The sequence below is a fragment of the Cyprinus carpio genome, chromosome B4 (assembly GCF_018340385.1).
Source record: "Cyprinus carpio isolate SPL01 chromosome B4, ASM1834038v1, whole genome shotgun sequence".
NCBI classification, from domain to species: Eukaryota; Metazoa; Chordata; class Actinopteri; order Cypriniformes; family Cyprinidae; genus Cyprinus; species Cyprinus carpio.
The window spans coordinates 14,002,158-14,073,353 of NC_056600.1; the positions used below are offsets into that span (position 1 = coordinate 14,002,158).

Genomic DNA, 71,196 nt, shown 5'->3' on the forward strand with positions numbered 1-71,196 from the left:
TAAGAGGAAAATCCAATTTTTTTTTATAATCTCTCCACAAATAGCAATAAGGAGAGAATAAAAAGCTTCTGACCTAGTACGTCTTTTTTTTTTTTTTTTTTTTTTGGTCTGTGTCAAAAATTACGATTCAGTATAGAATCAGATATTCTCCAAAGACGACCAATCAGCATGCAGGTTTATCACGACACCCTCCTGAGGTAGGGTTAACACAGGCCAATTCTTCTTGACCATATGCAACAAAAGCTGAAACAAACCATGCTGCTAAATTTCCTCTTGGTTCAGAATGTGCAATAAAATACTAAGACGGTGGTATATTTTATTTGCAAAGTACACACCCTTAAATATATATACACTGCCATTCAAAATTTAGTATGTTAGGGGTTAGCATGTTTTTCCAATATTTCTGAATCTCTTATTCTCAGCAAGGCTGCACTGATTTGATCAAAAACAGAGCAAATGTAATTTATTCCTGTGATGAGGTGAATTTTCAGCAGCCATTTCTCTGTTTTTCAGTGTCACATAATCATTCAGAAATCATTGTGATGCTTAATATGTTTGATGAAAAGATTGTTTTCAGGATTCTTCAAAGTTTAAAAGAACAGAATTTACCTGTAACGGAAATCCTTTGTAACATTATTAATATCTTTAATGACACATTTGTTTACTTTGATGTGTCCTTGCTAAATAAAAGTATTTAAAAATCTAACCCCAAACTTTCAAATGGTAGTGTATATGTTTAATACATTTTTTGTTTCAAATTGACTTTAAAAGGGCTATTCTTTCATGTAATTTTTCAGTAGGTATTACGATATCATGATGACATGTATTAGGATATACAGTATATCACATCTCAAGGTACTTGCCAGTTCCAAACAGTTCCTTGGACAACCATGACATCAAATGATCTTCTATGACTACAGTACAAAAATATATCATGGATAATGAGCAAATAAAACATAGTCAAAAAGCATACAGTTTCAAAATCCCATGTCTCAAACACAGGATGCAGAACATCTCAGACACCTGCTTGAATAAAAGCATAGCTCACCCAAAAATGAAAATTCCGTCATCCTTTACTCATGTTACCCTCATTTTGTTCCAAACTCATATGGTTTGCTTTCTTCTGTAGAACATAAAAGAAAATATTTCAAACATCAATTAACATCCCAATGAGGTTTGACATCAGTGGATGTTTGTGTCACCATAGTTAATGTGGTCTAGGTTTGTGTGCTTTGATCAGTGATTGGAGAGTAAATGATCCTTATTTAGAATTTGCCAGATGAGTCGCATGGATTTATTTCATGTTAAAAATAAGGGTTCTTTGTATGTTTTCACAAAGAACCTTTAGCATCCATGAAACCTTTTCAGTTCTTTAAAGTGGAGAAAGGATCTTTAGAATATTAAAATGTTCTTCACACTAAGAAAAAATAGTTATTTGAAGAACTGTTCACTGAAAGGTTCTTTGGGGGACGAAAAAGGGTTCCTTTAGGGAATCACTGCAACACTCCTTTTGGAATTTTTTGGAATTTTTAAGAGTGTACATTTTGGACACCATTGACTTGGACAAAGACAGCTGCAGGATTCTTCAAAATATCTTCTTTTATGTTCATGTATGTACATAATAAAGAACATTGAGTTTAAGGTTGAGCTACTGTATTCATTTTAGGGTGAACTCTTCCTTTAAAAGTGACACATGGTCACACCGTGAGGTGTCCTGTATATCTGATGTGCGTATTACAGGAAGAAACCCACAGATGTCAGTGCAGGCCAATGCTCCTCACAGATACTGCTCAGTCACTCATTAAAAATTGACTGTAGATTATCTACAGGCCATAAACTTGTTAAGCGCGCAATGAAGGACACTTAACACTGTTATGATATTCTGTGTATTAATGGGATCGTTCAGCCAGAAATGTACATTCTGTCATTATTTACTCACCAAATCTGACAAGAGAAAATGGAATATGTTTTGAAAAATGTTGATGTTGACAAGGAAAGTCAATGGAGTACAGTTTTATCCCACATACCACCAACATACATAAAAAAAACAAAAATCTTCTCTTGTGTTCCACAGAACAAAATAAAAAATTCAAACAACATCAGAAAATCATGACGGTGAGTAATTAATCACAGATTTTTATTTTTTATGTGAATCATCCTTTTTGTCCTCTTGTCCTTGGGCACAAGATGAGGGATCCCTGGCAAATGATCCTAAACGGGTCGTCGGCACCCCATTATTTCTGGGTCTATGATCCATAGAACTCAACACTTATGGTCATCATTGTCCATCTGGTTCTATACATTATAAGTGTAGTCTGTCAGGTAATCCTTCAGCCGATTCGGCAAAGGGAGTTCTTGTACCCGCCGTGTGGTTTTGTTGATGGCAATACGACACAGATGCTGCAGAGACGGTGTGGCTGTGTACACCGGAGTCGTGAGCAGCAGCTGCACGGTGCCATTGGACGGGGCGACAGGGGTAGTCCTGCCCTTACAAGACGTCCGGGACAGCTGCACATAGTGTTCCACGAGATGGACAACGCTGTCAAACTGTTTGAGTTTGGGTTTGACCAGCACCACGGAATCCAGCTTGAACTTGCCGTCCTTGTATTCGATTCGCAGGTTGGTGGGTCCCGCAGAAGTCATGGCGGAGATGGTGAAAAGGTAGTCCCTCTGAGAGCTGTCTCGGACCAGAAATGTCCCCTCCGACGTGTCCTGCAGGATCTCCTTGGCTTCATTGGCTGTCAGGCTGCCCCAATACCAGCCTGCTTCCAAGAAAAGAAGACAGAGATGGTCATATACGTATCCTCTTCCACAGTATCTGTTTCAGTCGCTTGCTTGTGTAACATGAGACCCATAACGTGTCCCTCTAAACTAAAGACACGCTCACAAAAACCGTCACAGCTACAGTCATATCCTGGCTATTCGGCTGTTGTTTTATCAGGCATTTTCTGAGTCACTGCAGAGATTTTGGCTTTCAGAAGAGGACGCAACCTCTCAACTGTGCCCTGATTTAAAGAGCTAATTCACATCTGATAATGCAGCAGAAACCAAGCACTTCCGAAATGAGCTGCTAAATGAACGTTAATTGAAAACATTATGGCAACTGTGGCATAGCAAGACTAAACAAGACGGCAGAAATGTCAACATAAATGACATATTTTTCCTGAAATACTGAACTAGACCATCTGACTAATCATCTTGGGAATATCTGACATTTGTGATGGCGGATGCTTGACAGATGTTCCCCAAAGCTGCTCACATTGTTTTTCTCAGCAACAAACAAACCTAAAAATGGATCTCGGTGCAGCATCATAATGACTTTATGTTGTGTTTCTCTTTTATACAGTGCAGTTATGGACTAAATTTGCTCATGCACTTGAAACCAGAAAGGGATGTGACAGAGACACAAACCACTGAGGACAAATGTTCCAGCCAGACCGAGAAACATAACAAAAGCTTCATAGACATGATAATGTCACTCTTTTGTTGCACAAAAAGCAAACAGGAAATGTAAACAGTAAAAGTTTGTCAGAAAATTCGCATATATTCCTATAATTCACTTGCATACTTCAAATCAGGGTCAAAAAGGGGGGCTTGTGGGACAAATGTCACAAAAAGTGATACAAATGCCCTCAGAATTAATGTGGAATATATTCTTTTTTGATCTTGAATTAATTTTAATTACACTTCATACATTATATCTAATTACTTGGATTAATAAATGTATCAAATTCAAATACCGACATACAACAATGAGAAACTGTAGGCTATAATTTAATAGAAAATAAATGGATTCAAAAAATACAAAAAACATGCCCCTTGAAATCCAGTTGTGGTGAAAATTGCCCCGTAATGTAAAAAATAATTACTGGATTTACATAGCCTACTTTTTTCTTAACATTCACTTCTCTGATATTTTTATTATTATCTTCTGCTCAAACAACAGCCCCAAAACAACACACCAGATGCAAATTGTCACACAAATGAATAAAAACATTAACAGCAGTCCTGAAACATTTTCAACTATTTGACATACACCCACCACTGAGGTCCCCGAGGTACAGATCTCGGTATTTTTCCAATAACAGAAGTTGTAAAATAATCACATTATATTAATTCTGCTTTGGTGCTGCAAGGATAAAAAAAAAAAAAAAAGCCAAGATAACAGATCTTCTCATCTGAAATGCCTCAGCGGTAGGGGTGCCTGTTTTACATATTGCCTGTTTTTGCTCTATTTCGCCAACAAAATCATTCTTAACTCAGCCACAGCGCTGTTTTGTGTCTCTGAGCAACATGATCATGTTTCGTTCCTGAAAGAATCAACAGTTTAAATGATTCGGTTCAATCGAAATGATTCACTTATTAACAGTGATTTGCTGCCACCTATTGGCGGTTCGAATATTTTTTTTTTTTCGATTTTTTATTTTATTTTAAATCATTTCAAATATCAGTATTAAACGTTTTATGTTTAATATATCAAAACATTACTTATGCATTTGTAATTGCAGTTAAAAGCATTTATGTTTTGCATTAAACAGTGTAATGCCACTTCAGATGCAGCTTCTGTGTTGATTTCATTTGTTTGTTAACAACCCAATTCACTGATTTATCGTAAGAATTTGACTCAAAAGATAATCGACACTTTCAGAAAAAAAATGGCTTAATAAAGGTAAAAATGACCATAAAATGTAAAAATCAGTTTAAACTTATTGGAAAAGATTAATTTCTATCAGTGGGAATTAAATAATAATAATAATAATAACATTCATGTTTAATCATTTTAGACACGTGATTTTACAGAAGGCTACCGGGATTATTATAAATGAGTTTATTAAAGTCATAAACATAAGCTATATTTTCTCTATTTTTAGCGTGGATCATTCATTGCAACATTTAATCTTATTTTCATGTTTAAGAAGCTGTTATCTTGAAAAATAATTTATGCTACTACTGCCCACTGACTTTTTTTTAGGTTTTAAACCTATATTATCATCCAATGTATGAGACTTAACACATCTTAAAATGCACAAATGTAAGTCAGGAAAATCAAAATTTTCTTGGCGGAGCATGCCCCCGAACCACCTTACTCTCCATTTTTGGACCTCTGTATTTATAAAAACCTGCGCACTGGCCTGCAACAAACTCATGGCAAAAGCATGATACAGTGCTGCTAGTGTGATTTATGATATTAAAGTACACTTGAAACGACCTTTAAACATTTTATTGAAATTTTATATAGAAGGTTAATCTTTTTAAAATCGACTGTTATCACTTTAAACATCAAATTTGACGCATTATGATAATTATTTTTTAACTACATGAATCACTGCCTGTGGCTGTGTTGCATACAACATGAGTTCAGTGAGAGTTACAGGAGCAAATGACATGAGAATATGTAAGTGAAACGAGCAGTAAACGTTTACCAGTGTTTTTAAGGTCTCTCATGGCAGTGGCAATGCGACTCTGTTCGGTCTCCGCGACTTGGGTTTCGGTTTGCGATCTCCTTTCATTCTCGATGCTTTCCGTGGAGTCGGATGAGTGACAGGTCATTGGAGAACGGCGTTCTGCATCCAGTCAATGTCTATAATTATCCTTCAAAGACTCCTGACTCTTACAATCGACCAAAACATGTGAGAAGTCTTCCACAGCGTCCGTGGATTTGGTTTGGCTGCAGCGATCTGAAAATACAAACATGATTTTAACCCTATGTTTTGTTTTACGGTTTTTTTTTTTTTTTTTGTTTGTTTTAATGCTGATAGTATTTCCATGTTTGTCTGCTGCAAATTTGTTGATGTTTAAAAACTACATTGCAGCATAAAAAATGTCAAGTAGGCCTACAAGAAGTGTTGGTGCTACGATCGTCCTCATTATACCTGAGAGTAACAGAAAACGTGCACATGCATGCATGTATGCATTTATGGTAATCAGATTTACTTCTTCAAAATAATTATGTCACCCTCATTTAATTTTAATCATTTAATTCAATAAGGCCACCGTATAAGAAACGTTAAAAAGCTTTAAAATAACACAAAACAAGAAACAAATATGCAAATGCATAAAACAGCTAAACGAAAGAGTGTGTGTCACAATTGTGGCAAGCGTAGCAACACTGTCCGGTTTTGTTGAATGTTTGTGTCTCCAGCAGAATGGAAAATGTTACATTTCTTCCCGTCTACTCAGACATGGTATTTATAGTTTTTTAGCACGTAAATGAAAAGCTCGTGTGAACGTTGTAGCTATAGCTATCACCCTAAACATCAATGATACCAGTTCTGTCATTTAACATTCATAATCCTGATCTGAAACTGAGTTGTAGCATAAAACAGAAACGAAATCATTCTTCGTCTTACCTTAAAAGTGTTTTTGTCCTGTAAATCCTTAATATTTTTACAGTCTGAAAGCCTCTACTGTCACCTCAGGGTGGTGCTCACATGTGATAGTCATTTCACTCCTGTAGCTCATTTCTAATAGTTTTTTTTTAATACTCTCATAAAGTGATAATTGAAAGTGGCCATTTCGTGTTAATCTCCATTGAATAATCCAAAGGTCAGCTAAGGTTTCTGTTGCTGTTTTTAATTGGATAAAAGAGCGAAATGACATCATAAGCTTCATTAACATCACAAACGTCCGTCTTCTGTGTGAATGGCTCATTGCGCACGTGCATGAGGAATAAAAACAAAGGGTGCCTTTGAGAGACGGCAAAATACGCAGAACTGCCTTTACTAGGAAACTGCATTGACAGCTCCTTGTAAATGATAGCGTGACACATAAGATAAACGAGTGTATTTTCTCCTGAACGTGTAAATGAAGATACGTCAGTTCTAAATGCACCAATTATTTGATGTAGCTGCTATATGAGACATAATGAATCAGAGGAAATAAAGCAGAATATATTTTGAACATAAATTTGAGCCTGAAAGGTGACAGTCGGAGAAAGCGCACAGCACTTACCTTTTGTCTAAGTGAATCAAGTCCAGCGCGTTTCACGTTACAGTCGTTCAGTGGCAGCATGATTTAGATCCATGGTTTATTATTAATGGGAAACCCTGATCGGCTCACTGTCACACGACCTGCAACCCCCTGATGCTCAGCAGATCGTGTATTTGCATTGATTCTTTCGGGAGCGACACTCCACAAAAAAGCCAAGCCTGTATGTCTCGCGCTGTTTGCAAGCGCACCGCGCGCACCGCGCGTCCAAACGCGTTACAACGCGTGCCAAGCGAGCAGGACACATATAATTACTCTCTCCAGCAGTGTAGTGATATTCCAACGAATCTTTTTCTCTCTCTCTCTTTCTCTCTCTCTCTCTCTCTCTCTCTCTCTGTGTATGTGTGCGCTCGTCGTTAACTACTTAATCCTCATTTAAAAAGACTAGTATATAAAAGACTAATTTCCAGGAACTTTCCAGGAATCGTATCACGTGGTCAGATGTGCGAGCGCTCTCTTAAGGTCGTGCCAACTGGCTATTTTGTTGTTGTTGTTTATTTGTTTGTTTGTTTTGTTGAGATCTGCCAGACACATGTTTATATCATAATCCACGCTGCATGTAATTATAATTTTATTTTATTTTATTTTTAATAAAAAAAAAATGATATGTGTTTTTACATTGAGGTCTTCCTTGTAAGGATGTTTTTATTAGAAGACTAATTGTATTATCTATCTAATATAAACACACATACACATATATACACACACACACACACACACACACACATACATAAAGGCCTAATATCACAACCAGCAATGAAATGCAAGGGACAGACGAAATATACTGCGATACGTTTAATATAGCACATCCCAAATCCATTTTATCGTTTATTATTCGTTCTATGTTGTATTTCTGTAATACAATGTTTATTTCTTTATAAAACATCTGTGATGGGCCTGTTTTTATAGAATTTGTTATAGAATCTGTACAGGTTTTAGAGAAATGTACAGTTGTTGCTTTTTGAGATATGTGTGTTACAGAACTCCTCTGAACCAAAGTCACAGCACGACAAGTGCCACCTTAAACCAGGAATTTATTGCCTACATATGACAAAACAAAATATAAGAGGCTGTATAATTTTGAGTTTTGTCTTTGTGTAAAACCCCCAAAACCACAATAAACTACCTGAATATCCACAACACAGACAGACATACAGACAGATAGACAGATAGATAGATAGATAGATAGATAGACAGATAGACAGATAGACAGATAGATAGATAGATAGAAAAATAGATAGATAGATAGATAGATAGACAGACAGATAGACAGATAGACAGATAGATAGAAAAATAGATAGATAGATAGATAGATAGATAGACAGACAGACAGACAGACAGACAGACAGACAGACAGACAGAGTTACATTCTGTTGAACACAAAAGAAGATATTTTAAAGAATGTTGGTAACCAAACTGGTATTTATTTCAATGGAAGTCAATCACTTCTGTCAACAGCTTGCACTATTCCTTTGACACAGTGCTCAGAGCTGTCTGATGCCTCAGATGACCTTGCTCACACTCTTAGGAAGACAACTGGTATGCTTGTTGGTTTTATGGACGGGTCATGTTACTTGTGTTTATAAACCAATTAGTTGCTACTTTAAAACAAATAAAATTGTGGTCGAGCATCCTCTTGTTTAGATGCAGTTAGGAGGAAGCTCTTGGCAGATTAGCCTCAGATGACACACGGGCCTTTGTCCTCAAGTGGGTTCAGTCATCATCGATGTGTGCTCAGCTTGGCACTCATTTCAATTTAAAGTAGTACATAACGCTTATATGGCAAAAGTTAAATGAGCCCAAATTTACCTATGTATGCGTAATAGCTGTCAATGTTTATCATGACCAATGGGTAAAGTCCTTGCGTTTTCTACCTTGTTAGAATGCAGAGCAATACTACTGAAGTGAAAGGATGCTGTTCCACCCATTTACATCCAGTGGAGCAGAGATATAATATCTTGCCTCCACCTTCAGATAGAGATCAGATAGAAACTAATCATATCTGGCACCCCTTTATTAATTATTTAGATTGTTCTAAATAATACACTATTATTGACTAAATATCCCTGTTAAGCCAAATGGATGTAAACCTGTTTATTTGTTTATTTATTGGCGTGTATAAATGTGCATAACTGAGTGTATGTGTGTACATATTTATATAAATTCATTTTTTCAATTATCTTATGAAAATGGTCAGCATTACGGGAATTGAATATTAGGTCAGGGTTGAGGGATTGTGTTGAATTAACTTGTAACACATTTAAAAACGAATTAAAAACATTTTAGAACAAAATGAATGAAATGCTATGAAATATACTCATTCAATAATCTTTATATTTTGTACTCTAATTGTTCACTTTTATCTCGGTTATGCATCTCTGGGGTTGAGCTAAAAAAAAAAAAGTCTGTCTGTCTTATAGCGACCTCTTCTGGATGATGTAAAGTTTTCCCGCAAGATAGAAAATAAATAAATAAATTATTGTGAACTGCAAAGAATTGTTACTGTTTTATTTATTTGCTTATTTATTTTTAATAAGCCATATGACTTATGTTTTCGTTAAGTTGTCTGACCACCTTATATGCAAGCTCGTTCTGTATTTTTTGCTATCCAATCTATATAAAATAACGCATATCCTAATGACGCCCAAATACCTGTGGTCTTCCACATATGTCCATGGTCTTCCTGACAAGACTCTTTGAAAACAAATAGAGGATGCAGACGGTCCGCCTCCAGGCCTGCAGAGGGCAGCGGCTCACTAGATGCCCAGTGACTCCGATGTGACGTCACGTACGCGGCAAAAACAAAAATGACGTACGCGCGGAAATTGCTCAAAGAGTAGATTTTATTTGTTTTTTTCTTTTTTTGCAAAATTAGGAGACAGAAGCTGTATATTTTTCGAAATACACAAGCAAGGGATTATTTTTACCCAGCAACCGTTGCTTATTCGCATACTAAAGGTGAGCACGTTGATATTTAAGTTATAAATATATGATCGTCGCGCTGGATCTTCAGTGCTGTTAAACTATTCAACCGGTTTATATTAAATATAGCTGACCTTTCAACAGTGATTCCGATTGGTTATAAAACCACTTTACATTTAATGGTCATGTTCATATACAGATCTATTTATTATGTTTTTGGTTATTTAATTGTTTCTTTCAGCTGTAACTTAAACTGGATTTTGTCTTTGACTCTAAAGAGCAGTATTATAGTAAGACAGAGCTTATTAAATCAAATATAACATGCCATTTCTTCTTTTCAAAATGAAGCAGTCTTGTCTCATATCATTATTAATATATTTGGTGGATGGCAATTCGTTTGAATTATTAGAAATATTATTTGCAGGGTGTTTTGGAAATACATGGTCATGGATTCTGCAGAGACGAGATATGCCCATCTGCTGCAGCCCCTGCGGGACCTCACCAAGAACTGGGACATTGACCTGGCCAGCCAGCTTGGAGAGTATCTTGAGGAGGTGAGAAAACACAGACGCACCTTAATTCATTTAAAGCTTCATTTTCTAGCCTAAGTATCATATTGTTGCTGTTGTCTGTGTTGAAAGCTGGACCAGATGACCATTTCATTTGATGGTGGGAAAACCATGATGAACTTTGCAGAGGCTGCACTTTTAATCCAGGGATCAACATGCATCTATGGCAGAAAGGTAAAGTATTTGACGTTTTATGTGTGTGTTACAGTGATTAATTTCACTGATATATAGATGTAGTGATTTTCAATAAAGTAAAAATGATCTCATCTAGCTTAGGAAATGTTTTAATTATTGTATTTATTTTTATATTTAATTTATTTACTTTATTTTTTGTTTTATCTGTGTCAGAAAGAAATAAGAATATATTTTTTATATTAGTGTCTTAGGTGTAGGTGAGTTTATTTCTTCATTGCAACAGATTTGGAGAAATTTAGCATTACATTACTTGCTCACCACTGGATCCTCTGCAGTGAATGGGTGCCGTCATTGAGAGTCCAAGTAGCTCATAAAACTATCACAATAATACACAAGTAATTCACACAACTTCAGTCCGTCAGTTCACATCTTGAGATGCAAAAAGATGCATGTTTGTACATTATATTGCTTTCTCCAGTAAAAAAAGAATCTCATCTGAATCAGGAGAGACATTTGCAGTGAGCAAGCGATTTTCTCACTGGAGGCGGCATTATTTTATTATTGCGTTGGCATTATTTTATTATTTCTTACTGGAGGCGGCATTATTTTTTTTCAATTATATCTCACTGGACTCATCATTATATTTCTCACTTAATATTTCATAATTTATTCTTGGTATTAAACCGCCTTGATGGTTGATTTGTTTATCTGTAGCACACAGCTTTTCACTTCAGTGGGCATTTATTGATGGACTGAAGTTGTGTGGATTACTTGTGGGTTATTGTAATGCTTTTACCAGCTGTTTAAACTCTCATTCTGACGGCACCCATTCACTGCAGAGGATCCAATGGTGAGCAAGTGACGTCATGCAAAATTTCTCCAAATGCTCGATGAAGAAATAAAATCACCTACATCATCTAAAATTTCATTTTTGTGTGAACTAATCCTTTAATATGTCACAAACTTAAATTTCTAATGGCAAAAGACTTTTTGTCTTTACAAAATGATCTGTTCTGAATGTTTAGGTAGAGCTCCTTCACACTCTGGTGTTTCAAACATTAGATTACATCTCTAACAAAAACAAAAAGTAAGTGTTATTGTCCTGGACCTCCATATTCTGTAAATATAATCATGGAACTATACCCAGATATTCTGTTGATTCGGCAGTTGGTGTGTTGTCATGCTGTATGTCTTTCCACAGACGTGACAAGCAAGGTTCTTCATCAGACGGTAACCAGGAAAAAAACCCTTCAGGCAATGAAGGAGATGATTGTGAGGTGCGTAAATGAGCAATAATGCTTATTGATTTAAACAAAGATTTAAGTTTTTATATATCTGTGTGAATAATTGAGTATTTTTGATGCAGTTTGATGAGATTGAGCAGGATGAGAACGTCAACTCTCAGAATATAACGATGAAAGATCCAACAGAGGTGAGTTGGGTTTTACCTACCTAAGTTGTTGTATAGCATGTGAGTTTTGGTTTGTCTTTTTTTAAATTATTTATTTATTTTTATTTTTATGGGGACTAATTCTTTGATATTCTTTTTTAGCCAGTGAAGATTATCCGTCTCCCTCCCGAATCTCTCATTCCTGTAGAATCACTTGAGAAACAGAAATACCCCCTTCTCAGGTAAAGACACTCTGACCCACCCAAACAAAGAAAATGGTTGCACACTGTTCCTTCTGTAATCGTATTGGTACTACAATCCAACAATACCAGTCCAGTCTCATGCTCTCCAGGAGAATATTGTCTGAACATGTGACTCAGTTGCTGGAAATTAAGTTCATACTTACAAAGAGCTAAAAATGCTTTACCCCGAATGTTTAATTGTTTTCCTCTAGCCTTAAAGGGGAGCTTCTTGGCAGCTGTAAGGATTTTCGAATTAATCATTTCACCATGGATGAATCAGGATTGATGCGTCTGGGCTCTTCCCACACTCACTTCCTCAAGGATGTCGCAGAAATCCAGCACATCTTCTCTGTACATGAACCTGTCCCTTTAGATAACGGTGAGGACACAGACTTCTCGTGTGACAATCTATACAGATGTTTCATGACTGAGAACTTACACTAGATCAGATGATTAAAAACTGATAAAAATCACTTTATTGTCATTAAAGAATCCTGTAACATATATTACAATTTCCTCAAAAAATATAAAGCACAACAGTTTTCAAAATAATAATAAGAAATTATTATTTGCCACCAAATCAGCACGTTATAATGATTTCTTAAAGGGATACTCCACCCCAAAATGAAAATGTTGTCATTAATCACTTACCCCCATGTCGTTCCAAACCCGTAAAAAAGCTTAATTCGTCTTCGGAACACAATTTAAGATATTTTGGATGAAAACCAGGAAGCTTGTGACTGTCCCATAGACTGGCACATTCGCCATTTTGACAAATCTGAGCAGTACGCAAGCGGCTTACGTTCTTCTGTGTCAGCCGCGCCACAAGGATAAGTTTTTTCTACACATATTTATGCTTTGATTTGAAAGAAAACAGCGCATCCTTGTGTCGCGGCTGACACAGAAGAGCGTACACTGCTTGCGTACTGCTCAGATTCGCCAAAATGGTGCTACGCTGATTTGGAGAGACACAGAGGAGACAAATTGTTGAATAAAGTTGATATTTTTTTGTTTTATTTCCGTACAAAATGTATTACCGTCGCTTCATAACATTACGGTTGAATCACTGATGGCAGATGGACTACTCTAATGATTCTTTTCATACTTTTCTGGAACTTGACAGTGTAATTTACTTGGCAGTCTATGGGACAGTCACAAGCTTTTTTAATCCAAAATATCTTAAATTGTGTTCCGAAGACAAACTAAGCTTTTTTACGGGTTTGGAACGACATTGGGGTAAGTGATTAATGACAAAGTTTTCATGTTGGGGTGGAGTATTTTTGGGTCTAATGGTTAGAGAGTTTGACTCCTAACCCTACAGTTGTGGGTTCGAGTCTCGGGCCGGCAATACCACGACTGAGGTGCCCTTGAGCAAGGCACCGAACCCCCAACTGCTCCCCAGGTGCCGCTGTGTATGGGTCTATCACAGAAATAATATTTAAAATGTTAAAACACATTAAAATAGAAAACTCTCATTTTAAGTTGCAATAATATTTCATAATATTACTCTTTTTATGTACTTTTAATCAAATAAATGCCTTTGTGAGCATATGAGACTTCTTTCAAACCCATTTTAAAAAATCTTACTGACCCCAAATTAAACCTGAACCTTATTTCTATTTCAACACTAATAGATTACCACATTGATCTTCTTTGTTTTTGATTTATCATTGTCATCTGGGGTCCAGAAGGTGTAGCCGGTTACGATGAAGAAGATGGTGGTGCAGAGGTTCTTCCTCCACTGGAAGATCATGGGATGGAGGTGGAGTCTGAAGAGTGGGTGGAAAGACATCAGGTGATTAAATATTGATATATTCTGCATTTGGGAAAAGATCTGTTGAATGTAATTATTAAAGTTTTCCTTTTTTTAATTGTTCTAGGCCCCTAGTGAGGGGAGGATGTTAAGACCCAGACCTGCAGTACAGCCAATTGCAGAGGAACCCAAGCAGCTCAAGGTATAGATTCTTCACACTTCCATGAAATCAATCATGTAAACTCATTCACATGTAGCACATGTTAAAATATCACTATGATTTTGGTGTGTTATGTTGCATCATGTCCTCGTAAAAAGTAATCAATCGCATGTGCATATTCCAGGAAATTGTGGACCCTTGGAAATGGCATGATTCATATGCTGCATTTGGGGAGGACAAACCTCTCAAAACAGGTGTGTGCTCCATCTGATGTTCTTCTGTATATGTGTCTTGATGTTTTTCCATTAAAATAACTCCATTATTTTATGATGGTTGTTTGCAGTTGGACTTTTCTTTTCTTCTCTGCTCTTTAGGGAAGTGTTATAAAGTGCCCGCTGGTCTTGAAGAGTCTGGAAAGAGGAAGAGGAAGGGTCCTTCAAAACTTCAGGACTTCGGGAGCTGGTACTCTAAAGCCTGTAAGCTGTTATCAGGCTGTTATTTGAAAAGGAATGGATGGCATAACTGTTTGGATGAATTAGAGAAGTTGTTTTTTTCTTTTTTACAGTTGAGACTGCAGATCGCAAGCTTAAGAATGGACCTACTTATCCTGGTAATATAAACAAATATACATTTTCTCCAAGAAGTTGTTAAAATTTATACAAATTGAGTTTTTTTTGTTATTGTAGACCTTAATTACATCTTTGTGAGTAAAATGGGTCAGCATCTGAAAGCACAGAAGCAGATCCTTAGGAAAAGGGTAAGTACAGTTGTGTGATACACATCAAATCAAATTGAATGTGATCAAATTTCACAATATTACTGTATTTTCTTTATCAAATAAATGCCTTGCTGAGCAAAAGAGACTTCTTTCAAAAACATAAATCTTACTGACCCTAAACTTTGAACAGTAGTGTATTTGTGATGTGTCATGTGACCTGAGGTATTTTCTGTTTTAGGGTGTTTTTGTCTCTGATGAGGAGTTAAAGAAAACTTACTTGGAACCAGAGAATATTGAGGACCAGGTCGAGGTTGTCCGGCATCCAGACGAAGAGGGTGAGATGCACACACTAAAAATAATCCAGGCCTAGATTTTTTTCCCTACACCATTAATTGGCATTATTTGCCTATTTGCCATTGTTTAAAATGCACCAAACATAAATATTTTGTGGTTATTCCCTCGATTTCATTCAGGTGAGGACTTTTCGGATGAGGAACATGACAAGTTGGTTGATGACCTTGAACCTGCGGAGCACCTTGGTGAACAGGAGCAAATTTTCCATGACTTGCATATGAGCCGGATGAGTTATGAAGATCTGGTCAAGAAGAGTGTGGTATGCAAGCTTAAGATTGATTTCCAGGGAAATAGTGATTCATGAAGTAGACAGTGGTAGTTTATTCTTTCTGATTTCTCTGTATGTAGGACCTGTTTCTGGTGAACTCTCAGAAGTATGCGCAGGAGACTGCGTTGTCTCGAAGAGTCAAAGAGTGGGAGGATGGAATCAACCCTCATCTCGCTGCTCAGGTAATGTGGGATGATTCTTGCAAGGTTTCTGCATTAAAATATTCTGCAAAAAATAAAAAATATATAGTGAACTGAACAATTCGTTACAGTTTATCCCCATTAAATGAGTGTCTGACATTATGTGTACAGGAGACCCGTCCAGTTTTTGACATCCATGAGTATGGAGACAGAATTGTCCAATCACTTTGTAGCGTGGGTGTGAAAAAATCATTTGCCTTTGTCGTCAAGGGCAAGGAGAACACAGAAGCCTGCAGATACATGCTGGCCGCGCTGCAGCTGGTGGGTATAAAAAGCAATGACTGCTGCTGGTACTGTTTACCTGAGGCTGAGAGTCTAGTTATGCATTAGCAGTAAAGTTGTCTGTTCTACTTCTATTTCTTTGAGATTTGTGTCAATACTTGTGATATTTATATTAAAACATAACCTTTTAAAACAAAAATGTCACCTGATGCTACTTTTGTATTACAGGCCAATGATTACACAGTGGAGATTGACAAGAGAGATGGGCTTGAAGAGAGCGTAGATACTATGGAGCTCACGTTACTGACTACACAGAGGGCTCATGAACGTCTCAAAACCTACAACGCACCCTCTGCTACAGATATTCCTTGACCTTTTATGTTTGTTTATTGCTTATCATCTCTTACCTTCGGCCCCAAAACATTAGCTATTTATCACCGACAATTTCAAAGAGATAAAATCCACACAAAGAAATTCTATGCTTTTCTAATCTAGCTCTTTTTTTTGTCTGGTAATTCCTGTATTCTGATATCCAGCACTGTACTTAAGATTTCAGTTTGGCCTTTACATATGCTGAAGAAAATAAAAGAAATAACAGGTGTTTGAGATCGGCTTTGCATTTTAAGAAGCTAATATGTCATTTAATTGGCTAAAATTATGATAAAAGTCTAAAATGGTTTAAAAAAAGGTATTTTTCTATGCATTCTTTGAGATTTTAAGATGATGGAGACTTTTCCCTCTCATTTTCATCTCTAAGTAAACTGCATATCTGTACAGTTTCTAAACCAATTTTAATAGAATTATAGGAGACCCAAAAATAAAAAAACTGCTGCACTATTTAAAAAGTCATTTTGTGTGATTGTGAGTAAATAGCAGGTGCAACTAACCTTTAGTAGCAGTGAGTTATATGAGAACTGCTTCTGGATTTATAGTTTAGATAAATAAGAGTCTTTATATGTACTGTACAGTTCTAATCAACTGCTCAACCTGAGTTTAAATCAGAAATACAACATTCCCTCTACCAATCCTTTAACTATGTATGTATTAATTTGTTTTATATTTTTATAGATACATATATTCACTTTTCATTTTAGTAGTTTTAGTAATTTTACATGCTTTTGTCACAAAAATATTTCTTTGTAATTTTAGTACTTAAACTAATTTCAATTAGTTGTCAACATTTCCACATTTTCCCCAAGTTTAAGATTTTCCATATTATATTTCAGCCTTTTTTAATTACAAAAAAAAAAAAAAGATAATAGATTTAGTTTTACTTTAATAACAACAGCATTATTTATGCACATGAGGAACTAGGATGTAGCTGATGAGTGTTTTGAAATACAGCTTTATTTAGATTAATCTGGAAATAATTTAACATAGTTTTTCATATGATTTCGTATACTCTCAGCAATCTGTAGATCGTTTTTCATTCTATTGTAGTAGTCCAGGAAGAGTCCGTCTGGATTGACCAGGTAGATGATGATGGTGTGGTCCACGATATAATCCCCATCCTCATCTTTAGGCCCAGCGCTGGCATAGACCCTATAATCGCGTCCTGCCTGCTTGACTTCCTCCGCAGTACCCGTCAATCCAATCAGCCGGGGGTGAAAATCTTTCACGTACTTTGCCATAGCAGCCACATCATCTCTCTCAGGGTCAACGGTGATAAACAGTGGCTGGACTGGGGGCAGGCTGGGGTCTTTATCAAGAATACGCACCACGCTGGTCATTTTGTCCAGCTCGTCCGGGCAGATATCTGGGCAGTGGGTGAAGCCGAAATATAAAAGCACCCAACGGCCCTTGAAGTCACGTTTGGTCCTTCGCTGTCCTGTGTGATCTAACAGACTGAAGTCTCCCTGTCCGACTGCCACTTTTCTCAACTGCTCCAGTCTTTGCGTCTGGATCTTCTTTTGTTTCTCCTGATAAACATACCACCAGGTACCAATAATACCACCTCCGAAAAGCAGCGTCACCACCAAGCGTGTACGCAGTTTGATCCCTGCGGATGAGCCTGGGTTTGGCGTTTTAGAGGAGCCTTGAGAGTAAAAAGCTCTTTGTTCTCCAAGTAACCATGGTAGATGGCAGTGTGGTGGAGATGATGTTCTAATGTGGGACATTTGTATCTTTTTGATAGATCTGCATGAGGGGAATGTGGCTTTTGGGATGTGATGTGAAAGGTTATTTGTTTCTCGTAGGATGCTCCATGACGTCACATGCCAGTCCAGTCCTCTGAGGCAGCCTTGTCTCAACATCCTCAGAACAGGCCTAACTGATGAAGACAAACAGAATGGAGTGAGCTGAGCAATCAAGTTCAGATGTTTCTGATGAACTACAGTCTGAATCCTGGAGATCTGTCTCACGTACACACTTAAAATTCACAATTCAAAAGACAAAAAAACTCTATATCCTCTTTCGTGTTTATTTAGGCTTTGAGCTTAACTCAGAAGGCAGATCTCCAGAAACAGGATCACAATCTGTCAATATTCATAATAAATTATACAGATCAACAAAAGACGAATATTTGAAAACAGAAATCGTTAGTTTATAAATATTCAACATATAATCATAGGTATATAATTATACAAATATACATATGAGGGATTTTAAACGGACACTAAATATGCATGAATTCCATCCCATACTTTACAATATGAGTAACTTATGCGATAGCCTTCTATGGCAGGTAACGTTAAATGATAATATTAGCAAAGCTAACCTTAGCTCTTCGAAAATATGTCTGTTTATAACACTGTCTTTGGTCGGTGCAAATACAGGCTTTGTAATATATGATCACAAAATTACAGTTACAACACGTTTAAATGTTACTAACCCTGACGTTACAGTCGTCTGTCCTTCCCCATAGAAACTTCAGCTCTACATGTAACGTGTACTACCGTCAGACTTGAGTTCCGAGGGCGCAGATTCGTCGTGTAGAATTGTCGTGATTTTAAATAATATAATATATATAAATGAAATATATATATATTTTTTATCATTTTATATTACTAAGTTTTATATATTACTATGTGTTATGTATCAATATCTTCTACAATACACATCTTGCGGTAGATTCGTCATTACTGAATGGCCAGTAGATGGCAGGTTGGTGAAGATAAACAGTTGGGTGGAAATCTGTAAAATTGACAAACTTTAAAGTTGTCCGTGTTTGGGGAAATTGCATATAAGTATGCTTTACATAGAACAACCAAGAAAAAATAAATAAATAAAACAGGCAAAAAGAAAACTCTGATCATGTTCATGATAGAATGTAATTTTTGTATAAAGTGCATTTTAATTTTTAATTTAAAAGAAGAAGAAGATTGACATGGTACATGGTACACGCGCACGGTCCAAAAAGAGTGCGCGTCGTATCCATAACAACGGAGTTGTTGCCTACTATTCTTCTACACACTCAAAAGTATGTATAAGTAGGCGAATTGGGACGCAGCAAAACACAAAGTGTCTCTCGTGCGCTGCTTCAAACATGGAGCTTGCACCAGCATCCTACTACGGACCCCTGGATAAAAACAACCTCGTCCTGTCAGCTTTTCAAAGTGAGCTAAAAGAGTTTAAAGCGCATATAGCGAAGCTTTCAGGCTCACCGATACCACTCTAGTCTAGAGAGTAAGAGATAAACAAAGAAAAAAAAGGCTAAAACTTCGAATCTCATTGATATTTTGTAGTGTTTTGGTTTCGTGTTCACTGACAGGTGCATTAAACTGTTTGAGACATGGATTAAGTATAAATCTCGCCTTCCTCCCTCTTATTTCGAAAAGCACCTGTTGCAAACAGCAGATTTCCTCCTTGACTCAAAGGTAAATAAAACTTTCTTTCAAAAACTTACAATTTTTCAACTTTTTTAACCACAGTTATAGGCTACCAGTTGGTTATAACACATATGTTTTGCTAATGCACTCAGTCTAAATCCATTATGTGACCCCAGACCACAAAACCAGTCATAAGGGTCTTTATTATTCCAAGCTCTTGAATTTTAGCTTTTAAAGAGACAGACCACAAAACTGCAGTGTGTACTTATGATAAATAGAGCATTATTGTGCATTAAGCTAATATAGTTATTGTTGTAAACAGGCCTTTAAATATCCTTTCTTTTGCAGGTTTTGGTGATTCTGATCACACTTTTGATGAGAGCCTGCCTCCCTCCTTAAATCCTTCCTCCTCTCTCTTTGACACAGCTGTTGCTGGGGAGTGCTTGCATTTAATTTGCCACTTATTTTCCTTTACTCTTATTTGGGTTTATGTGTTATAAAGGGTCTTTGTTTTGTGTCTCTCAGGAAAGAGTAAGATTGCAGTAGATGCTGTGAATTTTGTGAAGCAGCTCTTCAGATATGAACAGTGGAGCATGTTCAACTCGCTCTCTATGGCACTTACGTCAGCACTAGATGTGAGTGCATCTGTGATATGGCTTAAAATGTCAGCCAGACTGCTATCTAGTTCTTTTTTCTTCTAATGTTCACAGAACGTGGAAGGCTGCGCATTTAGGAAGTATGAGCTTGAACTGAGGACTTTGGAGGCTGTGGAGCATTTGATGTCCACGCAAAGAGTTAAATGAAAGAATTTTCATTTCGGTCCGTTCATACAAACTATCTGATTCCTGGTCAGGTCAGAGAGACATGCAACCTTTCACCATATTAGTGAAACATATTTTCATGCATGTCACTGAATATGTCGTATTTATTCTGCTCAGATGAGATGAGTTTGATGGAATTTAAGAAGTCACATGCGGTTCAAGCACAGCCTCAGAAACAAATAGACCTACAGGAGGTGAGTTTCAAAACAATGCAATATTAATAAGTCAAGTCAGTTTTACACAGATTTATTCTTTAACAGACTCTGCTGTACTTGAAAAAAAAATCAAGAACATGATCTCTAAGTGTGTTTTCCTAGCGCAGAAGGCCCTGTTGACATTCAGGAAAAACCAGATGAGCCGAGAGACCAAGAAAATACTTGAGGTCAGGATTTCAACTGGTGTAACAAGACATCAGCATAACATGATGTAAACTCTGTTTTCGTCTCTCCAGGAGGCCGTAACGCTAATGGAGAAAGCTGAGCTTGAAGAGAGGAGGCTGGTTAGTAGTGCACACCATAAAACACAGACAACAACAACCCCAATTCCTGCAACAAAAAAGATCCCACTACCTTCAAAAAAACAAGCACCATACACCCTTGAGGAGAATGATGTCACTTCCTGCAACAAAACAGGTCCTTCTATTTTCTCATATCTTAGATCAGGAAGCCAATGTTTAAACAAAAAAAAAAAAAATAGTAAACAATCAGTACAAAGTATGTTATATGGCCTTTGATGCGGGGTCAGATAGATGTGAGCTTACTGGACAGGAAGACCCTGTTGTACTCTACATGGTGATTGAAAACAGCACCCTCCAGCATGCCTTTAAAGAGGGTATATCAAAAAAACCACAGAAAAAGTCAGACTCATTGAATGAGGTGTCGTACACTCATTCTGTATGTTTGCATTAGTGTGTTACTGATCTAGTGATGAAGTTCAAGCAGAAGTCTTGTTTTCTGGAGTTTGTTGTGCGCTTGCTCCAGAAGGCCCTGCTAGAAGATGAGATGGATCTTGTGTTGCAGTAGGAGCAGAACATCTTGAACTGGCTTAGCAGGTGTGTTTTTGTGTAGTTCATGCTTGCAATGCATGTGTAGGTGTTTTGAGTTATATTTCTTTGCTTTCTGTAATATTTCTAGACGTGATGAGGCTTTGTTCGGGCTAAAGAAGAACTCTAGGTCTACCAGGGGAGGAGTTTAAAGACTTCACAACCTCTGTAATTGAGTACAATACCAAAGTAAGCTTCTGTTTCATAAAATGTGTTAACATGGTGACACATTCACACAAATTAAATGCATGTTCTCTTTCATTTTATAAATACTCTCTGAATCTAAGTTTCAGAAAAAAAAGATGGCACATTTTGGGATGGCAGGAAGTTGCTACAGAAGAAAATTCTGATTGCATTCAAGAGCCAAAACTCTTAAAAGTAAAACAATATTCAGCCCAGCTTGCAAAACAGTGAAATATTACATCTCTAAAATGTATTTTTTTAATGTGTAGTCGTGTACACTAACAATCAGTAGTTTGGATTCTTTACTGATTCTTTTAATCTTACTGACCCCAAACTTTTGAACTGTAGTGTATGTGATTATATCTTTAGAATTTTATCTGTATTTGCTGTTGTGTCCCTCAGAGAGGTCAGTGCTGTGGACGTCCTGCTGAGTCAACTGGCTACTCTTATCAGAAGACATCAGCGCTGCCTGAAACCAACAAAGATCTGCTATGCACCGTTGCCATGTTAATCTGAGTCTGGCTTGTTGAGGAGGAGCCTGGGACCACCAAAGCTCTGGTACTCAGATATAACAGCAAATCTGAAAACCGAATAATGCCAAATAATACATTGTGATGTCAGTTTGGGTCTGCAACCTCAAGCTCATCTTAATATCAAGACTTTTTTTCTGTTCTGTTAGTACCTTTTGATTATTATTTTCTCTGAACCTGTTCGATAGAAACCTGAGCGTTTTTCTATCCTTTCCAGTTTCAGCAATCTTCTGCAGTCTTTCTTTTCTCTGGCTCACTGTGGAATGCTGATTATGTGGAAGAATGTTCCACAGCACATCGGGCCACCTGAACTGACTCTTCCACATCCCAAAGCTGTACCCCATCCTAGAAGCCGTGTTTACAAAAAGGAAGTGAAGCACAAAGTTAAAGATACTAATCAAGTTAGGTTAAAGTCCCTTTAGCATGACAACTCTACACTGTTGTGACAGAATCTACATTGTTGTTCACTGTTGTCTCCAGTGTCACATGATCCTTCAGAAATCATTCTAATATGCTGATTTGGTTCTTATGAAACATTTCTTATTATTATCATTGTTGAAAGCAGCTTTTGTAGGATTCTTACTGACCCTAACCTCTGAATGGTAGTGTAGATCATTACATTAGATGCCGTATATGCTTGTCCTTATTAACACTACATCCTCAGAAGAACCAAAAAGCAGTGACGAGGAGTTCAACTCTGCAGAAAGTGATGTTGAAGGTGAAGTGGACTTTCAGCACACCCATGACCCTAAAGCTGACGGCATTCCTGCTCATCAAACCACTCTCAGTTACTGGACACTCTCAACAAAGCCTCTGTACACATGTGCAGAGCTATTGTAAATGCAATTTTATTTTAATAGCTCTAATTTGCCATGCTCTTTATCTTGCGATTCTAGTGACAATATCTCCAATTTTTTTTCCACAAGGTGCTGGCACATCGGTGGGGTCACTGGACAACTTTACAATGGGCGTGTCAGACTCCCTAGGATCAATCCAGCACATTGGGCCTGATGTTAGAGCGAACCCATGGCCCTGATGCCCATGCCAGACAGCTGACGATAGAGCAGCTATAAACAGTGATCACTCCCCTGTTGGTAGTAGCCTCAGATCTTCTAATGGACATGATGGAGAAGCTGAAGGTTAAATTTAATTAATTGAATATTATTCTTTTTTTTTTTCTCAGTTGTCCTGCAGCTCCATTAAAAGTTACTTGAGAATGATTGGTCATTTGCAGCATTCTGCAGTCAAATATTTTTAAAATGACAGCTAACTGTAAAGATATCTTTCATATTTGTTTTCTTTTTATTCTGTAGCTGTGGAATGTTTATGATGATCAAGATGCAGAGCTTGAGGCCAGCTTGTACTTCTCTGCCCCAGTGGATGACGGGACAGTTATATATTTGCGCTGGCTGAGGACTCTGGTTCTGCACACATTAGAGCTTCTGTACTATCAGGCCAAGTGGGAGAATCTCGCCCACCTCGCCCTACTTTTCAATACATATACTTGGTATGCTGTTATCTCACTGATGCTGGTGTAGCATTCATTTGTATACTTGCTGAAAGTAAACAAGTAATTGAAATATTCATGAATATAATTTCCCTTGCAAAAGTGTATTGAAATGCAATGCATGGTGGGTTTCAGGAAGCGCTACTCTCACATGGTAACACCTGTTCTGGTGCATGCGCAGAGGGGGTTGTTGGACAGGATCAGCTGTTTTGGGGACCCTCCAGCCCCCCAACCACACTTCACCTACACTGAGATGATCTCTGGAGAGAAGGTAGACAGAAATGATCACATACACATATTTCTGATTAATTTTTGCTTAAAATTTTGGGTTTACAGCCTGTTCAGTGCAAACCTTTATAATGGATATTCCAGTTTTGCGTCCATCTGAGTTGGAACAATTACTAAATTTTGTAACTGACGTCCATAGGTGACATGCAGGAATTATGCAAGCAGACAGTTACTGTTTCCCTGTGGAGGAGGTCAGGTTAAGATCACTGACCCAGAGCCCAAGAAACTTGCAGGTACAAAAAAGGGTTGCCAGGCCCCATTTATTTTCTGATTAATTTACCATTTTGTGCATTTTGCATGTCATATTTGGGTCATGTTTAATGACCCAAATGTATAATTTATTTTTTAAAAAGACCATAATTAAGTCTTACGTGTGTGCTTTATAATTTACTGCAGATGTGAAGAAAGCCATGTGTCTGGTGTGTGTACCGTTGGATGTAGAGGACACACTGCAGTGTTTAAGAGAGACTGAAGAAAAGACATCACACACTGCTGACCTTTCAGCACAGCCGAACTCTACTCCTGCTGCTATTGGCAGACACAAAGCACTGTAAGTCTAACACACACACCACTAAGTTTGGGGTTAGTTCATTTTTTTTTTCTTGAAATAATTTAATTGTTATATTTAGCAAGGACATATTCAATTTATCAAAAGTGACAATAAAGACATTTGTAATTTCTATTCCTCAAAGAATCCTGAATAAAGTGAATCATGGTTTCCACAAAAATATTAAGCAAGTGTTTTCAATATTGATAATAATCATGATGAGCACCAAATGTCATATTATATTTTTGATCAAATCATCAGCCTTGGTTAGCATAAGACACTTAAAAAAAATGCAGAATTGCAGAATATCTTCAAGCAAATAAGTACAACTCCCTCCAGGTACAAGCACTCCATGACCTTGGAAACTTTGACAGTATGATGTGTTCACTGCATTATTTCCCTGCTTTAATTATTATTAATTAGAGAAGTTGTACTGTATATGTTTACACTACCTTTTAGAAGTTAGTTGTTGCTAAGATTTTTTAATGTTTGTGAAAGAAGTCTCATATGCTGCATTTATTTGATCAAAAATACCTTAACTTACCTGAAACTGAAACTATTAACTTTTCTATTTGAATATATTTTAAAATGCCATTTATTTCTGTGATGGCAAAGCTGAATATTCGGCAGCCATTACTTTTCATTAGTCTTCAGTGCCACATGATCCTTCAGAAATTTTGCTGCTTAATATCTTTGTGCATACATTTCAGAATTCTTTGATGAACAGAAAGTTCAAAAGATCACCCTTTGTTTTTTTTTTATAGAAATCTTGTGACATTTGTGACTGTTATTCACTGTTATGGTCAATTTAATGCATCCTTGCCAAATAAAACTTACTTTCTATAAAATAAATCTTACTGACCACAAACAATTGAACAGCAGTGTAGGTAATCAGATGTTTTGATTTTACACCATAGAAGGACAAAAAAAGCATTTTTTAATATTATGAGTTTATGTTTGTGTCTGGATCCGCACACTCTTTCTGGAGTAAGGCTTTGGACTGTGCTCTGCAAAGCTCTGGAGTTCTGGAATCTTGGGATGGTGACTCATGGGGCAGCAGCTCCTCTCAGGAAACCCTGCGGTATGCTGGGATATGGGGCTGTCTTCAGGGAGCTTTGCTTTCAGCCAAGATTGCACAGTAAGTGAGAAACCATAAAGCGTTTTTGTGACTTTTCTTCATTACAGCAGTATGATTTCCACTCTTAATGACAGGCACATCCTGACTTCCAACATCGATCAGCGCACAAAGTGCTGCCTTCTCTCTGGCAAACTCTTCAAGGTGAGAAGAGTCACTTTTCGTAGAGTTCAAAAAGTAGTGTTTTGAACTCAGCTAATGAGGAAATTATGTCCAGCAGCACCCATGTCAACACTCAGAGATTAATATGCCTCTAATCCCGATAACGGACCTGTCCTACTCCACGTACTCTGTGGAGACGGAGCTGATCCCAGGTATCGACCTCTTCTCTGAGCCAGATCGGAGGAATCTTTGCACCACTGTTGCCAGTTTGTCTTTTCTCTGCCACTGGCTGTATACCTCAGGACACCGTCTCAAGGTACCAGAGCAACACTCTTTGACACTTATATTAAGATGGTTACATTTGTGCATTTTACAGTTGATGTCTGATCCATCTTAATATTCAACACATCGTACTGCTTATTTCAGGTTCTTCATGTACTGGCTCTGTACCTGTATATTACCGGAAACGTGTGTCGGGATCGACACCTCACTGTCATGTGCAGAATACTGAAGGTTTGAAAGACATTGTTGTCTGTTGTAAATCTTTGTTTCATTGAATGTATTTGTCTATTTGAGACTTATGGGTTTATATTAAGTTTGTTTGTGTATACAGGTAAAGGTATTTACAGAGTTGGGGGCCTTCAAACATACATACAAAAAACTCAACAGTCTCAAAAAAACAAAATAAATCCCTCTACCTCATCCAAAACATAACGAAGAAGAGATTAAATCCAGATCTTTTTCTCAGGTTATGGAGGAAGTGGTTAATAGGAGGCCGTGTAAAGACATCGAGGCTCTTTATGGCTCAAAATTGACCAGACATCTCCTGATGGCCAGAGTTAATCTCATCTTGGCTATATGTAGCACTATACATGACCTTCCTGATTTACTTTCTGCAGGTATCATTTCAGTACTATCTTATTATTATAGACAATTACAGATTATAAATCTCCATAACACATTACTGAATTATTTTCTTAAACCCACAGAGTTATCCGAATCGCAGGAGAAACGCTCTAGCACTTCTTGTTTGCCTGATGTCTCCAGCAGTGACGAGTCCAGTGGTCTCCAGCTCATTGCCAGGAAACTCACATTAGGAGAATTCAAGGTGCTCCATTTTACCGTTATAGCTTTCCAACTTTCATTTCTGTTAAATTGTTCTTCCAGATCTAGGCCTATAAAAGCATTTTAACATTGTTTGACCCTATAGCATTAATAGCTGTAAAGTATAAAGTTATAAACACAAATATAAATGCATCTACCGAATGCCAAGAACATTAAGGACAAAGTGAACATAATGTCTTTTTATTGCCCCTTTCAGGCCATACTTTTAAAAGAAGCACATGCTCTGGTTAGCCCAGAGCTCTTCACATCCTCTGAGCACTGATCCTGAAGAAATGGAGCTGGCAGTGGAGATCAGACTGTTAATGTCCAATATCAACATGCACCAAGGCAGAATGTCTGCCAGTTAGTACAGAAACTTAAATCATGAGGAAAAATGCATGTTTGTGAAGTTGTTTGGGTGTCTATATGAACACTACTGTTACAGAGCTTGGGATCAGTGTGATTTTTTTCAAGAAACTAGTAGTTTTATTCAGCAAGGATGCATTATTTTATTCAGAAAATATGAGTAAAGACTTTTATAATGTTCCAAATAAGTGTTGTTCTGGATTCTGAAGAATCCTAAAAAAAATGCATCAGGATTTCAACAAAAATATGAAGTAGCAGGAGTAATGGCAGCTAAAAATTCAGCTTTGCCATCACAGGACTAAATTACATATTAAATACATTAAAATAGAAAGCAGTTATTTTAAATTGTAATAATATTTAGCAATATTACTGTTTTTTTTTTATCAAATAAATGCAGTCTTGGTGGCCATATGAGCACTTTCAAAAACGTTAAAAAACCTAACCTTTTATGGTATTGTAACTCCCTGGGGATGTATGTTTGTCTGTATGTTTGAATCCGTTATAAATCTAACCATGTTTCCTTTCTATTGTAGTGCAGATCTGCCAGTGTCTGCTTTGAAGCTCCTCAAGAGGTCTCTTTTGTTTCAAAGTGATTTCCGCCCGCTGACTCCTCCCTGCTCTCAGACGACCCAGAACCAAAGCACATCAGGTAATAATCAACCTCTGATTTACTTACATAAATTCAGTGCTTAATTCAGATCTTGCCTCAGTTTCATTAGGCTTTTATCTCTCTCTCTTTTTCTCTGCAGACAAGCTCCCGGGACGCAAAGTCTCTTCTGGATCTCCATAGCCGTGTTGTTCAAGAAGAAGTGGAAGCGAGAGAACGCATGGATCTCCTTCTCTGGCTGCGCTGTAGGCTGCCGGTAGTTCGGTCCCTCGTAGGCCATATCCCTGGAACTGCAATCTGCTCTGGTTAGCTGCTTTGCAAAGTTTAATGTGGTGTAAATGTAGCTGGATGTAACTGGTATTTGGTGTTTTTTGACTTGTGCTTGTTTGTGCAGGTGCGGACAGCAGTGTAGAGGCACTTGGACTGCTGAAAGAGGGTCTGGAGGAGGCCAAAACCCTGACACTAAAGCCCTGCTGCTTTTACAAGGTGTCCACCTCAACACACACCATGGCAGACCCAAAGAAGACAGTACGTCTATGCTACAGGTCAGTAGTTTGTTTTGACAGTTGATTTTGATTTAGTGCTATTTGACTCTTTCTGTCGGCTGATGTGTGATGTGTGTCTGTTTAGTAGATTGTGAGTTTGTTATCCGGGCGCAGTGCTCTATCTCTGTGCTCTCAAATGACTCTAGCTGAGGCTGTGTTACTTCTTAGTGAGCTGAGAGGAACACAAAGCCAGACTCTCCACCTGCTCACACAGAAACTACTGCAGCAACAGGTTTTTGATATTATTATTATACTCAAAATGTTTAAGCATGACACAAGTAGATATTTATGTGAACTTAACCTTTGTTGTTATCTAAAATGTGTTAATTCAGCTGCTTAACATATAGAAATTTTGTTTTGTGAATTGCTTTGGGGGTGCTATTTGTTTTGTTTACATGTTATATTTTGTTTGTTTTTAGTTTTGCTTTCCTTTTTTCCTTTTTTTTTGTTTGTTGGTTTGTTTTAGATGAATGCATGGAATTCTCCCAGTGACTTACACTGAAATAATATTTAGAATTGAAAATCTTATGTGATATGAGTACTAAGTCTTTTTTATTACGTCATTTTACACACCGAGTTGTCATTGGTCTTGACATGTATGTAAGCATTTCATTTACACAGAATCAAATGTCAAACCAAAAAAATTCAAAATTCAAATTGGTGTCATTTTAAATCAATTTAATGCATCTTTGCTGAATAAAGGCGTTATTTCTAAATATGTACATGTGCTGATCGCATTGGCAGGGGGGCTAGAAAATAATGAGAACTGTATGAACAGTCCTGAGGCATTCATGGGTGCTGAGCATGAGCTGGGGAAGGTGGAGGGTTTCTGAAGCAAGCTGCACTGCTACGGCAAGCTCCAGTCATATATTTGAATGTTGAGCAGCGAGCTCATAGGCTCCCTCTACAGGGGAGATCCAATCAGCTGTGCCAATCTAAAACGTCATACTTAATAATAAATATAAAAACACAAAACCCCACCATCAGAGCTTCTGCCAGAACTCTGTATTTCCTGAGCAGAGTTGTATTTGATCTCTTCAGATTCTGCTTCTCTTCGCTGTTAATAATGTTCCTCTATCAGCAATGAGCCCTACCAGCTCAGCCTCCTCCTTCAGCCCAAAAGAAAAGGAGGAGAACAGAATGGCTACGTTCAACATACTCTTCATAATTCCCTTCCCTTCAGTTCACTTTAAATACTGTAGCTCAGCTGTTGCAGGATATTATATTCAGTCATATCTGAAGTGTAACAGGTGTTTTAATGCTTGGTAATGCTTTGTTAGTGCTGCTTTGGGTGATTTATGATTGGTTGAGCCAGGCTGAACGGAGGTTGAGTAGGATCTGCACGTCACTGGGGGCCAGCTTATAGACTCCCAGCTCATTGAGTGCCGACTCTGGACTGGGCTGCTGATGGTTCAGAATGCCCTCCTCTTCCTCTGACTGCTTCAGCATATCACACAACAGCAGCGCCGGGCCGACCTTAAGAGTTAGGATGATGCAGGCCTCCTTCACACTGAGACGAGGAAACAGAGACATTAGAATCAGGTTTTTCTATATATTAGCTCTGATTCAACACACTTACTGTTTGAAGAAGTTTTCAGGTCTCTTGCAGTAGTGTCCAAAAAGAGGGAAGAGGTTTCTGGTCATATCGTATTGAAGCTGTGCCGCCCCGCCTTCATTGAAATGGTTATAGAGGATCAGCTAAGGGTGAGAGCAAAAAAAACAGATAAACAACACACTCCAACAAACTACTGCATGCAGATTTTAAGTACAGTTAATACTGACTCTCTTTCTTTAACCATTCTACATTTTTACGTTGGGGTCAGTAAGATTGAAAAAAAAAAAAAAAATTAATGCTTTTATTCAATGAAGATGCTTTTAACTGATCAAAAGTGACAGTATTTGTAATATTTCAGAATATTACTGTTTATACTGTATTTTTGATGATGACTACTTTCAAAAACAAAAACAAACTGAAACTTTTGAACTTTAGTGTCAGCATTAGCTAATCCACATTAGTTTATGGTAAATTAAGGTTTAACAGTGAAAAAGTAGAAGCAAGAGACTGACGTCTTCGTAGATGAAGCTGTTGAGTCTCTCGGCGAGGCCCTGCCAGAACATCTGAAACAGAGGAAGACACAACATCTGCTGCAGCTGGAGCAGGTGATCCCTCAGGCAAAGCATCATGGGACATGCAGAGCTGGATAATGACATTGTGGCTTGGTCGCTCTGTGATGGCAAGGAGATCCACCTGAAATAGTCCAGATTCACTTCAAAACCTGGCACAGAAAGAGCCCTGATAATAATTCCACTATGTCACCATGCCTCCAGCTACCCAGAGATCACTGCTCAGATTGAAACCATCCTAACTAATTTTCTAGTTTCCTAATTTCAGTGAACTAAAGAGCCATTTAGGGGTTCTTGAGGCCTAAAACTAAACATGGACAAAAAGCATATCCTCATAAGGCATTGTTTAAACTTTCTGTTAACACAACAGTTTTTTGGTTTTTCCCACCCATACCTGTCCTTGCAGTATGGCTGTGCCTTTTCTTTGACGTCTCTCATGACTGCATCCAGTAATCGTCCCAGCATGTCTCCTCGTAGCCTTTCCAGCAGGGCCAACAGGGCCTCAAACAAAGATCCTTCCAGAGATGCCAGACGCCCCGTCTCCGTGGCCCCAAGAGGACCTAGGATCTCCTCGCCAACTGACACTGCAGCCTGCTGCAACTGTAAGAAGAACTGAGAGAAAACAAAAGGAAAGTGATTTTGTGCAGGTATGTGTTTCTGTTCTCAATCAAGACTTTGAAAAAAATATTTTATAATTTTATTTATTAATGGGTCAAGGATGAATAAGAGGGTATTTAATAATGCTAAAAAAGTAATGTGGTTTAACCATTATTTAAAGGAATATTTAGCTCACACATTGAATACATATGAATGTACAGTACACACTATTTTTTTAAATATATTTTTCAAAAAATGTTGTAATATATAAATGTTGTAATATATATTACAATATAATTGTCACATTTTGTTTATACTTTTATATTTAATATCATGAATTATTAATTCATAAGTATTACATTTTTAAGTAGTCGCACCACATGACGTTGTACAATCTGAACTAAACTTTCCTTGTCATAAAAAGGTCAAAATATCTGATATTTTAAGATACTACTATATTTTAAGATTTTTAGATACTGACCTGGAGGCATAGTCATGTTAGTTACACCACATGACTTGGGAAATTTGTTGGACAAGACTTCTTCAAATATTAATAAGCAGTTTTGTAAACATTATTATTATTATTTTACTAGGAAATGATCATAAAAAAGTTAAATGACTGCTACTGCAAAAATAAGTAACATGTCCCTCATTAACCTCATACAGGGGTGTCCAATCCTGTTACAAATTCCTGTTTGGCTCAGTGTGACTCAAAAACACTTACAACATTGTCCCCCCAGTCACTGAGAACAGTGGAGATGTAGTTGGCAGCATTGAGGATGGCGCAGTAGCGAGGGCTCAGCGGCTGTCGGGACTCTTCTTTCATGACCTGCGTGAGGCGGATACGGAAATCATCCACCAGCTCCTTCTGCAAAGCCAGGAAACTGAGCTGAGCCCGCGGACACGGCAGAGCGCGGTACCGTTCTAAGAGACGGATTTCGGTGAGATTTACAAACAAGTCTTAACCTTAAGAATCAAATATGAGGATGATTTTTTATTATTATTATTGATACCTGTGATGACCAGCAGAAGGGTCATGAAGGTTTCTGCACAATCTGGTGCTTTGAGCTCATCCACATCAGTGATGTCTTTGTACTGAGAGCTCCAGGCTCCCTCTGCAGACAGCATAGCATCCACTTTTTCCACAGCCACTAGAGAGCAACAACATACAAAATTTTATTTAGCATAGAAACTGAAATTTGACGTTCAGATTCGTAGCACTCACTCTTTCTCTCCACACTGAGCCATTTCTGGAACACGGTCTCCTCCAGTAGTATGTGCAAGACACCGGGGTGGGCTCGCGGGTAACTGTGGGTGCTGCGGAGCTCTTTTTCGAACTGCAGTACCTCGTCCACTAGGTGGCAGAAGAGAGCATCGTCGTAGAGCAATCGAGGAGTGTCTTGGGCGAGCTTCTCCTGCGCCAGTGTCAAGAGTCCTCTGCACAGCTCCACCTGGAGGACAGATTGATGAGACTTTAAGGCCTACAGATGGCTTTGCACTAAAACGGAATTAGCTACAGATCTTCTCTTTCATATTGTGATGTACATTTAAGTGAAATGTATTATAGGAAAAAAAATGGTTCTAACAATAGGTTGTTGATTGGATGGAGGCTGATCTGAATGCAAGCTTGCAGTCAATTGTAAGAAAGGGACGAGGATTTGAGAAATCTGCCATATGTCACTAAAGAGAAAATGGTTGATTTACTGGAAGACTGAGTTATGAAATTTGGATTAAAAAGTACAATATGCATTTAGAAAAACTGATGCAACGGTGAACATACCCTTGCATTAACTTTGGCTCCAGCACAATCCAATATAGGCTGAATCTTCTCATCCATAAAGTTGGAGCTGTTTCCCATCCAAATGAGGACTTGGGTCAAAAACCACTCTGGCTGTAAAGGTGAAAGATTTAAGTTAATATCATATCATTGATGTACATATGATAATTTATCAATAGTTTGCCTACTCACACAAATGTGTAATCGCTAACCTTGCTTAAGTTGTTGGTCTGGCGGTTTCCAGTGAAGTGATATCTGAACCTCTTACTGAGGGGAAGCAGCATGATCTGAATGGGCAATGAGAGTGGAGGAGTCTGGGACTGCCCTGGACGAGACGGAGTTTCTCTCTTCCCTGATATAAGGTCATCGCTTCAACACCTGTTAAGGAAAATTACCAGCTTTGCACCTTAAATAAAAAAAAAAAAAGAAATAAACAAATAAAATAATAACCTAAATAAATTTCAGAATAAGTAAAAAAATACTGTAAATAAAATAGTTGGTCTTAACAGTATCTTGTGTAGTTTATCTCACACGACCAGCTAATAAAAATTAAAAAACATGTATAAAAATAAAATAAAAATAAATAAAAATAACAACAAATAAATTAATAAATAATTAGTCTTATTGCATCTGGTGTAGTTTGTCTTCCACTTTAAGCAAATCGTTGTGAGCCAAGATCAAACTATCCAGTGGAGTGTATTGAAAATAATTAATAAAAATAACAACAAATAAATTAATAAATAATTAGTCTTAACAGCATCTGGTGGAGTTTGTCTCACACTTTAAGAAAATTTTCATATAAAATAGAAAAACAGTGTTGTATCTTTAAAAACAAAAAAAAGAAATAGTAGTTTGTCTCACACTTTAAAGGGATAGTTCACCAAAAAATGAAAATTCTGCCATTAATTACTCATCCTCATGTCATTCCAAACCCATACGACCTTCATTCACATTTGAAACACAAAATTAAGATATTTTTGATGAAATCCAAGAGCTTTCTGACCCTGCATAGACAGCGACGCAAGTGACATGTTCAAAGCCCAGAAACCTAGTAAGGACATCGTTAAAACAGTCCACGTGCTTTACTTCCATGAATGCAACACGGAAGAGAAGAAATTGTTGAATAAAGTCATTATTTTTGTTTTCTTTGCGCACAAAACGTATTCTCGTAGCTTCGCAACATTATGGTTGAACCACTGATGTCACATGAACTATTTTAACAATGCCCTTACTACGTTTCTGGGCCTTGAATATCTCAGTTGTCTTGCTGTCTATATAGGGTCAAAAAACCTCTCGGATTTCATCAAAAATATCTTAATTCGTGTTCCGAAGATGAACGAAGATCTTGCAGGGTTGGAATGGCATGAGGGTGAGCAATTAATGACAGAATTCTCATTTTGGGTGCACTATCCCTTTAAGGATATTGTTGTGACCTCAATCAGTCAAACCCCTCTGGTTATGCACACTGAAACAATCCCGTGGAGTGTATTGACAAAATTTAATTCCAGAAGATTAAGGATACGAGGTCTGGAGAGAGAGAAGTTGGGAGACCAGTAGCTCCAGCTGGCTGTTAAACTCCTGTACGTTGGCTGGGGGAGAGAGGGTCTGTGTTGGGGGTGAGATGAACGGCCAGTGGAACTGCGTCAGGACTTCCTCAAAATCACTGAAAGAGAAACAAACATTTAGTGTGACCTTTTAAGTATTTATTCATTTACACATTCAATTCGACATACGACTAATACCTGGCCAGTTTGTCTTTAAGGATCTTGTGCCAAAAGCAAAGTGTTTCTCTGAGAAAAGCCTGCAAGTGGCTACAGCCTGACTCCCGCAAACCCATATCCAGAGAGGCCATCCTGTCTATCGCACTGACCGCATCCCACATGCTGTTGGTCATCAGATACTGCTGGATGCTGTCACTAATGCAACACAAAAGTAGTTAAGCGGAACTTGTGTTAGATACCAGTATAAACCTTCAGTGCCCTCCAAAATATCTGGACACACCCTTACCTGAGCTCCTCAATACGAGCCAGACATTGAAGGTACTTCATATGCCTCTCTAATGTGTCTAGCTGAGCCAAGACCTGCCCGATGCTGTCGGCCCAGACCTGTGCGCCCTGCAGATGCTGCTGCAAAGTGTTGGACAAAAGTCTCTCCTTCTCCAGTAAAGACTCCAGCTTCACTCGGGACTCCTCTGCCGTGGACAGGGCAGCCGACACGCGCAACGGCACTGAAGAGGACACAGTCAGCACCTGCATGCACACACAAATGCTGGTTTACAAATAAATAAAAGCATTCCTAAAATAGATATAAAATACACAAAAATCATAATTTCTATGATTTTATAAATAACACCAAAATAATTATGAATAACAGAACTAAAAATAATAATAAATAAATAATACAGAAAATAATTTAACATAAATTATACATATATCAAAATGTATACAATAAAGATTCGATACGGCTTTGATTTTTTAAGCATGATCACTTTTTCTTTTATATATTTTATTAAGTACAGGTTACATAAATATATATGTCTGGCAGTATGACACGACAATGGACAATAATTTCACCAATATATTAACGTTTTATTTTCACAAAAGTTATTTAAATCATTAAAGTAGACAGTTCACTTGCATTTAATATGCTTTCAGCGTATGTAAAATAATTTTTGTAAATTTATTTTCATGCAGCCACAAATAATAAATTAAACGGAAATACTAAATAAATAAATAGCCAAGCATTTGGTCTAGTTTGTCTCACGTGTTAAGCCAATCGTAATAAATGAATAAAAATAATCACATGTAATAAAATGGCTTAACTCTTTTTTTATTCTTAACAACACTTCAGTTGTGTTAACGGAGTCTCTGTGGCTTTATTTACCTGCTCCTCCAGCTGCTTGTTCTCTAATGTCAATTGCTCCAAAAGCCCTGACACCTTCTTTAGCGACTTAAGATCGCCACCTATCTCTTTCTGAACAAGTGCAACTACATCATCTGTGAAGTTTCCATCCTCTGAAGGAGACTGAAAGGTACTGCTGCCTGTACGGACTAACGTTAGATGAGGAAGAGCATTGCTGCTGTGCTTGTTGTGCTCCATCACAGGCGCTGCCATGTTGCGCGACACGTCATCAGTGGAGTTTGTCCGCTGCTCCCTCTAGTGGCAGAAAGAACTCCAAAATGTATTTTGTTTTATAACTTTATTTTATTTAATTTTTAATTATTGTTTTAAATCTTGTACTTCTGCTAAAATTATAACAAATATGCCTTTTCACCCTTCTTATTGACAGAAACTAGGGCCACCAATAAGCATTAATCTTATTATTGTTATGATAATAATCAGGCTAAAATAACGAATCATGGTTAAAATCGTTATTTTAAGACACTGTACCCTCTTTAGAGAAAAAAACAGCAAAGCTGTTCTTACTCAGCATTTGACAAAAATAGACCTCGACATATATTTAACATATATAATATTTTATTTATTAAATTATTAAAATGTAACGTAATTTACTTTAAAAAAAAATTGAAATGCCTTAAATGTAAACATTTAAGCCGTGAAAAAAAAAAGTTTTGACATGAACATTAATTACGTGTTTACGTAACTCAACACTGCAGGCACGTAATCAAAACCGTTTGCGTAATCTAATTACCGTTCACGAGCTCAACCGTTGATGACGTTGTTCGTGGTGTTTGTAGCTTTTCCTCTTGGCAGGCATGGATAAATGCATCAATTTCAACTTCATAACAAAACGACACGTATGTGTTTAGAAACAAGTTTATGCTGCTAACGTATCACTATATAGTTACAACAGAAGTGTAAGACAACGTAGACGCAACAGCTTTAAGACTCAGTCATCAAACAGACGTAAACAATTAAAAATTAGATCAGATGATACGTCCATTTTTAGTAAAGAAACATAAAAAAATATATATATATATATCCGAATATTTCCGAATATTTGTCAAACGTATGTTTTGTTTGTGCGTTCCTGTGCGTTTTTTTGGCTTGCGTGCCAGCAACGGAGTGTCTACTGTCACCACGTTTCGTGCTGTAGAAGCAGTTGTACGGTATTTCATGTCATTTCCTAGTATTGTGGTCGTGCAAAAGACATAAATCGCCCAAAAATGTTATTTCTTGGCTCATGTAGTTGCAGGAGGCGCTGGCTTAAGTGCCTGCAGGCCTCTGTGATACACTGCTCTGGTTTGAGGTTTCCTGACATGACTCTGACAGGGCTCTGCTTGCCTTGGATGGCAGAAAGGACACAAGTTGTTAAGGATCTTGAGGTTTGAGAGTGTTTGCCAAAGTCAATTCTGGCCTGAGCAGCAGCTGTATGAAGTTTCTTAAACTGGCACGTTACAGCAGTCCATCTTAGCATGGCATCCAGTCAGCGTCACACAGGCCAGGGCCTTCAAGTTTATGTATAGCACCCTGAAAACTGGACCCCTTCTTTTCTAACAGTATCCAGATGAATACAGGTGAGTCTGTTGTGTGTTTTGGGCTTTAATAAAAAAAAAAAAAAGTGCACACACAAACACATATTATACACACAAATAATATAAATTAAAATAAATTGTACAAATGTAAACGCATTTATATATATAATTTTACAAATAATTATATTGTCAATAATGCTGTACATATAGAAATATGAATTATTATTGCAATAAAAAGTATTTTTCATATTTCAGTGTCATACAATGTAGTAATACTTATATCTGTAATTATATTTATAATATTATTAATAAAAATACTATTATAAACTACACATTTGTAATTTTTATTGTGTGTGTATTTTTTAAATAATTATAATTCCTTTTAAATTGAAAATATGTATGTTTTAAAATGAAGTAATAATGTTTAAATGTGCATATACGGTATATGTATATATTTGCATGCATGTGTATTTAATAATATTTAAAATAAATAATTATTAAAAATTCTTTATTAAAAAAAACAAGTATTATTTATTATTTAATGATTGTATTTTTTTTTTTTTGTAGAGTTTATTTGATGAACAGCCTCTGAATACTACAAAAAGCTTTGTGAAACATTTTCTCTTTCCTTGAAAAGCCTATTTATAAGTCTATTCCTGTTTTAACGATGCACAATTCCATGGTTTATTCAATTCAGCAGTTTTTTTCTTACTAGGTCATGACCTACCAGTTGAAGAACCAGCACCCTAAAGGCATTGTAACATATCTGCATTTTCAAGCTGTCAGGAGAAAATGAAAAATTAGTCAGCCAAGTGTACTACAGCCAGACTTTGTTGTCGTCAGGGGAGGGGGCGATCGAGAACTTTGTCCCGGGACCGTTGATGAGCATAGCCTACTCATTTGTCCCCAGGGGAGAGGCGGCCCACCCATCAAAATTTGGTTCCAGGCCATGAGCATTTTAGCGATGACAACAATAGAGTGACAACCTTGAGCTCCCAGTCTGAGTCAGAGAGTGAAGCCAGGCAGTGCTGACAGCCCAGGAAAATATGAATCAACTCGGGACTGTATAGGGAAGCTTTTGCACCATCCCAACCAGCTGAGTTCGTTTTGTACAGCTCATACCAAAGTCTTAAAACAAAATTTACAGATTACAGTATTTCTCCAAAAAAAAAAAAAAAAAAAAAACACTAAAGTTGTTACTGCGATAGATGCTATCTGAAGTAAAAAAATAAAAATATGTGGGTGGCCAAGAGTCAGAGTTACCTGAGGGTGATATATCACCATGTCTGTCACCATCCTTATTGCTGAAACAAGATAATTGATCTCACTGTGAGATAAAGGTCTAACAGTCTTATTGTTATTTTTGTCATGTGTAACCATGGATACATTATCTCATGTTTTTTTTTTTTTTTTTTAAACAGGTCCAGTATGTATGATATGGAACCATATGCACCATCATAAGGTACAGCAATCTCTTTCACTATAGGACAAAGGTCATATTACTACAAACATCCAGCAGCACTCCATAATCCCACATTACAGTCTGTCTGTGAAGTATCAAGAGTCCTTCTGAATGCTTCAAAGTGGCAGTGGGTGACCAGTGAAGTTAGTGCTATTCAAAACAGATCTGGGAGCATGTTTTTCCCACATTCCTCACCCAGCTGTTTGCGTGTGAATAGAGGGGCTGCACGAGTTTGCGTGAGAGATTGTGTGTGTGTGTGTGTGTGTGTGTGTGAGAGAGAGAGAGAGGGAGAGTATGTCCTTGTGTGTCTGTTTTCCTTTGTCATAGTTGGCATGCAAAACATCTTAAGTTCTGTAATATCTCAATCCATTTTTAACCCTCAGAGACACACTGTAACATCACAGTGCAATCAAATAATGCCTATTTTCACTAAATATAGCTCACACTCTGAAATACCTTATAGTAACACTATAGAAAAAGGTCTCATTTATACAGCTTTTTTGGAGAGGGGGATTTTGCAATAAATAATTTATATAATAATATAACTATTATTATTATTATTATATGCACACTTTGCAATGAGAAAATGTCCTGGCTCTTCCAAGTCAATGGGGGTCGATATTTTAAAGCTAACTAAAGTTCATCCATCCATCATAAAAGTGCTCCACACTGGGGGGTTAATAAAGGCCTTCTGAAGCGAATCAATGCATTTGTGTAATAAAAAGATCCATATTTAAAACTTTATAAACCTAGCTTCCGCTAACTGTCATCAGATGACGTAGGACAGGGATCCTCAAATCTGGCCCACGAGATCCACTTTTCTGCAGAATCACAGGTAAGTGAGTTTGATCAGGGCTGGAGCTAAGCTCTGCAGTGCATTGGCCCTCCAGGGCAAGATTTGGGAACCCTGACATAGGTGTAGTGTAAGCTCCGGTGAGAAGTGACAAACGTGGAAATGCAGATGAGAGAACAAAACAAAACACAAATTAATAGTACAAAACAAGGATTTGTAAAGAAAAATGTCCTAGGATATTTTCATTTTTGGGTGAATTATAACTAGCGATGTTTCGCAACATTGAAGACTAATTTTTCTTTTGAAATTTACTGCAAAACAAAATATGCTTTAAAACCACTTCCTAACAACACTATCAATCTACATGTCTCTGAGGATTGAGAAGTAATGGTGTCGTTATTCCTGGTATGTTTGTTTATGTACAGGGGTATTGTGTGGAATGGCTTTACATATGTGTATGTAACTGTGGAGAATTCACTTTTGGGGGCAACAGTCACAAAAGAAGACCGTAAAGATCTCTAATAGTGTGGCTTTTTGATCTAGTGCTGTTTTGGCATTCCACTTTAGTTAATAAACAGCCCAACAAATCATGAAAGCCGAAATGTCACTTTTTTTTTTTTTTTGGATAGTAAAGCTTTTAAAATAAAAGCTGCTTTGTATTGGCTTGAATCACGAAGGTGATGATGCCTCCTTCACTTGTGGCTGTTTTAATTAATGTATCAATGTAATTTCTATAAACCAGAGAGTTTAAGCTGCTCTTCTGTGTACAAAGTAATCAGTTAGCCCTTGAATGGTGACGAGGTATTCTGCATGTATATGTGTGTGTGTGAAGCCCGGCCCGTTTCTCTCCTCTTGCTCCCGGGAGCTTGTTTTCCCAGATTTGGGAGTTGCAGGTGCAGCGTCCAGCTGCAGCTCCACTGCGCACGCCAACAGCATGAATCATTTTCCCTCCTTTCAGAGCACTGAAATCAAAGCATATGGAGGACGTAAAAGAAGGGGGGGCATGTTTTATTTGGATCTTTACCATCACTCCATTAAGCTACATTACCAAGCTGAGTGTGGAAAAAAGAGAAGATCCTGTATATGCGTGTTTGTCGGCCGCTTTCAGATAGGGAGTGGACGGCAGTGAAAATCAAGCTCTCACAGCCCTGGCTTGATTGTTTTTCTTGTCTTGGCTCATCTTGGGCCGTCAGTGTTGTCATATTGTCCATGTGCATGGAGGCACACAGGCCCTGAGAGAAACAGAGAGGGACCACACATGGAGAGCGAAGCCCCAGGGAGTATCAGGCCTGTATGGAGTGCTTTGCCAGGACCCAAGTCGCCTCGCTTCACTGCTTGTCATTGGATCTTAGATCTGCTGATAAAATTTGCCCCCCACCCTCCTCTTTTAAAGTGATGAAATGTCTTTCTTTACCCAGCCCACCTGGGTATAGGTGAAGAGGTCCAATAAGTCCCTCTGAGTAAGTGTGGTCTGTAGCTGAAAGCACGCTCATAAATGAGGTCGGTGTGGTCTGAAGATGTCAGACTAGATGCATCCACCTCTATTGAGTGACATTAACAATGCATTTTCAATGCTCTGTTTTGTGTGCACAGACAAACACACATGAATATAAACAGTGCACTCAGTGTTGTTTTGTTTTTCTGCTGGTCACACAAATCTGTGGCATTGATGTGGTGGCCAGCTACATTTGAAATAAAATTTATATTTTTTCAGACACTGATGTAACTGGAGTCTTCATATAACAAGATAGATTAAAGTGATTATTACTTGATGAATATGGATATTTTCTTACAAAAATGCATCGATTCGCAACAGGAGGCCTTTGTTCACCCCCCAGAGCCGTGGGAGGCACTTTTTATTATGGATGGATGCACTTTATTTCACTTCTTTTGGACTGATGCACTGCATCACCCGCTAACTGCCATTAAACAGCTTGGAAGATCAAAGACAATTTTTATTTTTATATAACTCCGATTGGATTCATCTGAATGAAGAAAGTCATATGCACCTAATTTTCATTTTTGGGTGAACTAACCCTTTAAGTTTTTTTTTTTTTTTAAGTCGTGGCCTAACGGTCAGAGTGTTGGACTTGCAACCCAAGGGTTGCGAGTTCGAGTCTCAGGCCAGCAGGAATTGTAGGTGGGGGGAGTGAAAGTACAGCACTCTCTCCACCTTCAATACCATGACTGAGGTGCCCTTGAGCAAGGCACCAAACCCCCAACTGCTCCCCGGGCGACGCAGCATAAATGACTGCCCACTGCTCCGGGTGTGTGTTCACGGTGTGTGTGTGTTCACTGCTGTGTGTGTGCACTTTGGATGGGTTAAAAGTAGAGCACGAATTTTGAGTATGGGTTACCATACTTGGCTGTATGTCACGTCACTTTCACTTTTCACTTTTTTTTTTTAATTTAAGTTTATTGTATAATATTTTATTTCAACTTTATTTTAATTAACAAAAGCCATTTTAATTGTTTTAGTTTAAAGGGGTGCTATTATGCTTTTTCACTTTTTCAACTTTAGTTAGTCTGTAATGTAATGTTGCTGTTTGAGCATAAAAAAGATCTGCAAAGTTACAAAGTTCAAAGTCCAATTTAAAAGGAGATATTTTATTTAACAGGAATCACTTTTCAAAAACTACAACAAATGACTCGTTTGGACTTCAACGCATATTTCCCGGGATTTCTGATATCACAAATATCGACGAAAGGGACAAGACCTGGTTTAGCTGCACTAGAGAAGGCAACGAGTGTTATCACTATGTCAGAGACATGCTAGCTTTCCCAAGGCAGATGAACTTAGAGTGGTTACAATCATCCGGGTTTAAATCGCGCTCAAATTTATTTGATTTGGACGCAATATTTAAACTGAAGCTTGCAGATGGCTATGGTAAGGGCATGACATTTCCCGACCAGGCGCCGAGTGCTGCCAATCACAACACACACTGGCCCAGCTAACCAATCACAGCACATTTCATATTTCAGAAGGCGGGCCTTCATTTGATACAGGAGCTATTTGAGCCGATCATGCCAGACTGGGGAAAGAGGTGTTGTAATAATGTAAAATGTGTGAAAAATAATGTGTTTTTCGAACAACCTAGTATGAGAGCCTGTTCTAGTGCACCCCCAAAACAAAATCAAGACTTTGTTATAGAGCATAATAGGATCCCTTTAAGATATCAACAACACTGAATATCGTATATTTAATTGTGCTCATTTGTGCTCAAAAATGCTAATTTCCCCTGTTTTTAACATTTAGATCACATTTGCTGTCATTTTACACACCTTAAGTTACTCTTTATACTTTACACGTTACACTTTTCAATGTAATCTTCAATTAATCTCACATTGAATTTCTATTTGTAAAACTGCATTATAATGTTGTGATGCCTAAATTCACCCATTTTTTAATTTTGTGATTTATTGAGACAAAGTTGTTGTTGCAGTTAATAATAATAATAATAATGAAAATAATTATTTATATAAACCCTTAATACTAGCTATATTTATTGGTTATGATCCAAAATGTTTTAATAATTATCAGCTTTTTTGCATTTTCCAGAATTTTAATTTCTGTTAATTACCATTAATTTCTTTGTGTAAACTTTTAAATAAGGGTAAAATACTAACACACACCTTGCCATGTTAACTGCAGTCTCAACCAGTGGTGTAAGATTGGAGTGTGGGACTTCCTGTTTATCCAAACAACATGAAACATTTTTTTAAAACTTTGTGTGGTTTTTGTTGTGTGGTTTACACACTGTAACTTTCATATGTAGCTGTAAAACTTAAGGCCCATCTGTATCACACACTCATTCATTGTTTCTTCATGGGAGTCTTCTAGGATAATTTATAGTCAAGTGAATAAGACAGACCTGTGAAATCACTCCCAGCCTCTGATTGCTTTACAATGCCTGAAACATTATAAAGCTCTGTGAGTGACATTTGCAGTCATTTATAATGCCCATATGTTTCTCTCTTCTTCTCAATTATATAAAAAAAAAAAAAAAAAAAAAAAAAAAACAATTGACTGAAATGGTTTTTGACCCATAGTGCAGTGCTTTAACCATCAGACAGGTTCACTGCAGTGATGTCTGGCACCCGAGATTGGAGTTGTTTCAATAACGTGCTTGATTTAACAAAAGGGCGAGTGTCTGAATCAAAGAAGGCTGTAAATATTTGTGACACACCACCAGACTACATGGCACCTGGTGATGACTGATAAGCCATTGCAAGTTGATGTTAACTGTTGTTAATGCATTGTATTGTTTGTCATTGCTGTGGCTGTTATGGCTGGTGTATTTTTTGGCCTAGAGTGTAAAAGTAGTGTAACTATGACCAAATCTCATTTCAAGCAGCATTTAATCAGCTCCATTAGTCACTCGTTACCTTTTAAATGTAAGATTAGCAGCCCTTATCCAGGCTTATTAACTTTTGTGTTTATGTTTGCATTCTATGTCTTTTCAAGTGGCCTTATCTGCCCATCTGCTCGAGATGTCCTGGGACAACGGTACTCTAAAGAACGTGTGGCTGTCTGTCATCAGGCGGGCGTCACTTGGCTCTATCTGGGTCTTTCAGGCCTGTCCCATCTCTCAGCATGCTGTTTGTCTTCCTTTTAATAACCCTCCACACACGCCGAGGTAAGACGTGCTTACTTGAGTCTGCTGTATGTTGTGTCTGATGGCATCCCACAACCACGAGCCAATCAGATGTGATTTTCCAAACCATGATAAAACAGTAATTATTCACCAGAAGAACTGTTGATTTCTGTAGCGAAGGTACCTTAAAATCTCCCACTTGCTTCCTTTAAAATTAAACAAATCCCTTTTTGTGAGAATAATTTGCTTGTACCAAATGTATGTCAATGGTGTTTGAAGGTATAACAGCTCATTCAAAGCCAAATTTTCAGCAGCCTTTGTCTTCAGTGTCGCATGATCCTTGAGAAATCTTTCTAATATGCTGATTTGGTGCTCAAGAAACATTTCCTATTATCATCATTGGAAACAATTGGAAACATTTTTTTTTTTTTTGTGGAAACCCTTTTTAAGATTTTCTGATGAATAGAAAATTCAAAAGAACAGCATTATTTGAAGTAGAAATATTTTGTAAGAGTACAATTTTAGCAATTTATTGCCAAACAAACAAAAAAAATCTTACTGACCCCAAAATTTTCAACAGTAATATGTGTGGTAGACCAACTGCTTAAATAAAAGCTCAATTAGTGTAAAGTTGATGCATGTTAGTAGAGTTTGATCTGCTTAACCACTTAAGAAAGAAATGTGACGTAGAATTTGATGACCATGCACAACAGTTTAATCAAGGTAAACATTCAGGAATCTCATCCGCCACAGTGTTTTGTAATCACAATCTGTTATGAGACAGTTAATTAAATGCATGCCATTGTGACAAGCAAGGATGGTTTTTTTGCTCCTGTAGTAATAACTAGCTAAACTAAAGAGAAAGGGGATGTCTGAGGAACATTTTCCAAAGTGAATTATGAAGGTAACGAAAGTGTTTCTCTCCTCAGTACAGTATCTGGTGAAATAATGCAGTTAAAACCCATGGGTGATGTCATGCAGATAAATGTTTCATAGATTGAAAATCCATCAGTCCTGTGAAAAACAGGAAAAAAGAAAGAAAGAAAATAGTGTGCGTTCAATATGTTTTCACTTATAGGATTTGACAGGTTTGAGGTGAGGAGGAGGAACGCACTAAAAAAAAAGTTGGCAGAGAAGAACTGCGAGCGCGTGGCTAAAAGATTCAAGTGCAACCGAGGCGGGTGAAGGGCTGATAATGGGGGGAGCTTGAACAAGAGCTGCTTTTTCATTTAACCCCTGCCTACCTCTTTACTTTGCTTTGATTCAAGGAAATGCTAGGTTTTGGAACAAAGACTTTGAACGTTAAAGATGATAAATGCTTTGGTTGCTTAGGCTCAGGCTATAATTTCTTCTTTGGCTGGCAGGTGATTTGAAGGTCTGCATGAATTTTATGTCTTAGTATTGGTTTGTCCCTTTTTTTTTCCAAAGTCCTTGAAAAATCCTGATGGTTTTGTTCTCCTGTAGATGATCTGGGAGAATAGGATCTTAAGTTTGGAAGCAAAAACCTTTGACCAACTGTACAAACTAGCCGCTTTTATTGTGGTTTTAATTTCATGTCATAACATTTCTTAGTTTTGGAATTTTTCAAGATGCAAAACCTTCTATTTATTTCCAGATTTAAATTCAATTTTGGATCCCAGACATTGCCTCAGGTGTTTGTCTCAGACAAATATGTATATTTATCAGTTTTTAAAAGTTTGTAATCTTGGATTTCATGGATCTGTGTTGGTAACTGATGCTGACTGTGCTGTTCGACCTGTATTAATGAAGAAAAATGTATCCGACAGACATTTTGCAAACTATCACTATGGCTTGCTGATGTTTTGAATGGAGACCACAGGTGTTGTCTGCTAACTGGGTTGGGCGTGAGGAGCTTTAGTGCAAATTGACTCCTCATAGTCAGTCCAAAAAGAGAGTATTATTGTCCTTTCTTTTTCATTCCTTCAAGGGAAACAGACCATGTACATCCATCAAAATCACATATTCCTACCATGAGAATTTCAGTTTTGAAAATCCAGCTCATCGGCCAAGCCAAGTAGCCAAGTCTAGGTCAGAAAGACAAAATCATATTGACTGATTCTGGCATGAGTCCATTTTACTGCCTTTACTGTGGATTGGCTCCTGAGAGTGAGGGTAGACGGGTTTACTATGATAAGCCATTTTTGTGGAACCATGAAGGACGTTTTGACTGTTAAGTCAAACATAGGAAATTTCAGATAATGGTCATTTAGTGGTGTTCTGAGATTCCTTTACATGTGGAGGGCAGGCTTTAGTTTACCTGTTGAACCTTGCTAGTTAAACACTCTGCCACTCTCTTAAAGTATCTCCTGACAGATTATTTTACTCCCTGGTGCAGTTAATGTACATTTGAGGAGCATAACATTATTTAATAGTTTGGTCATTGACATAAAATGTCAAGCACAACCTTAAAATAGTTATTTGTGTTGATGAAAGAATGCACTTGAGAAACAGTTTAGAGAGGAGAAATCAATCTAAATATAAAATACTGGTTACAAATTATTGGTTACTTTCTAAATAATAAAAGTATCTACACATCTACTAATAATTATAAATAAATAGGTTTTTTTACCAATGCAAATATTTTAAAAATGATGCATTGTGATACAAAGGCAACTTGTATCTGATGCACACTTTTTTAAATCGATGCATTGCATTTCTAACTTTTATGCCGATGCATCAGTGTGAATCGGTAAATCTTACCGTCCCTAAATAAAAATAATTCAAAGCAATGTCATTTGGTCTAAACAACATATCAACACCTACAGAGGACACTTTACAGGACCCATCATATCGACGTGGTATGGACAGTAATCCCTTAAAATATCAGACAATTTGGCCTTTTATGACATGGAAAAATTAGATCAGGATATAAAATGTCATATGGTACAATCACTCCGAATGTTTTTTTTTTGTACAAACAAATTAAAAATATTTCTATATTTTCACCTTGAAAATATATTTTAAAACGTTATGGAAAATAATTAAGGTGAAACAGCTTATTACTTTTTACTTGATGGTTACACAATAAACACAATTTTCATAATTTAATGACTCCGAAATTGTCATGAAAATTGTGTTTTCAAGCTATTCTTAACCATATGGAACTAACATAAATATAAATTACATTGCTTAAGCTTTTCATGTTTTTAAACTAGAATTTTAAACATTTACTTTGTTTATCTTGGACTCTCTTATTTGCCATTGACCCACTTTTCAATGCTCCCCTTTCAAATGAAAATACATTAGGGATGTGTATTTAAGCTCCCTGTTCTGTCAGAACATTGCATGTTGGCATCAGATGTTTATTAGGCTGTAGGGAATATAAAACCTTCCTTTTTATTGCATTTCTTTTATTTAACACATTTCATAATATTTTGCACTTACCGTAAAATCTTTGAAAGGCTCGTTGGGACGCAGTTTCATACTTGGAAGCAGGATACTATTTATTCAGTATGTAAATCATGATGTAAAAATGAAAAAAAAAAGCCTTCCCTCATTGCATATATATATCTCCATGCCTCTCTCGACTGTCCATTTATAATCTTGAGTGGCTCGCTAAGGAATAACAAATTGGAAATGTGAAGGAGAAAGTTTACCGTACTAAATAACACCAAGGTCAGTTTAGCGAACATTAGATTTGTTTTTCTTAGTGTTTGGAGGGAAAGACTGAAATGGAGAGGACTGCATTTCATCCTGCTGTGCTCTTCATCTTGTGTTACATAGATTCAGACAAAAAAGCCCAGGCTTTTTTTGGCCGAATCAAAGAGGGCCGCAGTACTCAAAACATCACTATGAAAATGCATGACAGAGGATGAAACCTAATTCCATTCTAGGCCCTCAGTCTAAATCAGCTTTAGTTATGGAGAGGGCTGGCAGGGAGCTTTGGTTCCACAGTTCACGCCAGGCCTCTCGACACGCAAACTCCTGAGGAGTGTTTGCCAGTGTCCTCGTCTGAACTAGCCTGCTGATTGATTTGCACCGAGGTTCCAGCCGCCCCTCTCCCCAGCCTCAGCAGGTGGTGAGTGTTTGTGACTTAAACCAGGGAGCTATCAGGTTACATTCATTTCTTTAAAAAATCATTGATAAAAATGGTGGAATAGCTCAGAAGCATCCAACCTCATTTGTTTTACACATATAGTCATAATCTCATTCTGGAAAAATAGTCTGTAGTTGTGAAAAAAAAATGTAGGAAATTATTGTTTGTAACCCCAGATATTTAAGAAAAAAAAATAGTTCACCCAAAAACACAATTGTTGCTCTGAAACCTGATTATGATGGTTTTTTTTTTCAGTTTCAGAAATGTTTGTCTGTTAATTTCAAAGTATAACCTTTTGTATTTTGATTTTACTTATTTCATCCCAAAAAATAAAGTTTTTTTATTGCCACATGTTTCCATGAAAAACTGTAACATTGCACAAAAGAAAATAAAAAAGTATATTTAAAAAAAAAAACAAAAAAAAAACTTTCTTTTAAAAACTGTTCACTTAAAGATTCTTCCCAGAACTCCAAACAATTCTTCACAAGCATAGCTCTGAATATAATAATAATGGAACTTTATTTTTTTGAATAGTGTAGAAACTTTCCACTGCACCAAAAGTTTTTTTTTTTTTTTTTTGTGTGTGTGTGTGTGTGCATTGGGGGGAGGGGTTGGAGGGTTAGGGTTGTAGCGATGCCATAGAAGAACCATCTAGAATCATCTTTTCAGTGATAAGTTCTTAAAAGATACATTTTTCTTAGTGTGTAATACATTTTTAAAAGCTAAAAAACTTTTCCCACTATAAACATCCTTAAAATGTTCTATGGATGTCAAAGGTTCTTTATGGAACCATCAGTGCCAATGAAGACCATTTATTTTTTGAGTGATAGTAAAGGATTCTTTTAAGAACTGTTCACTGAAAGGTTCTTTGGGGAAAGAAGGTTCTATAGCTTCACCATGAAACCCCCTTTTTGGAAACTGTATTTCTTTAAGATTGTTGGGTGAACTTTAAAAAAAATGCAAAATATCATTAGCACCACTGACTGACAACGTCCTAGTTGTCAATAGTTTACATACCGCTTTTTGTAGTTGCGACAAGGCAATTTAGGCTGATTTATGCGCTTAAGCACTAGATTGCTCTTTTCTTGGAGAATTTATCATCTGAAGATGCGGAAAAGTCATGAATATCTCCACCACTCTGGAATGCTAATAGACTTCAGACTTCATAACGATCGAGAGCTAAATCAATTATTTGCGAACTTCAGAGCAGATGCACCTGCGCAGTGTGTTTTTTGGAGGGATTCCTAGAGGGTGAAGCATCAGGCTATTGGAACGTTTCGTGGTTTCGGGAAGCTGTGCATCGGAGGCCCGTGGAGGGAGGTGTGATTTTTAAAAGTCGCCTCTTTCATTCAGAAAAATGTCCGGCCGCTGGCCAAGTTCAAACACTTGTACAAACACACCATCTCCTTCGCTCGTTTCCAGCTCTGTCAGGCCTTCCCGCTGGGTTCAGTTTCCACTGAAGAAGCCCAGTCACATCCAGAGCATCTTTTGACACTGGCATTTGTCTAGTAGTCTGTTTGTTTAGTCTAGTCAAGGAACTGCTTTGTTGCCAGCTGCTAGGATCGTGATTGTGCTGTAACTAAGCTGCGATCTCAAAAAATGTGCACACCTTGGTGTGAGGTAGTGACTTTATGGCCGGGTGTGTTTTGTGTGAGTGACTTGGAAGCAGACCTCAACAGCCCTCACACCTGTTGCTGCTGTTTTACTGCCATTTAAATCCAGCTGTGCATTTTAAGGGTAATTACAACTAACAGGTACCCTCTCCAAACTGTGACTCGAACCTCATGGCATTAGCACAGAACCGCACACAGCCTGACAGGCGTCCAATTAAACTAAGCTGTTTTCCACAGAAACTGCTTCTGTGTAATATCAGCGAAACAAATTCTGTCTGTCTCTTAATGAAGAAAAGGTGAATCCAAAAGTGCGTATTTGATGAAATGCAAAAGCACTGGGCCAAGCTTGTCACTTTTGTGAGTTTTGTGATTGCCACAAGGGAGCGCTTATGCTACACAGAATCATCTGATATGATTCACTTAAAAAAGGGTATGATTCACAGTTGGTGCACTTTAAACTCTCTGTTGATTAAATAATCTGAGGTATTTTTATTTGGCCCAAATTACAAGTAAACCTTAATTTTGCAAATGACACCAGTAAATGTTGTTGGGATGCTTTAGGGAGAGTTGGCATACACCATTATATTTGCAATTTTTTGCACTAATTGTATGTGTGTATGAGATATGAAAAATTATATGAAAAGTGCTGTGTGGAATAGTTGCAGTTTTGCTTTTATTTACTTAAATATTAATATGCTGCAAGCATAAGCAGGGTGAGATTGCTGCCTCTCCTCTTCTGGGAAGGGTGGTGCCATCTGGAGTGAAGGGCTATAGCATGTTTCTCTTGTGGGAAACTGTGTGATTGTTTGTTACTTTCAGACATCTGTGAGCAGTGGACTGTCTTGTCTTTTACTGGGCCTGCCACATCGGACCTTTGACCTGTAGACAACTGTTAACATACACAGCTGTGGAGAACACCGAAGACACAACCCATATCTTATTTAAAAATAATAATAATAAATAAAAACATTTAAATGGGTCATATGATGCTGCTAAAAAGAACATTATTTTGTGTATTTGGTGTAATGCAATGTGTTTTATGCGGTTTAAGGTTAAAAAAACATATTATTTTCAATATAATGTACATTATTGTTTCTCATCTATGCCCTGCCTCTCTGAAACACGTCGATTTTTACAAAGCTCATCGGTCTGAAAAGTGAGGTGTGCTCTGATTGGCCAGCTATCCAGTGCGTTGTGATTGACCGAATGCCTCAAGCGTGTGATGGAAATGTTACACACCTCAACATACTATGCTGTCTCCCAGGCCAGCAGCACGAGACTCAGTCCAGCTGCACTGCTCATGCACATCCCATCATCGGTTCTCTTTTAGCAGTTAGGAGTAACTGAATAACTCAAGATATTGGTTTATTTCGCATCAGAGGGAGTGCAAGGCACGTTTATAAACCAAATAACTTAAGTAATTTGTCGATTAGTGCGAACTGGAGATGCAAACCGTTTCAAACGATTCAGATAGATTTGGTGAACTGGTTCGACCGGTTAACTAAGAAGATCCGGTTAAATAGAAAGATGTGTTCGCTATCCGGACATCACTCGGCAAGACAAAAACAATAAAACCCATTACAAATGAGGCATTTGTTACATCCAGTGGGGACATAATTATTGATTATAATGACTTCTATTGTGTTTTTAAGCATTGCGTTGCGTATCGCGCTGCCTAAACATAAAACCATGTCTGCATTTGTGATCTGAAAAACAACAAATAACAAGCCTACTCTACTGCTCAAAACTCAAGTTTGAATCAACATTGGCAAGTTATTTAAATATAAAAAAAGTACTTACAGGCTGTGAGTCAGAAGCACCAGACTGTCCTTGTAAAGTTTGAACTGCCCAACTTTATCGAAACAGCCGTTGTGCCACAGACACATTGCAGGCTACTGGTTCAGGTAAAAACATCAAATTAGTCCATGTGACATCAGAGGGTCCGTTAGAATTTGTTGAAGCATCGAAAATACATTTTGCTCCAAAAATAACAAAAATTACGACTTTATTCAGGATTGTCTTCTCTTCCGGGTCTGTTGTGAACGCGACTGCTGTGACTGTTGACGTACAACGCTGCTAACGTGTTCTCTGGTGCGCCCAATAACAAAGAAAACACTTAAATACATCCGTACGTCAGACCCGGAAGAGAAGAAAATGCTGAATAAAGTTTAAATAAAGTTTTTTTATTTTTGGAGCAAAATGTATTTTCGATGCTTCAACAAACTCTAACTGACCCTCTGATGTCACATGGACTACTTTGATGATGTTTTTATTACCTTTCTGGGCATGGACAGACTACCGTACATACATTTTCAATGGAGGGACAGAAAGCTCTCGGACTAAATCTAAAATATCTTAAACTGTGTTCCGAAGACGAACGGAGGTCTTACGAGTTTGGAACAACATGAGGGTGAGTCATTAATGACATAATTTTGGCTGAACTAACCCTTTAACTTTTATAAAGAATATCTCTTTGGATTTGAGACTTTAGTCTTTGCAGCTTTACAGATCTTCTTCATGCACAAAGAGCTTGTAACACTCCAAAGAGAAAGAAAAAACTTAAATCGCATCATATGACCCCTTTAACATTTTCCATAAAAATACAATAGGGAGCAAAAGTATCTGACCATAGTTATTTTTTATTTAAACCAGAATTTTTTTATTTTTTTATTTATTTTTATGCTTTGAGAACAGTTATTTAGCACTAGCTGCAGTTAGTGCGGTCACTGAGTTTTGCCACATGAGCAAAATATGTGCAAAAGTATTGATAAACCGCATGTATTTCACAGCAGTTATTCCGCACACTTGTTTTTTGCACTATAAATAAAAAAAAGACAGAACTCTAATTTGAATTCTTCTGACATCTAAATCTGTACTATCTGCTCAACACATTTGACTGGGCATGTATAATGGGCCCTCACTGGCCGGTAAAGCGAGACAGACTCAGTCATAGTTACTAAAGGAATCCCTTAACTCGAAAACACCCCCTCCCCCACTAGACGAACCTCACCACAGTGTCTGCGCAGAATCAGAGCTCTTTAATCGGTCTAATTATTCAGTTTTCTCATAGAATGGCTCTTGGCCTGCTTGGAACAGATTCTGTCTGGGTTTTCAATTGAATTGGCCACGGTGGACTGAATTGGCTTTGAGCAAGAGGTGCAGGAAACATAAAGGGCCTATCCTCTGAATATTCCTGCAACTCACTGAGCCGCTCTGTGCAGACAGAGAGCTCTCAAAGTGCTGCCTTAAACATCCCACCCATGTTATGACATTTACGCTAATGAGAGGTGATAAAGCTATGAATTACACCTCCTCCAAGCCTCTTGTAGTATGCTGAATGCAAAAGGAAGAAAGAAAGTTTACCAAAGCATGAAATTGTTTTTTTAAAAACTGAGAATGGCATGGATTAAAAATGACCTCTGAATATATTTACAGTCCGATTTTAAGGATGATTACATACAGTACTTAAAATTGCACACACTTAAATTAAAAGAGGTGTTTTTTTTGTTTTTGTTTTTTACACATCCCAGTAATGACTTAAATGTGCAATAAGGTATGCTTATAAAGGCAAGGAATGCGATATATACATCGAGTCTGAGTGGATTTTAAAATAAACTGCTTCCTGAAAAGTAATGTCCTGGAACAAAATTTTTTAGCCTCCCTTTCATTTTGTATTAACGTAGCACAGAACATTTCACCCCACTAATGTAGCACAGTAGGTGGGGCAGCGACAGATATCATAAGTGTAACGGGTGATGAGATTTAAGATAAGACATTTTTTTCTGCCAGGGGAGCACCTCAGCTTATTTAGCGTGTGCACACTGGCTAAACTTTAAACAGGAACGTATAGGAGTCTGTGATTTACACCACTTTGATCTTCAAAGAAAAACACTGGATTTACGTGCATTGAACCTGGCTGCGTTAAGGCGTCTATTGTTTCAGACCAAGTCTTATTATTGGCATTTATTATATGGGGCTGTGACATCCGCTCTCTGTGGCCACATTCATTAACAGTGTTTTGGTGTCTCATTTCACGCGTCTCTCCACGAATGGGCAAAACAGGAAATGAACTCTGTGAAATAGGTCAAATTAAAGTTCCTGTTTCACCTCACTCAGCTCTGTCTGGTTTGTGCTTGCTGCTCAGGGGCCAATGAAATGCTCACGCGAAGCTTTAATATTCTGCATGAAAACAAAATTATATCTGCTATATAGGGCTGTCACAATATTAGATTTTTCATATAACGGCCAAAAAATTCACAATATCGATATATCGTGATATCTAATGAAACCTTGGGGCGAAAAGATATCAGTCAAATTCGATTTTACTTTGTTTATTGGTTTTTTCTTTTTCACCTAACGAACATAAGGACAAAATTAGAGTCATTAATTTTTCATGTTCACAGTGCATTAATGTTTACAAAGAGAACTTGTGATTTTAATAATGCATAAGTAAATGCTGAAATTAACATGAACTAAGATTAATAAATGCTGTGGAAATATTGTTAATTATTGTTTGTTATTTATATATGTTAACTAATGAGCCTTATTGAAGAATAACCGCAAATGAGGCATTAAGTGCGTGGCACTGCGACCAACTTAACATTTTACAGAGTTTAATGTAGCAATGTGGTCGCTCAGTTTTTCAAGAACAGTTGAACAAAGAAATAAAGTGTTAATACACACAGGCCGTATTGATTGCAAAAACAAAAATAAGATGAGTAAAGAAAACACAGCACTTATTAAAATAATCGCCCTTTACTTAAATATATGAACACAGAAAACCGCTGTTAACAGGTTAATATAACATTCCCCATTCTATGACTAGTAAAATAATGGCAACTTACTCTGATGAACACTGCTCTCCTCAGCTGCGAGCACTGCGTCCTCGTCTTGTGTGACAGGTGTCAGCGTTAAGGCACAATACTGCCAGCTCAACCAGCAACCAGCTACTGACTATTTACAATTTACATTATCATAAAACATAAGAGACCTGTTAATTTTAAATATTGCGGTTATTGCTAATACCGGTATATTGTCACACACTAAATTAACACGATATCGATAATTGCTTTGAATATCACGGTTATCGTCAATACCAGTATATCGCAACACCCCTACTGCTATACCTTTAAATAAACACAGAGCAGACTTTGTTAAAAGCTAGTTCACCGAGAATATTTATTTTCTCGGTGAACTAGCTTTGTCATTGTCATTTTCTCTTCCACATGTCATTTCAAACCAGTTTGTGTTTGTCTTTTGATGATATTTTAGAAAATACTTGTGTTTTAGTACATACGATGAAAGATAAAGGGTTCCCCCATGCATTGACCATCGTTTAGTGGACAAAACACATTCTTCAAAATGTCGTCTTTTGTGTTCTTCAGATGAAAGAAAGTCATGAGCGTGAGAAAATGGTAATAGAATTTATATTTTAGATTGAACTTCCCCTTTAAAAGCACATTCCTTTTTCTAGGTGGTGCCAACATGACCTGTAAATCGGTGTGTTATATACGTGGTTTCACTTCTTTTTGTATGCCGTTTGACTTGAATAGCAAAACCTGTTTACTAATCTGAGGATTAAAACTAATTTGGATCATGCAAAAGGAAGCGCTTTTTTAATGTAAGCAGGTTGAAATTCTTCCCCTGACTGCAAGGCCATTGTTAAACACTCTGGACTTGTGGTTAGAGTAAAAGCGTGACAGCTCATAGTGAAAAAGTGTGTGATGACCTTGTAACCTCTCCCCAGATAAACAGAAGATGACTTCTTTGTACACACACCAGTCTTCCTTAGAACGTACTTGGCGCTAGAGTAAAATCTGTAAGGCGAAACTGCACGTTGCCTAATCCGAACTTGTGCGTATGATCTCATGAAAAGGCTGTAAATACAGCCTTACGTGCATCCCGCACACGTACACAACAGACACGTGTACCATAAAAAGTAAACACACCAGCTAGGAGTGAGACACACCCATGCACACTTGTGGCCTAACGTGCTGCAAACACAAAGTACATGGAGAACAGTAGGCTTCATGTGTTTTGGTACAAAAAGGGGTATTTCCTGAGCGATCGTGTTTGTTTGGGGAAGTGTGGTTGATGCAGTATACTTGACCTAGATATAGTTTTATGTCTGTTTCTCCCCCCAGCCGAGCTCTGCAGGTGCTGCGAGTCAGAAAGTCTTTGCCTGGATGTGCTCCAACTCTGTGACTTGGAAAGAGACTCTTAGGTCTCGGTGTAGAGGGGGCATTAAATGTTTGAACACGGTGCTAACAGCCTGCTCAAGTATCTGAGCGGTCTCTGTGGTTATTCAAATGTTTCCATGGTTACTTCTCACCCAATCGGATGCTTTTGAATCCACTCTGACCCTCTGAGCTGTGGGCTGAAGCTTCCTGTTTGCAGAGCAGGTTTGATTCCTACTCCCCTGGGGCAGAAGTTTTCGGCTGTGGCCTTGGATCGGTTATTTAGTGCAGTTTTAACGCTCCTCCTGCACCCATTTTAATTAAAGCATTTGTCAACAGAACAATAAAACTTGTTCTCTATTGTTTGTTAGGCAGCTGAAGATCCAGCATGGGGAGATTATGAGGTCTGTTTAAGTTCATTCCACCACCTATAACATTTTATTTAGAGATAAAATTAGCTAGACTAACTTTTCCTCTGAAGTGCCATGCCCCATATCACCCATTGATTCGATATCAGTAGTCGTCAAAACGACTGGATCCAAACCATTAAAAACAGTCATCTGACTTCACATCTGTTTTGTCTGATTAAAACGCAGCGCCTTTGATCAGTTGCTTACGACAGACTTGAAAGAGACTGCAGAGCAAGGGAAAAAGGAACAACTTTCATATTCAGTCTGAAACTGATTCAAAGTACATACAGATCAGAGGACGAAAAAAGGCAGCACAGCAGCTCCCAATTTAATAAACACTGTTAGGTCTGAATTGAGGCTTCTCTGACAAATATTGTCTTTGGAAGAGTTCCAGGTTTTTTCCTTAGATGAATCCGTGCCAAATGAAAACTCCTCCAGCCCAGAGTATTTTCTAGAGCCTTGAGTGTTGTTATGGAAAGTGGTGCAGGGAAGAATGCCCTCGTCGTACCCTGTTGAGGTAGATACTATAATTAATTTTCTGCAAAACCAGCATTAAAAGACAGAAAAAAAGAACACTTTGTTTGACAGGGATTTAAACTTCTTGAGCCAACTTGTAAACAGAAACAGCCTGGATTTCTCTGTCATGGAAACTCAACCTGCTTGTCAACCCTCTAGAGTCACTAAATAGTTATTAGAATAAATGTGCGTGTTATTTCAGTGATAATATCGACAGTGGTTCACTTCTTTAGGCCTTTTGTCCTTCAATCCAGCCAAGAAATATAATTCTGATATCAGGAGCTCTTTGAAAAATCTGGTTTTGATCAGAAAGTCTTTGGGATTAGATTGGTGGTTAGTTTTTCTGTAATCCTGTTTTGTTTTCCTCTGTTTGGCCCATGCCCTTTGATAAGGGTGAAAAAGTAGATGTGCTTACTACCAAACAAATGTAGCATGTGCAATGCAATCATATTGGGGTGTTGTCATTTAGCATCACAAAACACGTAATTTACTAACTGAAGCATAGCATGGATTTATGCATGCTCCATGTTTGTGCAGCTGCCTGCAAGACAAAGGACAAGATGGAAAAAGTGCATCCGTTTCAATTTTCCTGTCTGTGCCATCTGGTAGCTGAGGTGAGGTTCTGGTTTATGGGTAGCTTCATGCACCATTTAGGGGCTGTTTGGAAGAGAACAGGAGGAAGAGAGCATGCATCAGTGAAATGACCATGTCCACCCTGCCTTTAACTCGGTCATTACCAGCATATGGCTAGTGGCTGTTTTCACCACTCTGTGTCCACATGCTCTCTGCCATCTATTATGAATGCAGCCATTATGAATGATTGTGAAGGCCAGGCAACCCAGCTGGAACTAGACTGTCGTTCAAGATCAATAAATTATCTTCAAAAAAATCCAGCAAATAACACCACATGATAATAATTTAATAATTTTATGATGAAAAAAACATATACCTTCTGGGAATGAACAGCATTTTTGGTTTAGTGGGCCTGATGTTCCACTTGCAAACTTTATCTCCAGTTTAACTTGATGTAGGATGCAAATCACCACTCATCCATTCATCTTGAATCCCTGTAGTCAAGTTGAACCAACGAAATATTGATTAAATTTAGTGAGACATCCTGTTTAAAATTGTGATAAGAGGATGGATGCTCTTTGTCCCTGTCCACTGCTGGACAGTGAAATGTGGTCTTACTTTATATTCTTGTACAGTATTTTAGATGAACCAGACATCCAGGAGACCTTAGTGACCCAGCTTCATTCATACATCTGTAACAACAAAAGAAAACAACCTTCATCCCCAAAACTAACCTAATTTTTCCCTCACTGATTCAGCCACCTTCTCTAAGGTAGAAAGATATGCTAGAAGAATGTAGCTTGACAAACTTTGGTGGATCTGGCAAGCTAAGCGATCCAGTGTGATCTATCTATCCATCCATTTGTCAGTCCATCAAAGCAGGATGTTATAGCGAAGATGCACCGAGCTTCTTGACAATATCCCCAACACAAACATCATTTCCCCACATTGAAAAAGCCATCTTCACTAAAGTAGTCCAATTTTATCCAACCTTCCATCCATCCATCAGTCCATCAAAGCAGGATGCTAAGTAGAAGAAACCCTGTGCTTCATGATGACATCCTTACAAACAAATGTGTAGGTAATGAATGTGGATTTGCGCAGCTTGTCAGTTAACAACGGCTCTGTGTAGTAACAGCTGATCTATGTGAAATCACGCACCTGATGGAATTTACCGCTGATTAGATAACCGGCTTTACTGACGAGATGCGCATTAATTATCGCCTGATATTTATCGTGCACCCCTACAAATGTAGTTTTCAAGCAACATTTCCAGCCTTCTGCAGGTTATACTAGAAGAAAGGCGCTTGACGACTTTTGGTGGATCTAGCAGGCCACACAGACTTGACCTTACACCAGACCAATGTAAGATGATAAACTGGCAATAGGAACAGGATAATACAAAAGTCTTCTGCTCAGATGCAAATACATCTTGATGATAATGAAAACACGTACCAATATTCACAAAGCTCTCAGATCTGCTGGGTTCCTTGCTGCAGAAATATTAAACTCAAACATGCCTGTAATGTGAATGTCAGCTGTAGGATTGTAGAATGAAAACAGTAATATTGTACAATGTGAAAGCATCTGTCGTTGTCAGTCTGAGCAAAATAAATGAATTTGAGGTTTTGCTTGGAACATGGCAATTGATGGAGATGGGAGAATGAAGTTGGGAGAAAAAGTGGGAGTGCAAAAGCATCTGTCCTGAGGTCTTGTGGTTAACCATTCCACACCAGCACTCAACAGCACTCGGGCTGCTGGGCTGGACAATAGAAGATCGTGTTACAAGCCAAGCTTGATGCTCATGAAATCTTTAGCTGAGGCTGCTGTAGTGCACGCAAGCCACGTGTTTCAGAGTTTATTAATAAATCGGTTTCTTGCCATGATGGGTGTCGTGGCTAGTTTGTTAGTAAGGGTGTTTACACCTTCTCATAAACCACAGTATCACTCATTGCCTCACAAGCACATCGCAAGTTTACAACTGGTTGAATAAGGTGTAAAGAGCTGAACAGAAAAAGCAGGATTTTCAGTTTTCCTTTACTCTCTCAGTTGGATTCCCCACCCACAGTTTGACCTAACATCTCTTGAGTCAAGTCTTCCATTGTATAGAAGCTGGATTTAAAACTGAAACATCAGAATGTGAATTAATCTGCTTGTTAAAAGGACTCTGACCCTGTGCACACTGGTCCATAGACCAAGTCCCTGCTCTCCAAAAAAGGGAGGTGTTTTTGTTTGTTGACAGTACAGTGTTTGACTTAATGTAGTGTTCTAGAAGAAAGTCAAGGTGTGCTTATAGTGCAACATAAAAACCATTGACTGCTCGATTGTATTTTTGTAGTTCTGCTAAAATGATTCAGTGTCTCATTTCAACACAAAATAAGTTTATAAGGAGAGAAAGGGGTTAAGGCCTCTGAATTTAAAAACACACATGGCTTTCATTAAGACATTAGAGATTTGTAGAGGTGGTGAGATTAAATCTGGAACTTGTGATATTCCTTGCAGAAAAAAAAAAAATCACTTGGCCTGTTGCGGCTTGTCACGCAGATACACTTTGAGGTCTAGCAGTAATATTGCCACCTTGCCTTGCCAATGCCTGATCAACATCAATGCCTTGTGAACACATTTCAAAATGAATACAGTGAATAAAGTAGAATATAATATTCAATTAGGGCTGTACACTTTTACACCAGGGTGTGGATTTGCCATCCTTAATATGTTTGAGAAAGATGTTCTCAGGGTGCTTGTTGACAGAATGTCGAGAGTGAAGGATATGCTTGCTTTCTCTGTTACACCTGCTTGGCGCAATGGCTGCAGTTTCATGTAATTTTTATGTACTTTGCATTGAGTCATTTCTCTCAGTTAAGTCCTTTTGAGGGGGCTCTGTTTGTTTAAGACTTTAGTGTGTATTAAAGGGAGCATTTAACATTTTTACATGCTAGCACAGCAAATTAAGGTAATTACTTATTAAAAAAATGGCCAGGCTCAATTCCAAATGATAGGCACACTATACTTACTTTTGTTTTGTTACCCACCATGGGTTTGCATTGCTTGGAAAACAGACACGCCCACTCAGGGCATGTCTGAACTTGTTTTGATACTAGTTTTGTCCAGGCAGGCAGTAGGGGGCAGTGTTGACTCTCTGGCCCTATGACTGAGCTCAATCAGAGAAGCTGGAGTTAGCCGGGGGTGGAGTTATAGCTCAAGATATGTGGAGTTTCCCCATGCAGCTTTGCATGTCTGTCATTGACCAGTCTATGAGAGGAAAAAAAATTCTATCCCTTAAGGATTTAAAAACCAAAATCACCATTACCAAGGGTTTGTTGTACTCAGCAGAAGATTGCACTGACACCTGGTTCGCTGTCATAAGCTCTTTGCCATGAGCCCTTATGCCTATGTGTGTGTTTCTTTGTGCTCATGCAGAGAGATAAAGTGATGTGTTTTGTTCAGCTGAATTTGAAATGAGGGATGAATCTCAGTCATCCACAGCAGCTCTTGTGGTTTGATTGGCATGCTAAGAGCCCAGTAATGGAAATGATCATCTTTAGTAACATGGGGGCTCCACTCAAGGGATCAAATGGTTGTTGGTTTGAATCCCAGGTAGGATAAAAAAAATATTTGGCCCTTAGGCAAGGCAGCTGCAGGTACTAGTCGGTGTGCTTTGAGAAATGCTTTGACAAAATAAAATAAATTTGACAAAATATATTAACTAAATACAAGTTTCTGTCATTATTTTTAAATACCTTATTAAAACTCAAGTTTTTTTTTTTTGCAAAGCCTTATTAGAACTCAAAGCTTTGCAAACATTTGTGTAATCAACGATTTAAAGGGGTCATATGATGTTGCTAAAAATAACCTTGTGTATTTGGTGTAATGAAATGTTTTTGCGGTTTAAGGTTCAAAAAACACATTATTTTCCACATACTGTCCATTATTGTTTCTCCCCTATGCCCCGCCTTTCTAAAACACTTCATTTTTTTACAAAGCTCATCGGTCTGAAAAGCAAGGTGTGCTCTGATTGGCCAGCTATCCAGTGCTTTGTGATTGGCCGAATGCCTCAAGCGTGTGATGGAAATGTTACGCCCCTTGCCATACTGTAATGCGTGTCCCGGTCAGAACACTGGTGAGACAAGACAATAACAATAAAACCCATTACAAACAAGCCATTTGTTGCATTCAGTGGGGACATAATTACTGATTATAATGACTTGTACTGAGTTTTTACATGTTGCATCGCGCCGCGTAAACATAAAACCATGTCTGCATTTGTGATCGGAGAAATGACAAACAACAAGCCTACTCTACACCAGCGGTTCTCAATTCCAGTCCTTGCGCCCCCCCCAGCTCTGCATATTTTGCATGTCTCTCTTTGTTAACGCAGCTAATTCAGATAATCAGCTCGTTAGAAGTTAGCTCCGTGCATGAACTGTGTTCCCATTGACATGGTCCCTACACAGTGTTCATTGCTCCCTATACTCCCTGAGCAGGGGAAATCTGTTGAAGTTACCTCACTTCAGCACATTCATTCACAGATTTGCGTTGCGCAACGTCTTCACATGGACAAGTGTGACATAATATAGCTCTGTAAATAAATACAATTTAAATTCACGTCTCGCACACTTTAATGCACTTTGAATGGAACATATACATTCGCTTCAAACTGGAATCATGGACGAATATCCTGTGATGTACACTTCGCAGGGCACTTATGTTCAAATAGAACAAATGTCTTTAGCAATAAGAGAAACATACAAAATGTGCAGAGCAGGGGGCGCGAGGACTGGAATAGAGAACCGCTGCTCTACACTGCTCAAAACTCGCATTTGAATCATCAGTGGCAAATCCTTTACATATGTAAACGTACTTACAGACTGTGAGTCAGAACAGTCAGCATTGTAGTCTTCTCTGAATATTTGGGTTAACTGTTCTGGAACAGTGTTGTAAATACAACTTAACCACTGATTTTTAGTTGTGTCCTCTTTTGGAAGGTCAAACAAAGTGTTTTCGATTTAACAACAAAAGATATAGCGTCTCCACAACATGGTGCCGGCAGCAACATTGCGAATCAAAGGTTACACCTTCTTTCTTTGCATGAACATTTGGGCGGCTTTATGCAAATCTTCCCACATTGTGACATAGACATGTGGGGGCATGTTTAAACGAGGCGTTTTAGGAAGGTGTGGACGAGTCTTAACTTTTATAAAGAATATCTCTTTGGGTTTGAGACTTTAGTCTTTGCAACTTTACAGAGATCTTCTTTGTAACAAGAGCTTGTAACACTCCAAAGAGAAAGGAAAACTTGAAATCGCATCATATGACCCCTTTAAGCAGGCATTCAAAATTTAGCTTTTATTTTTTGCTTAAAGACTTACCATTATTTATTTATTTATTTGCATTATGGTAATTTTTACTTGCTTATATTCAAATTCAAGTTGTTATTCTAGCCAGTTTACTGCTTCAGTTCAAATTCAGTTCAAAGTTTGAAACTGAATTGGATTTTAAGAGACATTCAATTTAATTCTGAATGACACACAACCCTGGTGGTTGCTACAGTAGGTGTTTTTTTTTTTCTGCTGGCTTCTCCTCAAGCCACATGATTTGAGATAAAATTTATGTCTGTAGCATTGAGGCTGGTTCAAATTCCCAACCATTTGTATGAACAATAGTCTATGTTCACCTTTTCAAGCACCACTAATGATGAAGGCCCACACAAAGTGCTTAACCAATGGCTAAATGTTAATAAAAAATTTAGGGAAAAATGCAAAGCTAATACATAGTCACTGTTTATTTATCTCTATTTATTTTATAATACTGCGTAGGCTTATCTCATGGGGAAGACATTAGTGGCCCATGATCCCACAGAAAAAATTCCAAGGCGAGACAAGACAGAAAAAGAAGAATGTGTTGGAAGGAAAGAGAGACCAGTGGCCCACCCATGAAAAGATGTCCCCAGAGCCCAGTATAGGAAAATTACAGTGTGTGAGAGTGGCACTGTGGGGCCCAAGAGGTGGGCAGATGTAGTGTTTTGTGGGTGAGACGGTCCCATAGTCTCTTTACCACTGTTAAACTGTCAGACCAGGGCTGTCTAGCTGCCTCTTTGGCCTTTTGCCAGACTCTGACACATTGGATTAAAGAATGGATTCATTTAGTGTGTCACTGGTCATGCTTTTCCATGCCCTCAGATTTATCCTCCCATGTACTGAGCATGTACCAAAAGGGAAAAATGTGCGTCTACAGGCCTCAACATGTGAGTCATGGACTGGGCTGCATCAGGCTGGGTCTCCATGCAAACTGCAGCACCAATGTTTACCCTTACAGGGATTTTAGAACCCCATCCCAGAATCCATTCACCTTATCATTTCATGGAGTTTTTACTCTGTCATTTGTATTTCACACTGATGGAGTGTTTTATGGAACACATATTTATGAATCAGATGTGGTATGATATTATCCATGGCTTAGTTTAACGTTGAAGCATAATTTTTCAACCGAGGGAGGGAGGGAGAGACAACCCAGAGCTCTCTCTGCTGCTGCTTGGCTTCCTTCATATTAATACTAGAGGGGTAATCCAAGAGGTCTCAAAAAATAAAGAGGTGGAAAAGGCTTTAACGTGCCATGTAAACTTTGAAGAGAAGGAATTGAGTAATTATGTCTGTTCTCCTGCCGTTTTTCTGTTTATAACTGAGAGGAAACCAAAGGCTTAGCCCTAATTGTGCGGTTAGTTTATTTTATTTGTGTTACTATGCTGCTCTTTCATGTTTCCGATTAGCTTCACTCTCTCTCTCGGTTTCTCTCTCAACACGCCACTTTTCTTAATATTTGCACATTTTGCTTCAAGCAAAAAGAGACACTTCTTGGCTTCCATTATGGTATTTTGATGTTTAAAAGGAATAATGAAAAGCACTAGAAGGGCCTCTCCCTCCATAAATTCAGCATGGGATCCGTACGTTATGTCAGCATCACACTCTCCGCTCCATATTGTTTTTGACTGTGTTCCAGAGTGCTTCAGCGCCCGCGGCCCGGGGCTCCTGCAGTGTTCTTGACGAAAAAGACAGAAATGTGGCATGATGTAGCTGAAGGTCTGGGTCGTGCCGACACACTCACCTGCACGGACTCCGTTTCACTGTGCCATAATGGTGTAAGGCTTCAGGTAGCTGATGGATGCTGGGTGGATCCTACTTTTATATGGAAGGATTTTGGTGAAGCCATTAAGATTACTTTTTATTATGAAATGGACTTGATGAGAGTTGATAATGCTCAAAAAGTTATAGACACTGAAGTGCCTTGAAAAAACCACATTGAATTTTTTTTATTTCATATAAAAATACATGAAATCAGTCCTGGAGCAATCCAGAAAAGTAATGGGTTGAAAGTCACATGTCTCAGGAAATTCTATTTCAAATCGGAAGAAGATACCATGAAAAATTAGATTCCTGCAACCATTTTTCTGAGACGCTGTCATTGACACGTGCAAACAAAGAGAGTTGAGTGCGCTGGCGTCCAGGTGCATGTTAACAGGTTAAAGTACTGAAGCAGTTTTTTGAGCCCAAGTTATTCCATAACGGATACATACAATACTGTCCTCGAAGAAATGAGACGTAAACAATGGAATTACTATCCATATTGCAATGTTATTGCTTCATTGGACTAAACGTGCTCTTTTGGAAGTTGTTCAGTGGACCCCTACCTTTCTAACTAAACTGGGATTTACAGCTGTGGATGTGTTTATGACTCGTTATTACGACGAATCTGGTATGTACTGCGTTTTGATTATGCATGTTTTGATGTGTACTGCTTACACAAATTTAGCAAATACATTCCTTATAAGCTTTCAATTGAAAAACAATTATCTGTCGTCGATGCTTGAGGCTTAGACCTTTTATAATGATATATAGTTTGTAAAGATTAATTTTGTCCCATTGACACGTGCAAACAAAGAGAGTTGAGTGCGGTGGCGTCCAGGTGCGTGTTAACAGGTTAAAGAAAGTGCCAGATAAAAATGGTTTGCAATGCAACACTATGTTCCAACAATAACATTCTTTTTGTTTTGACCAATTTATGAGCAAATTGTCTTGAAAATTAGACTGTTCACAGAGATCTCCAGTTTCTTCCTATGGGATATTATGTCAGGCTTGTGAGAGAGTGTCTGAGTGCATGCTGAGAGCAAAGACAGGACAGCAGTGGTATCCCACAATTCAGTGTGATGGCCACTGTGATTTTATGGTGCAGTCAAGCAGCCTTCAGGCAGTGGTTACCCTCCCTGTATAAGTGTTTGCCTCTGTATCTAGTTTTGCAGATGCTGTGTATTCTGAAGTCCCTGCTGACAGATTACAAAATACTAGATCAAATAGTGTGTAAAGCATTCTTTTTCCAAACAAAACCATCAGTGTTCTCCAAGATGCCACTGAAGTATATTGGATGAGTTGTGGTGGTGGAATCAGGGATGGGTTTTGGATGCCTGTCGGGCAGTTTGAGTACTGGTTTTCATTGCACTGTGCCCCAGTGCAGCGTGAATCACTTGCACTGAGTCAGCAGCAGACTTGTCTGCCGAGGAAAGTAATCAGCTCAAGTTTCTTACTGCCTCTGTCTCTGTTTTGCTTCTTTTTTTCACACTTTCTGTCCTTTTCTCACATATGCATCCTAAAGTGTCAAAGTGAACGTGTTAAATATTGGTGTTACATTTCTGCATTTAGCAGTCGCATTTATCCTAAGTGATTCAGAAAAGAGGAACAAAAGCAATGTGTCAAAAGGCCAACATTCGTAATGTGTAATTTCAATTTTTTTAGATTAGGAAGCAAGGAACACAAGTAGGAAGCAAGTTTTTTGTTATACAGTCATTGTCATAATTATTCAACCCCTATTCAAGTCACTTATTTGTATGGTGTGGTACAAAACTGTATTAAAACACAATTAAGCCTTTAGAGACTCGGGGTTGAAGTAAAAGCACAATATCATCAAGGGGAATAAAATGTTTGATCAGAGCAACTGAGAAAAACCCTCAATTTACTGCCAAAGACTTGCAATATGACCTGATGAAAGGAGGGGGGAAAAAATCAATAAAGAGTATAAGAACACTAGACAAGCATGGCCTTGATGTCAGGACACCTCGATGAATGTCACTCTTGACCAAGAAGAACATAGAAGGCCGACTTGAAAATGCTAAAATTAATTTGAATGGACTTGTTGAGTTCTGAAATAATGTTTTATGGAGTGATGTGACCAAACTGGAACTTTTTGGACTTGTGGATCAGCGTCTGATCATCGTCTTTTGTCTGGTGCAAAAAGGGTAAAGCATATGAGCAGAAGAACACCATCTCCATGGTCAAACATGGAAGAGGACCAGTCTGTTATGGGGGTGGTTTGCTGTTGCAGGAAGAGAAAATCTTGACTATATGAAGGACATCATGGATTCTTTGAAAAATCGGGCCTTTTTGGCAAAGATTATGATGCTTTTGGACTTTCCTGCAGGTCAGCTGTCCCAAAGTATACATCCAAATCTAATGAAGTTGGTTCAGGGATCGGTTGTATAATGTTCTTGAATGACCTGTTCAGTCTTCAGATTCAAATCTCATTGAAAATATTTGGTGGAATTTTAAGAAAGCAGTGGCAAGGTGAAAACCAAAGATCATTAGTGATTTGAAAGCTTTTTCAAGTGAGGAATAGGTCACGATTGCAGTGGAGAGGTGAGAAGCTTCTAAACACTTAAAGGCTGTAAAGAAGGAAAGATTCTACTAAAAAATTAAATGGCAAAATTTTGGTTGAATAATTTTGTACATTAATGTTTAGAGCCACTTTTTTTTTTTTCAGCAACTTCACTTTCTCAAAATCATTCAGATGTGCATTAATAAACTTTCTGTAGTAGTTTACTGATGCCTTTGTTGAATTGTTTTCATAAAATTAGATTCTCAGCAGCAAAATGTCTTGCAGGTCATTGAATGATTTGAATGAATGAATAATTGAATGAATGAATGAATGAATGAGGCATTTATAATTATAATTAATTTGGATTGCAGCTGCATTAGGGCTGTAGCTATTGATTATTTTAGTAATCGCGTATTCTACCGATTATTACATCTAGTAATCGGATAAGTCATTTTTATTTATTAAAGAGCAATACTAGATACACAAGAGAAAATAAGATGGGTGTTCCTGAAATAAGTCATTTATTTCCTTTTTAGAAAAATTTATATTTTTACTGCTGAAATTGCATACATTAAAATTAAACACATTTAATGCATTTAATGGCCAAATTACATTCAAAATACAAATATATCAATAAAAATACAAAAATCTATTTCACATTACTTTAAGAAGGTAAACATTACAACCTAAAATTAAGGCATAAATCAAGAAACATAAAAATAAATTTCACATTACTTTAAAAAAGGTAAAAAGGTACAAACTAAAACTAAGGCATAAATCAAAATAATAGTAATACAAATAATAATACCTAAACATTGCATTTTTATTGTGCAACTTAACTTTTAAGTTTCTAACTAATGCTCCAGCATGACATAAGCCTTTACTGTCTTCTTGGAAGGCTTTGTGGCTTTTGTGAGAGGTAAAATCAGTGGGTAGGAAGGTAACTTGGAACAAGAGTCCATACACAATTTCTAAACACATTCTGTAACATGAAATTAGAGTTATTTGGAGTATTAACCCTCTGAAATGTCCCTTTACGTACTGGTGTGTGTGTGTGTGTGTCTGTGTGTGTGTGTCTGTGTGTGTGTTTGTGTGTGTGTGTGTAAAACTTGTTTTTGATATCTTTCATATTCTATGTTCTGGTCAGTTCACAACAGTGATAGAAAGGAATCTGTTCCAATAAGTTTCAATTGATTTTTGTACATTTTATGGGCATTTTTACCTTTATTTTTTATTTTTTAAATTGTGCATCATCTTTTGAGTCAAATTCTTACATTTAATCAGTCAATTAGAATAATAAGACATTTGGGCTGTTACCAAACAAATAATATTAGTATCAACAAAATTCTTCTTTGCAATGCAGAGTAAACACAGACACTGCATCTGAGAAGGCATTTAGACATACACCTGTTTAAACACTATTTAATTCAGCTCAGATGGACATGAATGCATTTAACCTGCAGTTACAAATGCATAAATAATATTTTGTTATTTTAAACATGAAACACTGAATACTGATATTTAAAATTATTTTAAAAATGAAAAGGCACTTTAAATGTGAAATTAAAACCACCCGTAGGTGGAAGTAAGTCACTGTTAATAAGCGAGTCATTGCGACAATCCGAATCATTTAAACGGGTGATTCATTCAGGAACGAAACACCATCATGTTGCTCAGAGACGCAAAACAGCGCTGTGGCTGTGTTTGGAATTATTTTTTGTTGGCGAAATAGAGCACTACTGGCAATAGTGTCTAAAACATAAGTATCTTAATATTAACTTTTAATATTAATTTATTGAACTGTTGCATAAAATCAGTAACATTTGTAATCATGCTGATTTTTAGAGGTGAAAACCGGCACTCTTCGTGTGATAGACTATTTTTGTGGTATTTTTATGCATAACTGTATGGTGTGTGTGTGTCACGGAGAGAGAATGTGACAATCAACATGAATGGCGCTTAGACTTTCACAAAACATAGCTAACTTAGGGACATCATAACTAGCCATCATATAGATTTACAGTTTTATTCTTAATATTATGAAAATAAATTATAATAGTTTATTCTTTGTATATTTGACAACACTTCACACAAAACTTAGACGCATTGTGATTTTGTTTCCTAGATTTTTGTTTTGGTGGTTTAATGTGAGCAATATTCCACACATGGGTCTGAGTTTTGGAAAAGAACAACACTTTAGGCATCCTAGATGCAGTTCTGATGGTAAATTTTCCACTTGGGGAAAAAAAAAACTATTAGAGGACACACGAGTCACAACAGATGTTTTCTTTAGTAGACGATTTGCATGACTTAGATTTGAATCACTGAAGTCACTTACATCACAGAGGAGCGTATTATTGTTCTTCTAGTTTGAGTGAATCTATGTATTATGTTGTATTTCCTTATAAAGTTACACTATATAATGCCAACTGGCAGGCAGTTCTGTTTTGTTTACACGCCAAAGACAATTTTTTTAACTTAAGTTTTGCACATGGTGAGTCTCAATTTTGGACCCTGTGTAAGTTAGAAAGTTAGTCATAGCTTGTTTTCTCCATATTTTTTGTGTGTTTCTGTATTTGATCGTTTGTTGATTTGTCCGACAGTGGGTGTGGAGACACAAATGCTTTACACATGTGGCCAGCCTCTCTATCTTTTTGTAAAAAATATATTTTTTGTAGTTTTTCTGGCTTTTCCCCCTCCCTCTTATTCATCCACTACTGTTGGGCATTTCTCAACCGAAAGATTACAATACATGGAAAGAGGATATACTTCCCTTTGCTGTTAGTCATTAATGTTCTGCTTTGAAGTCATCTCTGGGCTGGTTCAAACGAGCACGGCACTGTCTCTAGTGTACGAGGATCAAGGCAGTCGGATCAGAGCAGTCTTTGACCATGTCTTCCAACATAAAAAACAAATGTGGCTGAGGGTGAATGAAATAAGAGGAGAGCTTAAGTGCAAACACACGCTTGCGCAACTCTGCGATGCTCAGGATGTCTGAGAGAAGGGCACATGCCAGAGCTCAGGAGGTCACTGCTATGCCACGTCTGAGCATCTGTTTACTACGTTCCTCAAAGTTACTGCTGTTCTCTCAGTTGTACTTGGGGAAGAAAGTTTACTCTCTCAAGTACAGAAACAGTCTAGATGAAATCATGCGTTGAAGAGCTCAGGTGGTTTTAGTTGCCATCAGTTTGAAGAAGTCATATTTTTTCCTTGAGGTCCACTTATATTAAATAGTCATTTAGTTTATCATGAGTATTTTTCATCCTCTCCAATTTCTAGAACAGCATTTTTTGCCACTGTACCTTTTAACGGAATATTTCACTCAGACTTTTGTTCCTAAAACAATACCAGCTTAAATGTGTTGTTCAAACTGTCAAGACAGAAATGATTAGGGAGATTGTGAAAACTGAACTTGACCTGCTCTTTTCTGATGTTCGAATCCTTCAGAATGATGTGCAGAGCTGTCGGCCTGTCATTATTTATGTCATTCATGTCTTAAATTTTGGGCTGTTCGTCATACAAAGCTGTTGTGTTACTTCAGAAGACTGGTAATATAGTGCACAAGTCAAATGGACTACTTTTAAGGACACCTTTTTTCAAGCTTGGAAGTCTCAGTCCCCATCCACTGTAATTGCATGAAAAAGAGTGACCAGTACTTAAAGTACTTAACATAAGTAGTGACGGATCCTTTCTTCCATAGTCTGAGTTATCGAAAAAGACAAAAATTTATGTTGGGGACTTGGTTCAGTTCAAAGGGTTATAGTTTAAGCAGACTAAATGAGAAATTTGGCATATGTCACCTGAGAGAAATTTGACATTTTACCAGAAGATTGAGTTATGACATTTTGATTAAACGTTATGAGATTACACTGAAAAAAAAAAGTCAAATAAAATAATATAAAAAACAGAATTTCATGCCAACTTTAAACATTTCCTTTTGTGTTTAATGAAAAAGAGATCAGGG

General features: G+C 37.7%; 4 protein-coding genes, 2 long non-coding RNA genes and 1 pseudogene across 12 annotated transcripts; 4 read left to right on the forward strand and 3 right to left on the reverse strand.

Annotated features, from left to right (window-relative positions):
- Positions 1–2,108: 2,108 nt before the first annotated feature.
- LOC109088139 (suppressor of cytokine signaling 2-like) lies at positions 2,109–7,399 on the reverse strand. Of its 3 annotated transcripts, none has more exons than XM_019102293.2 (3): positions 6,952–7,399; positions 5,424–5,678; positions 2,109–2,765 (listed from the first exon to the last, which is right to left on the reverse strand). In XM_019102293.2, exons 2-3 carry the CDS (start codon positions 5,548–5,550, stop codon positions 2,296–2,298), a joined length of 597 nt encoding a protein of 198 aa, XP_018957838.1. In that variant the 5' UTR covers positions 5,551–5,678; positions 6,952–7,399; the 3' UTR covers positions 2,109–2,295. The 3 variants fall into 3 exon arrangements, with proteins under 3 accessions (XP_018957838.1, XP_018957839.1, XP_042578033.1); XM_019102294.2 differs by having other exon boundaries at positions 2,109–2,762; positions 6,952–7,387; XM_042722099.1 differs by lacking the exon at positions 6,952–7,399 and adding an exon at positions 6,351–6,882.
- A 2,352-nt stretch (positions 7,400–9,751) lies between these two features.
- Positions 9,752–16,520, forward strand: LOC109067645 (condensin-2 complex subunit H2). 2 transcript variants are annotated; one of them, XM_042722101.1, is made up of 19 exons: positions 9,752–9,945; positions 10,319–10,463; positions 10,551–10,652; positions 11,639–11,700; positions 11,815–11,890; positions 11,980–12,045; positions 12,166–12,245; positions 12,458–12,624; positions 13,934–14,040; positions 14,126–14,200; positions 14,343–14,412; positions 14,533–14,634; positions 14,724–14,768; positions 14,845–14,915; positions 15,115–15,211; positions 15,350–15,489; positions 15,579–15,680; positions 15,810–15,959; positions 16,149–16,520. In XM_042722101.1, the coding sequence occupies exons 2-19, from the start codon at positions 10,350–10,352 to the stop codon at positions 16,290–16,292; spliced, it is 1,770 nt and encodes a 589-aa protein (XP_042578035.1). In that variant the 5' UTR covers positions 9,752–9,945; positions 10,319–10,349; the 3' UTR covers positions 16,293–16,520. The 2 variants fall into 2 exon arrangements, with proteins under 2 accessions (XP_042578035.1, XP_042578034.1); XM_042722100.1 differs by having other exon boundaries at positions 10,334–10,463.
- A 725-nt stretch (positions 16,521–17,245) lies between these two features.
- LOC122137026 (protein SCO2 homolog, mitochondrial-like) lies at positions 17,246–18,832 on the reverse strand. 3 transcript variants are annotated; one of them, XM_042722102.1, is made up of 2 exons: positions 18,751–18,832; positions 17,246–18,189 (listed from the first exon to the last, which is right to left on the reverse strand). In XM_042722102.1, the coding sequence occupies exon 2, from the start codon at positions 18,170–18,172 to the stop codon at positions 17,276–17,278; it is 897 nt and encodes a 298-aa protein (XP_042578036.1). In that variant the 5' UTR covers positions 18,173–18,189; positions 18,751–18,832; the 3' UTR covers positions 17,246–17,275. The 3 variants fall into 3 exon arrangements, with proteins under 3 accessions (XP_042578036.1, XP_042578038.1, XP_042578037.1); XM_042722104.1 differs by having other exon boundaries at positions 18,757–18,809; XM_042722103.1 differs by having other exon boundaries at positions 18,637–18,785.
- Positions 18,833–19,280: 448 nt separating this feature from the next.
- Positions 19,281–21,018, forward strand: LOC122137265. Of its 2 annotated transcripts, none has more exons than XR_006154722.1 (7): positions 19,281–19,474; positions 19,630–19,735; positions 20,036–20,322; positions 20,398–20,540; positions 20,626–20,702; positions 20,826–20,890; positions 20,960–21,018. It is a non-coding gene; the product is annotated as an uncharacterized LOC122137265 (long non-coding RNA). The 2 variants fall into 2 exon arrangements; XR_006154721.1 differs by having other exon boundaries at positions 20,831–20,890.
- A 79-nt stretch (positions 21,019–21,097) lies between these two features.
- On the forward strand, positions 21,098–21,739 carry LOC109067058. Its single transcript, XR_006154525.1, has 2 exons — positions 21,098–21,559; positions 21,642–21,739. It is a non-coding gene; the product is annotated as an uncharacterized LOC109067058 (long non-coding RNA).
- Positions 21,740–22,217: 478 nt separating this feature from the next.
- Positions 22,218–29,003, forward strand: LOC109067655 (annotated as a pseudogene).
- Positions 29,004–29,442: 439 nt separating this feature from the next.
- rint1 (RAD50 interactor 1) lies at positions 29,443–36,115 on the reverse strand. Its single transcript, XM_019084556.2, has 13 exons — positions 35,846–36,115; positions 34,970–35,211; positions 34,705–34,878; positions 34,485–34,625; positions 33,175–33,331; positions 32,966–33,076; positions 32,411–32,636; positions 32,199–32,336; positions 31,910–32,109; positions 30,983–31,200; positions 30,532–30,712; positions 30,044–30,162; positions 29,443–29,974 (listed from the first exon to the last, which is right to left on the reverse strand). Exons 1-13 carry the CDS (start codon positions 36,074–36,076, stop codon positions 29,761–29,763), a joined length of 2,352 nt encoding a protein of 783 aa, XP_018940101.2. The 5' UTR covers positions 36,077–36,115; the 3' UTR covers positions 29,443–29,760.
- Between the last annotated feature and the right edge of the window lie 35,081 nt (positions 36,116–71,196).

Excerpts from the sequence above, each read along its gene's own strand:
- LOC122137026 (XM_042722102.1), bottom strand. The coding sequence starts at position 18,172 with ATGTTGAGACAAGGCTGCCTCAGAGGACTGGACTGGCATGTGACGTCA.
- LOC109067645 (XM_042722101.1), top strand. The coding sequence starts at position 10,350 with ATGGTCATGGATTCTGCAGAGACGAGATATGCCCATCTGCTGCAGCCC. Across the intron at positions 11,891-11,979 it reads ATGAAGGAGATGATTGTGAG|TTTGATGAGATTGAGCAGGA; the intron begins GTGCGTAAATGA and ends TTTTTGATGCAG. Across the intron at positions 12,246-12,457 it reads CAGAAATACCCCCTTCTCAG|CCTTAAAGGGGAGCTTCTTG; the intron begins GTAAAGACACTC and ends GTTTTCCTCTAG.
- LOC109088139 (XM_019102293.2), bottom strand. The coding sequence starts at position 5,550 with ATGACCTGTCACTCATCCGACTCCACGGAAAGCATCGAGAATGAAAGG. Across the intron at positions 2,766-5,423 it reads GAGAGACCTTAAAAACACTG|CAGGCTGGTATTGGGGCAGC; the intron begins GTAAACGTTTAC and ends TTTTCTTGGAAG.
- rint1 (XM_019084556.2), bottom strand. The coding sequence starts at position 36,076 with ATGGCAGCGCCTGTGATGGAGCACAACAAGCACAGCAGCAATGCTCTT. Across the intron at positions 33,332-34,484 it reads CTTCTCTCTCTCCAGACCTC|CGATGACCTTATATCAGGGA; the intron begins GTATCCTTAATC and ends CAGGTGTTGAAG. Across the intron at positions 30,163-30,531 it reads ACAGCTTCATCTACGAAGAC|CTGATCCTCTATAACCATTT; the intron begins GTCAGTCTCTTG and ends TCTCACCCTTAG.